This window comes from Echiichthys vipera (genome assembly GCF_963691815.1).
Source record: "Echiichthys vipera genome assembly, chromosome: 7".
Taxonomy (NCBI): domain Eukaryota; kingdom Metazoa; phylum Chordata; class Actinopteri; order Perciformes; family Trachinidae; genus Echiichthys; species Echiichthys vipera.
Genome location: NC_139832.1, coordinates 14,325,027 through 14,382,425, shown reverse-complemented (window position 1 = coordinate 14,382,425; position 57,399 = coordinate 14,325,027). Strand labels below are relative to the sequence as shown.

The 57,399-nt window shown below is 40.3% G+C and overlaps 6 protein-coding genes across 16 annotated transcripts in view; 2 read left to right on the top strand and 4 right to left on the bottom strand.

The window, feature by feature from the left end:
* Positions 1 to 387: 387 nt before the first annotated feature.
* Positions 388 to 9,541, bottom strand: LOC310948828 (vesicular glutamate transporter 2.1-like; the record flags this gene model as incomplete). Its single annotated transcript, XM_083916087.1, has 12 exons — positions 388 to 717; positions 1,538 to 1,665; positions 1,754 to 1,864; positions 1,950 to 2,082; positions 3,752 to 3,901; positions 3,985 to 4,127; positions 4,637 to 4,723; positions 4,830 to 4,917; positions 5,917 to 6,031; positions 7,086 to 7,204; positions 7,838 to 8,093; positions 9,456 to 9,541. The coding sequence occupies 12 exons, from the start codon at positions 9,539 to 9,541 to the stop codon at positions 388 to 390; spliced, it is 1,746 nt and encodes a 581-aa protein (XP_083772213.1).
* A 1,151-nt stretch (positions 9,542 to 10,692) lies between these two features.
* Positions 10,693 to 11,751, bottom strand: LOC310949105 (P2Y purinoceptor 4-like; the record flags this gene model as incomplete). The annotated part of the gene is made up of 1 exon (XM_083916438.1): positions 10,693 to 11,751. The coding sequence occupies exon 1, from the start codon at positions 11,686 to 11,688 to the stop codon at positions 10,693 to 10,695; it is 996 nt and encodes a 331-aa protein (XP_083772564.1). The 5' UTR covers positions 11,689 to 11,751.
* A 492-nt stretch (positions 11,752 to 12,243) lies between these two features.
* Positions 12,244 to 31,626, bottom strand: ano5a (anoctamin 5a). Of its 9 annotated transcripts, none has more exons than XM_083916076.1 (22): positions 31,366 to 31,626; positions 28,068 to 28,135; positions 27,460 to 27,597; positions 27,105 to 27,146; positions 23,655 to 23,762; positions 22,263 to 22,331; positions 21,663 to 21,947; positions 21,299 to 21,418; positions 21,008 to 21,123; positions 20,768 to 20,902; positions 20,535 to 20,640; positions 20,363 to 20,423; positions 19,947 to 20,098; positions 19,519 to 19,599; positions 18,336 to 18,564; positions 18,019 to 18,191; positions 17,805 to 17,902; positions 16,734 to 16,864; positions 15,905 to 16,110; positions 15,604 to 15,806; positions 14,578 to 14,683; positions 12,244 to 14,390 (listed from the first exon to the last, which is right to left on the bottom strand). In XM_083916076.1, exons 1-22 carry the CDS (start codon positions 31,448 to 31,450, stop codon positions 14,160 to 14,162), a joined length of 2,943 nt encoding a protein of 980 aa, XP_083772202.1. In that variant the 5' UTR covers positions 31,451 to 31,626; the 3' UTR covers positions 12,244 to 14,159. The 9 variants fall into 9 exon arrangements, with proteins under 9 accessions (XP_083772202.1, XP_083772203.1, XP_083772204.1 ...); XM_083916077.1 differs by lacking the exon at positions 19,519 to 19,599 and adding an exon at positions 19,096 to 19,170; XM_083916078.1 differs by having other exon boundaries at positions 31,381 to 31,626.
* A 3,205-nt stretch (positions 31,627 to 34,831) lies between these two features.
* Positions 34,832 to 47,555, top strand: LOC310948901 (anoctamin-9). Its single transcript, XM_083916188.1, has 24 exons — positions 34,832 to 35,078; positions 35,663 to 35,737; positions 36,285 to 36,407; positions 36,500 to 36,636; positions 37,229 to 37,278; positions 37,368 to 37,426; positions 38,091 to 38,170; positions 39,542 to 39,676; positions 39,761 to 39,854; positions 39,935 to 39,995; positions 41,064 to 41,146; positions 41,231 to 41,335; positions 41,471 to 41,635; positions 41,716 to 41,752; positions 43,159 to 43,270; positions 43,499 to 43,556; positions 43,657 to 43,754; positions 44,245 to 44,441; positions 44,533 to 44,685; positions 44,794 to 44,941; positions 45,029 to 45,151; positions 45,385 to 45,478; positions 45,740 to 45,852; positions 47,031 to 47,555. Exons 1-24 carry the CDS (start codon positions 35,058 to 35,060, stop codon positions 47,044 to 47,046), a joined length of 2,337 nt encoding a protein of 778 aa, XP_083772314.1. The 5' UTR covers positions 34,832 to 35,057; the 3' UTR covers positions 47,047 to 47,555.
* A 1,751-nt stretch (positions 47,556 to 49,306) lies between these two features.
* Positions 49,307 to 56,514, top strand: sigirr (single immunoglobulin and toll-interleukin 1 receptor (TIR) domain). The gene is made up of 10 exons (XM_083917076.1): positions 49,307 to 49,526; positions 51,241 to 51,513; positions 51,759 to 51,966; positions 52,065 to 52,192; positions 52,791 to 52,949; positions 53,037 to 53,180; positions 53,886 to 53,988; positions 54,140 to 54,290; positions 54,765 to 54,942; positions 55,663 to 56,514. Exons 1-10 carry the CDS (start codon positions 49,457 to 49,459, stop codon positions 55,833 to 55,835), a joined length of 1,587 nt encoding a protein of 528 aa, XP_083773202.1. The 5' UTR covers positions 49,307 to 49,456; the 3' UTR covers positions 55,836 to 56,514.
* A 149-nt stretch (positions 56,515 to 56,663) lies between these two features.
* The window catches only part of pkp3a (plakophilin 3a), a 19,243-nt gene continuing 18,507 nt past the window's right edge, over positions 56,664 to 57,399 (bottom strand). For all 3 annotated transcript variants that reach the window (XM_083916579.1, XM_083916580.1, XM_083916578.1), the window contains one exon: positions 56,664 to 57,399. This exon is cut by the window's right edge and continues 505 nt beyond it. The gene's annotated coding sequence lies outside the window, so the exon portion shown is untranslated.

Below are 57,399 nucleotides of genomic sequence, written 5' to 3'. Positions count from 1 at the left end.
TAGAATCTTGTTTGAGAATACTTATAGTTTCAGTGCAATCAGAGTGGTATCTCAGAGCAAGACCCTTCGTGATGGTCAACTGCAGTGTCATCTGGCTCATGTTGTTCAAGTAGAATTGATGAGGTTTGGGTGCCTATAAGAAGTACAACATAGGCCTGCAGTTTTCTTTGCTCTCTGTATAGTGAAGCCCTACAGATGTGATGACTGACGTGAGAATCTAATGAGGATTGTTCTGCATTGCAATTAACTATTTCTTTACACTGGCTTTTTGAAACTAGTAACCGTTTTACTCAAATACACAGAATGGATTTAAATATCTAAGATAATGTTGTGCAATCCGTGATGGAGAGTCTGTTTCTGTAAGCAGACTCACCGCAGCTGTCTGGTTTAAGAGTAGCCGCGCTCAGCATATATCTTTCCTGCCGGTTCCTGTACATACTCCTCTGTCTTATCCCAGTCCTGCACCCAACCTCCGTTGAGCTGTGCGGTGGCCCCGTAGCTTTTACCCGGGCCGGCCATTGCGCCGTAACCCTGCGTAATGTCACCCGTCTCTTCGGCCAGCTCATCCTCGTCAATGAAGCCACACTTCTCGTCGCTGGTTTCTTCGGGGTCGGCCCACGGCTGTTTCTCCCCAGATGCAAAGAGCCCATAAAACACCACGCCCCCGTAGTGCACCAGGGCAGCAATGAGGAAGACATACTGCCACTCTTCCCGGGTCTAGAGACAGAAAACAGGATGAATCAACGTCTTTAAGTCCCCCTGATAATGTGTTTTCTCAACTGACTTCTTACCACGAGCAGTGGGATCCAAAATGTTCTGCCAGAGTTCCCACAGCATTTTAGTTCACATGAGAGATTCCTGTATTTGTGTTTTTGTCTGTGCTCTTCCCACGGGTTTGAAGTGGGTAGTTCGGAAAAAGATGATGTCGTGCATCTCTGTGCACCAATCGGGATTTAGCATTTGAATCTAAATCTGAGGGCAGTTATAAATTTGCCAGGCCACTGTTGATACCAAATATGATCAAACTAAAACCACTTAATCCAGATGAAGCTGAGCTGTTGAGTCTAAAAGATGCAGTGACATATGTTATAATCCTGTGTTTATTGTTCACCTATCTCCTTACAGTGAATAGCCTATGTGAACATCAGAATGCCTGTTTTCTCTTCCTGTAGAAAAAATACTTTTGATGACTCATCTTGAACTTGGGGGCAGTTACGAAAATGAGCCGTTTTCTTGTCAACATCATCGTACGAGGTGTATGTTTGGTTTCAGCTGGAAAGACCTTTTCAAATAATGCGGTTTAATCCCTCTCGTGCCCACACGTCCGTCCATACGTTCTGTTTCACTCGGACACGTCACAGTACTGAAGCTAAAGATGCTCAAACTGCTGTTTCATAACTTCAAACAGCTTGAACTTTGTTGCACTTTTGGTTTGAAATATTTCATGTTACAGAGAAATACTAAATAATTAAAACCTCTTCTCCACATTCATGTCTGCATCAACATTCACATCTCTGTATGAATAATAATGACTCACCTTGTTCTTTGTCATGGCTCCCACGATTAGAGGGCAGACCATTCCTGACAGGGTGCCCACCCCGTTGGATATCCCCATGAGGATGCTGGCATAGCGAGGAGCGATGTCTAGATGGTTGACGTTAAAACCTGTGACAACAAAGTGAATATTCTGAGTTTTGTCCTCTTTTTAATGACACAAAAGAATTGAACTCAAACCCATTGTTTTGAAACTCACCTGATATTGCAAATCCACTAAAACCCACCGCCAGAACTAAGAAAGAAATGGCCACGCCCTTACTGTGAGAATAACCAACCACTAACAAGAGAGTGGCCTCCATACCGAACCCTAAAAGCAACAGGAAGAGAGTTAACTGGTGGAGGAATGCTTCTATAATATCCCAGTAACAGACAGCTGATTATCAAAGCCTCACCTCCGCAGTTCATGATCTTCCGGACCAAAGTGGTGGACATGATGTTGTGGGTCCGCAGGTAGTCCGCTAACTGGCCTCCTAAGGGCACGATGATGGTCATGACCAAGTGAGGGAGCGCTGAAACTATTCCAACCTGAGAAACCATCAAACACGTGTCTGAAGCAGATGTGACAACTACAAAGAAACTGTCAAACAAAAGTGATTCTTCTTCTATTCTCAGACAGAATCTTTGGGTCGGTTTCAACCTTCGACTGCAGGATTACATCAGAGCAATAAGTCACCTGCAGTAATCACAGCAGCTCGTCCTGAAGCTGAATTGCATCTGTCAAACCAGCTTGATTCACGCTTCTCACTCTCCACTAAGGGTGAAGATTGGGACATTTTAAGATTAACTGGAATCTTTGTCTGACACATTCCCTCATGTACATCAGAAAAGTGCCAAAGCACTTTCAGAAGCAGTCATTGCAAAATCGCCACAATAAGAAACACAATTTGTTTCAAAATCAGTGTTCAAATCTAGTTTCTTATAGCCTCATGAGATCATCCTGATCTTGTGAGCTCCATTGTATTTTACTCGCAGATCAGTCTGGTAACATGCAACGGAGAAAATTTGGACCCGTTTGCCAAGCAAACGTCCAATCAGCATTGGTTTTGAGGCGGGTTTAAGTGTGGGGCAACGTATGCAAATCTGACCTGATCTAGACACATTTTTACACAGCGGTATCCCTAATTATGTTAGCCGCTCGTTAACGTTTTTTTCTCTTGGATCCTTCTGTTGGAAGATGGAACGGGCACCTGAAATTGTGCCTTTTATCCGTCCTACACTTCGTTGATCTTATTGGTTGATTTGGCCCGTATGATGGTGATAGACAGATGGTTTATCCACTCAGCAACCAGTATTTTCGCCCCTTCCCAAAAAATCTTCAAATGAGAGTTCCCAGATGGATATGCAGAGCAAATGCCAATTATGTGAATCAATCCATCTGGCAGAGTCAGGTTAAGTTTCTTTCCAAGAGAATAATTATTAAAGAAAGGAATTTATATTATTCCCCTTAGATGTTTTGTGAAAGGTCTTACTGAGAGAATTTTAACCTTGACTCAACTTGAAAATTAGGTTGAATCAACATAAATCCATTCATCTAACCATTCAGACTGTAAGAGGTCAATCACAACAACACTCACAGTCTATCCACATTTGCTCTTGATAACTAACGATAACAGCAGTGGGAACAGTTGAGACATTGTTCAGCATGATGTAAAACACAGAAACACCTTAACGCACATAAAATTTAAACTATGGTTGTATTTGAATCCACCTACTATACCAACAGTACACACGGATTTAGCCAAAATGTAACATGTAGTTTGCAAACAAAGCAAAATCTGCAATATGCCAGAAATACCCGGATGTCGTACATCTCCAGCATGCATTGTGTACTCCGTCCCACAAGTAGGGACAACAACAACTTATTTACTTTCACTTTTCTAAAACGTAACCCAGCAAACTGCAAAAGAAATAGTGGTGAGAATGAGCGAAACATTAATGTTACAGGCCAGACAGACAAACAATGGGCCAAAACTCACTATAAAGCTCTATAAAGTCAAGGGTTTAGAGGATGAATGTACAACAGCATCCTTAAACTTTTCAGCGCTGAAGAAGACAAATCACAGCACTTTTAAAAAGGTTCTTAATTTATAATTCCTATCTGAGAGTCTTCTAGCCTGTAATCTTGAACATTAGATAACATGATGTTGAAAGATTTTTCGTGTCAGACCTCAAGCATTGTGAGGGATTTGTTTACCTTGCTGATTTCAAAGCCAAACACCTCTTCAAAGTATGCAGGCTGGCTGATGAGGAGCAGATAAAAGGTCCAGCTCCTGCAGAAGTTGGCCACAATGATTGCATAGACGGGCATGGAGGTGAAGAATTTCCTCCAAGGGGTCTTGAATTTCTGTTCAAACAAACAGACGATCAGCTGGAGGTACAGCACTCTGCGGTGTGTTACAAATCAATAGATACAGATCAAGAACTCACTTCCATTGCGCCCATCAGCTGGGCACTTTCACCGATGCTCTCCTCGATGTAACGGCGCTCCTCGTCAGTGATTGTCGGGTGCTCCGCTGGGCTCTCATAGGACACCAAGACCCAGAACATGTACCAAAATATCCCAAAGCATCCTGAACAGATCATGAGAGCAATGAACATGGCAGTCACTACAAACTTATGTTGTGCAGACAATCGCTGCTCGGACCATGTGGCCACGTGTGGCTGCAAGTGACATATCGGGATAATAGTAAATGCTAATATGATATGTAACAGCAGCAGAGAAAGTGACTCAGTAATGCTAGCAATATCTGTCTAAAGTTTACTAACATAAGCTAACATTAGCCACCACAGCTACTGGTCATATCAGACCATGCAAGGCAGCAACAGTAAAACTTCTAAGTGTAAACTGAATTGAGAAAGAGTTGGATTTATAGTTTTTTAACTCAAAAAGAAGATGTGTGAGTGAGCGTGTGAGTGTCTGTCTATATAGTATAGTTGTGACATCAAAACTCGAAGGCTCATTTAAAGAAACAGTTTCTGAATACAGGCTTTGTCCCATCTCATCTCTGTGCATTTTAACAATATTGGACCTTTAGAAGTTACATCGTCTCACTTTAAGTGTTAACACAGGGACACTCACCATACACATAGAAGACCGAGGACCATCCAGTGTACTGGACCAGGATCCCGGCCAGAGGCATGGCTATCACTGCACCAGCATAGGATCCTAATCAAGACAAAATATTTTGACCGAGCAGAATTAGATTCCGGCTGCTTTTTGGAGCAATATTTTGTCATTCACAGAAACACGTCTATGTGTGTAGATTTTGTACCACAGAAAGAGATGGTTGCCAGACGGCTTCTTTCCAGCGGTGGAGCCCATTTACTCCAGATCCCGTGGCAGGCTGGGTAAGTCACTCCCTGCAAGGTTGACAAATAACATTACAGTCACGGTCTGAACACACACGGATCATTTCCCATTTACTTCAGATGTTTGTTTTTTTTCCTAATCTGAGGCAAATAATCTTCCTGTATCAATACATTTAACATTTATTTTTCCACTTTCAATCAATAGAATTTGCATAATTTGACTGATTCTGCTTGATTGACGCCGTCTGTTCTCTTTTGCCAAAGACATGCAAGACAAATCGTAGTTAATAACAAACAGACTGACATGCACTGAGGCCGACCTTTCTAATAGAGACTAATGGGTTAGGTGTGAGTCAGTGCAGATTCAGGCTGAATGCCCACTTCATGAAAAAAACTGAATTGCTCTCATTAAATCTTCATTACACACTAAGTGGCATACAATCAACTATTGATAGACACAAATTGCTGGGGCTTGCAGTGGGAGACACCCTGAAATGCTAATGTTTAATTTGCAGTAATAAGTCGATGGGTGCTAAACACAGGCGGCTCGCTCTCTCCATGCCCATGAGCTGCTATTGAAACGACAGCACGCAGCAAAACAAAATCACAAAAGAGGAATGACCTTCACTCTGATAATAGCATCCCTCTCTAAAATATGTTTTTGTGTGTGTGGAGCTGTGGAAGCCGCCCGCATCAAGTGGTTTTCTTCTCTTTTGTTCATTGTGTTTCTATGTGAACATGGAGCTGTTTTGGTCAGGTAAACCAACACACACATAAGCCCTGCTATTAGTAGGTTTCTGCTGTTTGCTGTTTGTGGACTAATCTGACAGTTGTATAGAGTATAATGAATGGGGCGTCTCCATAATGGGCTTTATTTCCCAGTGCAAATTCAAATAGAATAGCCAGGGAGTTCAGTAAAACGTGGTCGAAAAACAAAATGTCAGGACAATTCCATTATAGGTCGAGTTAAGCTCTCAGCTTTGATAATGAGGCATCATTTTTTGAGTCTTTTAAAGGTCAGGATCTGTTGTGCAAACTGTGCATCCGTACCTCCACCAGCCCTTGTAATATCCTCACGAAGATGACACATCCATAGTGTGACCGGGCAGCAGTGGGAATGAACATGTTCAGGATGGACGTCAGCACAATGGCAGCACCGAAAACTCTGGATAAACAGCGTGTTGGTATCATTTGTCAGAATATTATCAAAACAATATTCAATATTCACAGTATTCAAACAAGAAACATGGCAGCGGAAATTACTCAAGCATTTCAGAGCCATTAAAACACCAGAGACGCAGTAAAATATCCTGTTATAAGGTATTTTTTTTACTACATATAGGAAGAATAAACACTGATGAGGAAGATGCATCAGTCCTAATGACACACACACACACACACACACACACACACACACACACACACACACACACACACACACACACACACACACACACACACACACACACACACACACACACACACACACACACATATACACACACACACACACACACACACACACAGAGTTTCCAGGGGAGTGAGGACAGGAGGTGTTCGCAGCAGAAGGCCTCAGTGGGCTCAGCTGACTTGGCATGATGAAGCAAAGATTTGCATCTTATTGAGGCTTCATTTCCCTCGTGAGAAATCTAACAATCCCATAATACTGTGATCCTATTTCGATTGCTTTTTATAGCACCACTCTTATATTTACATGGTTTTCTAAAAGGGATTTTACAGTTTTGTAGTTAGAATTCAGTTTTATTCCACAGTTTTTACACATATATTGTTCTTTGTTACACCTTTGCTCGGTTCAATGTGTCTAATTATAGCTCAGTTGTCTGAGTGAAGGATGTGATATGGAAGCAGTATGGCCATTGAAATCATGCTACAATCATTACTCAGAACCACATTTCACACAGGGCTCTGGCTGGTGCGGTTGCCATGCCTCTGAACATAAAGGATTAGACATGGTGGTCCCAAGGGAGCTCATTAACATGAGGAGGCACGCCTGGTGGGCATCAGCCAAATCCCCAGTTTATCTGCTGTAAGGTCAGGACTCCTTTCTTCAAACCATGAGCCCGACATCGAAACACTATACACCTGCATTTCCATTACACATTAAAATATCTACAACAAGGAAGCTGATATTTAGAGATGTTTTTCCCATACCCACCCACCTGCACTATTTATTTACAGCCATGATGCGTGCAGTTTACCTGTTTGCAGCCAGTCTCGAGGAGATGTACCCTCCTGGAATCTGAGTCACTATGTAGCCCCAGAAGAAGGAGCCATGAATCATCCCCACTGTCTCTGGGTCCCAGTTGAATTTCGCTTTCTTTCAGACAGAAAGAAATAGAAAAGAAACGTTTTTAAACCCTTTTCTAAAAAAATTAATGAAATAAAAACAAGTGTAACATGATGTAATCTTCTTATCTGAGTGTGAAACCTGTCAGTGGAAAATATCATCAGAAAGATATCATATCTTATTTTATTTTAAGCTTTACTTAAAAAATGATCATTTGTAAATCATTTACTCAGTCTGTGTGAATGTGAATTCTTGATGAAAAATTACTTTTTACCGCATGCCTCCAAGGTGAAGAAAGAATGAAGGATTAAAGTAGCCTCATGTGTCCCCTTATTACTTCAGTACATTCTACGTTTTATAATTCAATATTTTACTTCAAAAATCCAAGGTAACACAGGGTAAGAAATACAAATAAATGATCATTTTGCGGGTGTAGAATTCCTTTATTGGCCTACCCTTGTAAGGAATTGACTAAGAATAAAAAAATAAACCAACCCAGCACAAGAAATATAATTTAAAAGTAGCCTATAAAAAGCTCAGTTGAGGCTCTCCAGGTGTGTTTAAAAGCCTATCGATCAATCTATTGGCTCTGGCCCTCATCACTTATTAAAACATGTGGGTTCGTGCTCGGGGCTCGAGGGGGTGGGCGGAGTTAACAGGCACCTCTTTGATGATGATCTTGCCGTTTTGATGGATCGTGCTGTTGTTGACCATGCTGACGATGGCCACACCCAAGTTACACCGGATACCGAAGGAGATGCAGAAGCCGAGTCCGCTCAGCATAGCGATGATGTATCTGCGAGGGAGCCCGAAGCACGTGCAGTCACACAGGGGCGTCTTCCGCTCCTGGTCCGCCGTGGGTCTCCCATCCTCCGTCAGCTCGATCGCCTCACCTGTCTGCTGCCGCTTTTCCAGCCTCCTGCACACGAGCCGATTATAATTATAATTATTATTTTTAAGTGTTAAATTTAATGTCGGGTGTATGAAACCAGACATCCAGGCAGGTTAAGATGCATTTAAAGGAGCGAAAACGAGTGGGAAATATGTGATTTAGTTAGATTCAGATAGAAATAGTGGCTTTGCATCTTTACTCTGCGATCTTCCAACGAAAGGCCTTGACAATGTCTTTATTTGGCTTCTTTTAATTTGGCCCAAAGCCTGCTTTTTTTTTTACTAAAAGTCAAACTGTTTTTTTTTTCTTTCGTTCCCTGCTAAAAAGTCTCCATGTTGCTGTAAAACACTCGCTGGCAAACGAGGAAAGAATTCCCTCCGTACCGCATTGCAGCAATATCAGCACCATCGTTGCTTACAGTGAATGTTGCCCTTTTTGTTTAATCTCTTTATTTGCTCTCATTAATGTGACATTGGTGTTTTGCTTTCGCTTTCACTTCAAATTTGTACGAAGGAATTTAAGGTTAATAAAAAAAAACAGCATTGAAAAGTGAAGGCCTCATCCAGTAAAATCACAGGCCTGCCACAGCTTGAATGATTTTTTTCTCTCGCATAGCTTTGAGTCACGTTTCTGGGTTTGCTGCTTGGAATCAAGTTCAACATCTGAAACCCATCCAAAGAGCAAAACATAAACGAACATGTCGTGTGGCTGCACGAATAACAATCTGAGCTAAACCTGTATGTGATCAAAGCTAAGTGTTTCCAGATTATTCATGTAAAAAATATGTTTTTTTCGCCTTAGTATTCAACCAAAGGCCTTTTATTCGCATTTCCAATCAGAATTAATAAATAATTAAATGATATACGTGTGAAAAACTGCTCCTCTACACACTGCTCCATTACTCTGATTTTAAATGAAAGATCCGTTTGCTTTTCCTTCAGTTATCGTTTTTCCTTTGGACTACATTTCATTCACTTTCATTCTGACAGTAGAACAAATAAAGGAAGTCAATTGGTATGAAGTCCATCGATCTTGGATTAATACAGATGGATACATAAGGTAATAGATATCCTCCGACCTTGTGTCACGACTCGTTCTGTTTCATTAATTATTAAAAAACACCCACAGCAGCTGGTGGAGGAGCTCACCCTCCAGGGAAATATCTGATCCTTAAATATTCGGGCCACACGACTCTGCTTTCAGCATCCTGTCCGTGATTCATCTCATAAAGAAGAGATTTCCCTCTTGAATTACATTGTAATTCAGTAATACGCATATTTAGAGCCAGTGCGTGTTCTGTGTGTGATCTTAACATCTGGATATTTTTGACCAGATATATAATTAAATGATAAAAATAGACATGCAGAATTGTGAATTTCTTCGCCTTACCTGTAAATTTTCCCGAGGGCCTTCCCTGCGATCTGTTTTATTCCCTCCTTAGTGGTAGGGGCAACTTTCTCCGTGCCTGGCTCCATATCCAAAATGATCTTAAAAACTCTAAAATACTATAATAAATGGAAGTGCTGCATTAACGAGCATATTGTTAAGATGTTAATCCAAATAACGCGCTTCTGTCTTTCACGCAGAAAACGTCTCGATGTCCTGAAAAGACGAGCCAGGGAAAAAATGGACAAAGATGGGGGAACACGTTCAGTCTGAAAGGGCTGCTTTCACAGTCACAAAACAGCAGTCAAATAAGTCCGCTGTTGCCTTGCGCAATGTTAATCCATGCGGTGCCATCTTAAGATCCAGGCAGCGATAAGACAAAAAGCAACACGATAAAAAAAAATGGAAAGTTGGATTGTCTTTTAGTATTCTCTGAGAAATCGAGGTGGTGGGAAAGTGAAAAGCTTCAGCCGGTGCAGGTCAGCGGAGCTCCGGTCTAATCTGAGGTGAGGATCTCCGGTGAGGCAGCAGCCGGAGGAGGTTTCAGCACCGCGGACAGCTCATCTACCTGTCAGCAGCTCCGTGCAGCGCCCCTCCTCCCTCCGCTCCTGACGCTGCTCTCCTCCTCTAATTCAATTACTACTCTTAAAAAATCAGAGTAATTGAGGAGTTTGAGGGCGACAATTGTCAATTGCATGACCACCCTCCTTCACTTATATGTAACTGAATAAAAAAGGGATTTCAGCATGAGCTCGGGCTACTTATAAATCACTTGCTGCAGCAGGCACAAAGCAACGACCCCCCCTTCCCTCCCTCTACATCCGGTTAACTCTCGGTTTTTAGTTTAACCTGCTGCGTTTTTCACACAGTTTTAAAACTTTCAGGGACACTTCTTGAGAAACACTTGCTTCCTTTAAATTGAATAAAGTGAGGATTGTATTTTTTTCACTGAATAAAAGAAAGACATGCTGTTCACACGTGGAACCAGACCTACAGTATGCAGTCAACCACGCAGAGGCAGTGTTGTGTAAGGAAGTTATGAGGAGACCAAACCTCAGCTGATGTGAGATAAAGGAGACTGGAAACCATTGGTATACTATTATATTATTTATGTATTTATCGTATTCCACCAATCGAAGAAAAGAGAGGAATAAACAAACGACACACAAAGCTTTTAATATACACTTTCATGATACTTTTTGGCACAAAGAACATTATTTATTTACATTTTCCCAGCTCATTAGGATCCAGGTGCGGGCAGAGGACACACAGGTGTGACAGTAGACATCCCCTGTCTTTTCCTCACAGTCATCCGGGTCCGCTTAGATATCACTGACGCCACCTGCGTGCCTGGACACTGGGGGAAGATGACCGCGAAAGAGCCGTGAAACTCCTTCCTGAACTGGCGGCCCATGAAGCAGCTGAACAGAGGGTTGACGCAGGTGATGAGGCTGCAGAGGCACATCTCCAGGGCGAAGGTCGTGTCCGTGTGCTGCCAGGAGGCGGGGCTGTCGGGGTAGACTGCCCGCATTACAATGGCGGCGTTTCGGCTCAGGTGGTAGGGCAGGTAAAACAAAGCGAAGAAAACCAGCGCTGCGCTCAGCACCCGCCGCAGACGCCGCTGCTTGTTGTGCGGGTCCGGGCGGCTGGGCCGGTGGCGCAGCTCGCTGACGCTGCGCAGGCCGCAGTAGCAGATGGAGAGCAGCGGGAAGAGGAAGCCGATAATGGAGCAAAATAGGGAATAAGGGAGGCTTTCCCCGGTCTCACTCAGCATTATGTACAGGGTACAGATGGTGCGGTTGCTCCCGGGGCAAGTCTGGATCAGAGTCATACTGGCAACAGGTACGCTGAGGAGCAACGTGGCCACCCAGATCGAAACGCACAGCAGGCAGGTCTGCCTCCGACCAAGCAGCACCAGAGAGCGCAGCGGGTGCACGATGGCCAGGTATCGGTCCACGCTGATGCAGGTAACGAAGAAGATGCTGAGGTAGAAGTAGTTGTGGTAGAACATCCGCACAGCTATGCAGAGCGGCAGCCCCAGCTTCCAGTACAGCTGGTGCAGGTGGTAGTTGATGAGGTAAGGCAAGGCCAGCAGCCACGAGGTGTCAGCCAGGGTCAAGTTGAAGAGGAACACCGTGCTGCGGGTCCAGCGACGCAGGCGGTGGAAGAAAACCCAGAGGGAGAGCAGGTTGAGGGGAAGCCCGAGGATCAGCACCGCCAAGAAGAAGGAGGGCATTACGTAGAGCTGGATCACCGGTAAACCTTGATGCGTGTCCAGGTTGCAGAAGGCTTCCTCTGGAGGCTGGATGGTCATGTGGGCACAGATGTTCAACTTGGAGTTTACAATGCAGATGTATTACAAGAATGTATCCTTTCTTTTTAAAGCTTAATTTCATTGTTAACACTTGGGCTTCAGAACACAAAACATTAAAGACACGGACAGGTTATTTGCACTAATAGAAAAACATAAGAAGCATTTGCCGAGATCTGTATTTGTCGTTTCATAAACTTGATAGATAATATTTAAAAACCACAGTGAACCTTTCAGACCTACCTGAACCTGAGTGTTGCCCATGTCTTTGTTACAGTGGCTTCGCCAGTGTGCCAAGTGAAACAACCATGCCAACATATTTTGGTGTAAAACACACCCACTAGTCAGAACAAACACTGAATAGTTATCAGTGTTCTCTCTCGGGCCATCTGCTATGTGCGTGGTCACTTTCAGCAGTTCAGTGTTTAGGATTGATATACAAATGTCCAACAGTTACTCAAGTTGAACTGGTTCTTTATTTTGGAGACTTGTCTGTTTACAATACACATTTGGATACAGGACAATTACAAAAACATATAGAGCAAAATGAATTAAAGGAAATTGTAACTTTAAAAAGTACAGTAAACAGGTTCATCTTTTTTTTCTGAGCATAGTTACGGTATAAAATAAAACATTATGGGAGCCCAACAAAAAGAAGACGTACAAAAAGAGATGCACAAGGGAAAAAATAGAAAACACTAGTTAGGCTATTAGATGTATTAAGGCATCAACAGGTATGAGTTTAGCTGAACGCGAGCATGAAAAGGGCAAACTGTGTAACATTGCTCTCTGCTACGTGGTCACATCTACATGCATCTCAAACGCACACATTTAGTTGCCTGAGTTTGTAGCACAGCCAGCCGTTTTTACCTACAATTCAAATACTTCAACAACAAACACTTCTGACATACCGTATTTCTACGCAGGCAGCCAAATAAACATGAAAATATCCTTCATATAATTTCAAAAACAAAAAGCTACATCTTTTCTTCTTGTCTTTAAGCTCAATATAAATATTAAATTCAGACTCCTTCTTACCTACAGTACAACTTGTTCCATTTAAATGAACGCAGAGGGTCACACGTTTGCTGCTGGAAAACACTGATTATGAATACGTAGTGTCATGACAACATTTACATCGACATGTTAATGTCTTGGTTCATTAAGTGCTTTGTGCAAAATAAAAAAAAAGGGTATCTTTCCTTCTCTACACAGGCTGAGGAAAACAGAAGCACAAGAACTGGGCGATGGCTGTGCTTTGTGTGATGGAGCAAACATAGTTCAGTAGGCAGGGGCAGGCTTTCATTAGCTCCGACATGTTGGTAAACAGAGGCACATTAAAAAGGGATCTCTTCACTCTCTCAGGGCTTTTCGCTCACTGTCAACATGCACCAGCTGCTACTGCTCAACCACTGGCCACTGCAGGACAAACCCGCCTTTACTCACAGTACTAACAGCTGCACAGATTTGTCTTCATGAAACGCTACTTCACATGTCAGATTTTGAAATGGAAACTTCAGGGCTGCTAGGAGGTTAAAGCAAAAACGTGTGACCAGCCTATTCACTGCCTGTAAAGTGAAGTGAAGAAAAATGGTAACATTGTGTTAAACCTGTGCTGTGACTTCAATGGGAACACATTTGTTGCAGTAACTGTAGAACAAAGCACAAGTGAAACATAACTTCAGTATATGACCCTGGAACCTTTCATACAGCGGCACATACGGACAAGGGGAACACTCAAAATCCCAAAATAAGCAAGCTCTCAGTTTCTAAATGATCTCTTTTGTTATTCTAATGGAAGATTGAAGCAATGGCAAGTGTTTTATATTAAGGCATCCAGTCTTTGGTTACTCATAGTGGCACTTAAATAAATAGTCTTATATTAAAATTAGAGTATGTTGTCTGGCTGAGACACAGTGTCTAAGATTTTCTCTTTCTCTCCCTACAGCAAATGTTGATTATCATCAGCACTTTGATTACAACACAGAGTGAAAAGCCATAAATATGAGACAGAGGTTTAAATACATGTTTCAGCATGCATGGAAACTCGCTCCTTCACCTGTGTGCATTTTCACTATCAGCAGATTAGTAGATGAGGGACAGCTGCTAACTGAGGAGACCTCTAGCTCTTTTGTGTGTGTGTGTGTGTGTGTGTGTGTGTGTGTGTGTGTGTGTGTGTGTGTGTGTGTGTGTGTGTGTGTGTGTGTGTGTGTGTGTGTGTGTGTGTGTGTGTGTGTGTGTGTGTGTGTGTGTGTGTGTGTGTGTGTGTGTGTGTGTGTGTGTGTGTGTGTGTGTGGCGTTACAGCAAAGTGGTGGTCAGTGTCATGATACACAAGCAGGACCTTCTACATCAGGAATACTCTCATGTCCAGCTGATTGACCAGCAGCTCGCTGGGCTAGAGACACTCTGACAGCACCTCGTGTTTGGGTATAGAGGGATAGATCATGGGCGTACAGGTACAATCGTTGTGGCCGTTATGGCTGAGTTGGATCTTGAGCTTCTCCACTTCATAGTTATGGAGATACTCCTGGACCAGGTAGCGCTCTCTCTTTACTCGAGCCCTCACGTCAGAGGGGACATCAGGAATCATCCAGGCCACAAAAAACTTGACCACAAACACAACATGCTGTGGGGGAAAAAGGCACAACGGGTTAGTGTTACTCCAAGCTGTCAGAAAGAGTGGAGGGAAAATCTGTATGGTTTGTATTATATATGAAAAATGTGTGTGTGGGAGAACAGGGGCGTGTGAGGCTCAATTCTAGTAGCCAATAAGTGTTGGTGGTGATGATGGAAACACTGCGGCCTGGTTTTACCTCCATGATAATGATGAAAGCCAGCTTAGCAGCCAGGATGTGCCAGAACTGCATAGTGTGGGTGTACTGCTTCTCATGGCCGGGAGGGTAACGGTAATCACGATACCTAAAAAAAAAAAAAAAAAACATGTTTGTATAGGCTTTCAATCAAGATTCAGTTTATCCTATTACATATTTGTGTGAAATGTTGTTATAATTAGAATAGGGTACTTGAGTTATAGACAAAAATGTGTCTTGTGGGGTTGACTTTTGATTTCCAAAATCTAATCACATAATCTTTGAGTCCAATGGACATTTGAGCCAAATTTGAAGAAAATCCCTCCAGGGGTTCCTGAGCTATCACGTTCACAAGAAAGGGACGGACATACGGATGCATTTATAACCCGGAGACATAATGGTGGCTCCGCCTGTCGCAGGCATAAGAAGCACACATGCAATAATAACCACACAACATTATAATAGTAGTGAAGTTAAATAGGGAGTGTGTAGGATTTAGGGGGATCTATAGGCAGAAATGGAATATAATATTCATGACTATGTTTTCATAGACATAGACAGATATTTATCAGTGGTGAAAGGTCACTAAGTACCTTGACTCAAATACTGTACTTAAGTACAACTTTGAGGTACTTTACTTGAGGAATTTATGTTACTTTATACTTTATACTATAAATTACCAGTTACTTTGCTTTTTCAAACATACAAAACATATGATTGACTTAGATAATATGTACTGTAACATTATTATTGATTAAAAGCCCTGCACACCAATACAGGCAAGTGTATTTATATAGCATATTTCAGCTACCAAGTAATTTACAAAAATCCTTAAAAGGACATGGAGTATGATGATAGAAAATAAAAACATGCTAAAAGAGAATAAGAGAGTACTTAAGTAAAGAGTCAGAGTTCTTCTTCCACCACTGCCATATATATATATATATATATATGTATATATATGTATATGTATATATGTATGTATATATATATATATATATATATATATAGCCTTATGATCACACACACCTGCAGGTAGTCATGGTGGTGCTGTCGAACCAGGAAGGGTTCTCCCCATCCTCGGGTTTGTTGTCCGGTGGGATCGCAGAGATATTAAACACAGACAGGCTATTGTCTATATAGCCTTTCATATTCATCTCGCCCTCTGGCTGGTAGGCGTACATGTACACGAGCCGAGGGATCATATCCGAGGTGAAGGCCACAATGAACGCCTAGAAAGCAGGGAACAAAACGGCATGAGGAAAACTAGAGATAAGACTGAGTAGATAATGAGAAGACACAGGGCGCACAGATGTTGTCCAGCACTCACATTTGTGACCACAGAGAGTACGGCCATCCCATTGAGGATTTCCTGCCAGGCTCCAATGCTGTGGGCCTTGGCTGCCACAGGACGTCTGAACTGAGTGGTGAGCTTCCAGGCGTCCACTCTGACCTCGATGATGTTGTTGAAAAGTGCCAGCAGGGGTGCCAGTGGGAAGGAGGCGACGAACAGCGTGATGAAACCGAACTGGATCACTGGGATAGAGAGGAGAGAAAAGAGGTTAGTGAGAGACAGTAGGATGGAAACAGCACCATCTACAGCATCTCAGAGGACACTGCATCCATCCATCCATGTATCTATCTATCTATCTATAGCTATTACCAAAAACAATGATCTCGGTTTTTTTCCCCCTGATTTAACTGAAGGAAATTTTGGTTCATTCAATTTTCGACTTGCTCTAAACAGTTACATAATGGCTCTATTGGACTGCAGTCATCTGGAGACAGTGTGAGATATATCTGTGTGTCATTTCTATAACTTGATAGCTGACACCTGAATTCTGCAGAATTTGACCCAAAGGCAGCATATATAAGTTGAACAGAAGGCCCCTGAGGAACTCCATGTTTATTCCTAGGTGATTTTACCGTAGTTTTCATTTTCTCCCAGCATGACAAATAGTTCTGTGTTTGTGTATATACTCATCTTTGTTGGAGTGTTACACTAATTACCGATGTTTATCTTGTTTCTGCTCTAAGTCTGCTCTTAAATGAAACTAGAAACTGTACTTCACTAAAATGATCTTGACTGCAGTCAAGCTTCAAGTGGGTCTCTAATTTGTCCTCTTTTGTAATGGAGTAACGATGTGCCGAATGTTTACCCATTTCCAGGTACTCGTAGAAGAGGCCCAGCTGTCCAAAGCCCTGCAGGTCGTGGTCCTGCTCCCAGCGGCTGTACAGACTTTCTGGGTGGTTTCGTGCCTTCCTGCTGCCCCACCAGTTCATCAGCCACCTGAAGGACACAAGGGGGTGTTAGAGAGCTTTACGGCATTCCAGGCTGTACAATAGCTTTAAAGAGATGACTGAGTTTCTAAACATTGACTCTTTCCATTTGAACTGAGTGTAAAAGTCGAGGATAATTCCTGTATTTGTTTTGAAAAGAAACTGAGAAACTGATCAGCCAATGATGATGACAGTAGGCCTTTTTCACAGCAGACATTTTAACCTGGAATATTAGCAAACGCACAAGTGCCAGTAATAATGATGAACAATAATGATGACTGTGTTCTGTTTAAGTGTCCTAGTAAGCCACGACATTGTGACAGTGAGCCAACATGCAGCATACAGGGCAATGAAACTGAAGCAGCCAAATGGAATTCAGCCATAGTTGATTGTATTGTTTGATTTTTCTTCTGATATATGTCACAGTGTCTTCCTGTCTTTCTTTAATAATAATATAATACATAATAATACATAATCTTATTGATTCTGTGTTTAGATAATGCCATTGCCAAAAACATTACTTCTAAATCATCTTGCAGATGATGATGAACTTGATGAACTAACTGACAATAAAAACAATCTAAAAAATGTATTTATTTAAAATTTTATTTATCATTGTTTTGTGTTTGGTCTGAAAGGCTTATAAGTCTGAAACGTAGTCATATTTAGTTTTTTTATAAGCTGAAGATAGTCACCCTGTCTGAGAAAGGCTATGTCATTATTTTAATAGAAAACTAAAATATAAAAACAATTTCAGCACATTAAAAAAATACCACGATAATTCTGAGAACCATGATTATTTTGGTCACTATAGTAGTGATATCAATTTTCCTTTTTCATCTCTGTTTCTAAATGACAGTAATTTGCAAAAAGATCAACCAGTTATGTGATGCAGCTGCAAAGCCTGTAAAGATATATCACTGGATGGATGGTGCAGTTGGAGAACTCACGGGACCAGAGCCTCCTGGATGTTTCCCCACACCTGTTTACCAGTCATCACTATCACCAGCTGGGTGGTCAACTCGATCAAACAGCCACCAGGGTCACACTGAATGTGGACGGTTTAAGATCAAGGATAGATGGGAAAGAGACCAACATTATTTCAAATTCAGACTGAATTACTGGTGTTTCTCTTATACACTGTAATGTAGTTATATCTGTTACCTCTTCATTCCTCAGTTTGCTGCCAAACATATACGCATAATTTCCAGGATAGCCGACAAACTTTCCCTTAAAGAAAGCCACATAGAAGCAGGAGGAGTAGTAGTTGACAAACTGGAAGAGGAACATCTTCACTGTCAGCTTGTTCTCATACTCCAGATGGGTCTTGGGAATTTCTGTTAAGAAAACATGTATTTAAAACTTAAAGGAACGAATTGCACACCGTAACAATTTCAAGGATCAAGATGAAATGCATAATGGATACATAAAGACAGAGACATTTAATAATCTGTGACACCCTCTCTCGCTCTGACCCTCACCCATGTCAGTGATCCAAACAGCCACCCTCTCATACATGAGGTTGAGGATCATGATGATGACAAAGTTGATGCAGGAGGCTGTGACAGAGGTGGCCAGCTGTGGCGTGATGTAGGGGCCGACCACCTGCAGGTGGCTGGTGGCGCTGTCTTTCATGATGCTGGCGAAGGCTGCGTATACCGCCAGGCGGTACGCTATCACCCCAATGATGCAGGCAATGATCAATGAGATCTTCGGGACAGACACAACAGAGACAACATGAAAGACAACTACATGGCACCATACCAATTGTGATGCAAGTGCAAACACCACAACACATGTAGACATATGGATAAAGCAAGAAGAATTAATGCCTACATAGATCTTATTTCATGCTTGAAGTGCGCACACATGCCCCATGAAAAGAACTGTAACCTTCCAGTTAGTTCGTTCACATGTTACAGGTTTTTCCACTAGCAAGAGTCCACAACAGGAATATTATGGGCCGGTATGTGTAAAGCTGTAGGCCTTTGATCTTAAAGGTCACATTTTTTAGAATGACATACCTTTGGTTCATAGTAAAAAAAACAAGTGCTCTGACTTGGTCTCAGCTCCCAAAGTATTTAAAAGAGCTACATTTCTTACAAGTTTTATACATACTGGCCCTAGTCACATGACATTTAGTGATGATGATGGGAAGACAAAAAAGACACAAGGTGCAGAAACAGATAGAGGAGAAAAGCCATTTGGATTCATCAAGTTCACCAAAGATACTATGCTCACCCATAACAGGACGGTGGCTCCAGACAGACATGTGCGTGCACACTTGCTTGTTATAGGTAAGTACGGCTCCATTTCCTACATCACAAGCAAGCAAAGCATGGACACAGGAGTCAGTCGCCTTTTGTTATATCCTGAAAAGACAGCTCTAAAAGGCCACGTTCTTTAAAGTCACCACTGGCCTCAGATGCAAGGCAGAGTGAGGCCGCCCAATCACAGCACTTTGTGTGTAGGTGTTTCAGTCAGAGTCAAATTGTTTCATCTACTTGTCTCCTAATGAAGCCAGCCTTTCAAGATACTCATCCACCAACAGTAATGCGGTACAGAAGGAAGTCTTTCCAGAAAAGTGTGTTATCCACACAAACTACACCACACCAAAGCCTCCTCCTCACCAATGTGGCATTCCATGTTAAGTGCCACCCTTACCCAGAGCATCACGGTGGCCCAGCACAGCAACAACTTCCCCATTATATCTGTAAAAGTCCTGTTAAGAACCCACTCCGATTCCTAAAGAGGGTGGGATGTGGTCAGGGAAAATTACAGCACCGTTTCTGTAATTTCACACATCTGTCTGACACTATCACTAACTACATACTTCTGATTCCCTGAAAACACATCTGGTTAATTTTACTTTGCAATATTGTTCTAAATCAAAGAGCTTCCATTTTCAATAGTTTATAGTTCAGGAAATGGCCTAATGAATGACTTCAACTAACTCAGTGTGAAGAGGTATCCAATATCCTGTCCAATCCTACCATACAGTAAATGTGCCTGGTAAAGCCACACACAGACCTAGAGCTGTACGTTAGAACAGTATTATACAGCATATTAGTATTTCATGGGCACACAAACACCTGAGTGATGCGGTTCAGCTTGCGGTTGGTGCACTTGGTCTCATACTCTGGCCGAAGCTGCAGCTGCTGTTGTTCCTCCTCAAAGTCGACCAGATCCCACTCGTACTCGAGACGAGCCTGCCGCCTCTTCCAAAACTCCAGAAACAGTGTCACTGCAAGCATACAACCCACAAATGTAATTTCTCAGTGCTTTGAGCTCCATTCACCTCTTTTATAATGGCGTGGTGGCTTAAGCGTCAGATTTCAGCACGTAAGTAGATGGAAAGTTAGTGATGACATATGCTTGTGAATAGGTCCTTTAAATACAGAGTGAGTAACAGAGATTTTAAATTAATAATAACAATTAATTCAGCTCCCACTAGGTGGTGCACTGGGTTAGAAAGTACAAAATCCTGATAGCAGACATTTTTACTCACCCCAAATTCCCATAAATATGGCAAAAAACACTGTTCCCACATTGTCAAACAGGTGCGATTGCTGAAAGAAGAACATTTATGAGAAATAGTGAGATACTGAAAAACAGATTTAGCCGCAAATATAACTGATGATGACCAAAAACAACTGAGTGACAAAGCCAGGATGTCTCACCCATGAGGAGTTGCATGTTGTGTTGAGTTTCCAATAGCTACATTTCTTGTCACACAGCGGGCACATGATAATATTTCCTCCAACGTTCTCACTACATATTTCTTTACTGTAGGGAAATGAGATTACTTTTCAATAAAAGGAGCAAAGACACTATTAATACAAATAATACCTAATGAAATGCTGGACATCTGAAAGACCAAAAAAACAGGCTAGTTTTTCTTGATAAAAATTACCTCCACTCATTGTCATCGTAGGTGAGGAATCCGTAGACGAAACAAATTGTCCCTACTATTGCAGCAAACAACAGCATCTCAGTGTAGAAGCCCAGCCACGCAAAATAAATCCCTATCTTCTCCCCATAATACTTCCTGTTGAAGGTAAAAATAATGTTTTTGTTCTATTATACTGGTAAATCTTCAATTAATGTTGAGAAAATACACATCAGATATGAATACTTTGTTTTAGAGTCTGACCTAATAAGATTGAGGGGCTGTTCCTTGAAGAAACAGAAGAATCTGGCCCAGTGTTTGTGGAGACTGTATCTCTCACTTTCGCAGTTTGCGTCCTTCGATTTTGTCCAGTATCTAGACTGCACCCAAACAAAAGACACAGATCACTACCACACTTATAGCGTTGTTGAAAAGTTATTCATCCTTGCGATGAAGCATCAAACACTGCCTCAGGTTGAGTGCACATTCCTTTGAAGACCATGTCTTTTTTAGATGATAAAAAAATGCAAACATTCACTAAAAAAAGAGGCTCACATCATGGAGGGGAAAGGCAGCAGTGTAGGTGCTGTTGTTGAGTAACCTCTTGATTCCCTTCTTGTCTTTATCTCCACATTCATCCCTGAAGTACGAACAGCGGGACAGGATGTAGTAGACCTGGGCAAAGGGAGAAATAAGAGGACATTGATATGTTGGACAAAAACTGAATTATAAAGTTAGTTATTAATAGATATTGAAGGTTAGTCATTTACATAAGCTTTTTAATAAATGTAACATGTGTATACTGTAGGCCTGCACACAGACCATATTGTAGAATTTAATCTAGCAAATTTATTGAAGAAATATGTTTTAATTTGTCACAAATAGTATTTTAAAGAAGTAATGAACAAAGAATCCTTACTATCCTGTTGCGAGTAGATGGGGGAAAGAACGTGTCTTTGTTGTCGATAAGGAAGAAGTCAGACTTGCTCTTGTTGAAGGGAGCTGTGAAATAGTCTGGCTCGGGATGCATGATGTGCTCCGGCAGACGAAAGGGGGTGGACAGCCAGTTCATGGGCATGTCACTGTTGTCTGGGATGTCGTTGACCTTGAATGGCACCTTGATCTTCAGCACATCTGCGTAGGTGGCCAACACCTCCCATGGAGCGTGGATCTTCACAAAATAAGTCTTTCCATCATCTGACTCCTGATGATAATGACAGTGAAAAGTGTCCTTAAGAGGTTCTATGTCAAATGAGTGATTTATTGACTATATAGTATACAAATAAATGACACTGTTTGCTTCTGCTGTATAAAAAGACACTTATGTACAGGTTAAAGTTTTACCACAAAATAATTTCTTTTGTTGTTGTTTTTCCTCTTTGTAGATACAAGAAAAACTCTACAACAAACAAACACACACAAACAAACAGAACATTGATTGTTCATTCACATGTGTTTGTGAACCACTCAATTTATTTTTACATTAGTCATAATCAAATCAATAACTGGTCGCTCTTACCGATTTGTCTTCTGTCTCCAGCTCCAGGCCGACATTCATTAGATTTGCCTCATACACATTCCTCCTCTCCTTTAGAAGATAACAAAGCAAATATATATATATATATATATATATTTATTTATTTTTAAATTTATTATTAAATCAGTACAGTTATTTATTCATTCCTTTACTGCCATTGTATAGCAGTAACATATATGGTACAACAAAATGTACACAACTCATACATGCATACGCATGAAAGGGCCTGATAACTGTGAAAACTCCACACATAAAAACCACTGAGTAGCATGTATATAAGACCGTGAAATGTGTAAGATACACGAGTGCAATAAGGTTGAAAACGGCAAACATAAGTAGATCAAGCGATAGAATTAAACATGTAAAACCAAAGTGAAGATGGAGTCGTAGTTAGTGCAGTAGGTATAAAATGGTACAAAAACAATCACACAACTACTGTAAAACTCAGCATGGACAAGGTTGTGTTGGTAGCCTTAGTTTCTTTAAAAGTAGCTAGCACTGAGTGCAAACAGGTAGTGTAAGTTACTAGTGGTAGTGCAGTAGCACTACTAACAAGCTGCAATTTCCTAGCTTGGGATCAATAAAGTACTTCTATTCCATTCTAACATAATGTTACAATGTGGCACCTGGGGTTAGCTTTCAGAGATCAGCACACAGAAAGAAAATGGCCATATCATTGAAATATCTCACACAAAAAAAGTAACTCCTTGTTAGCTGAAATTTACAGTCGCATTTTACAACACATGTGGACAATACACAGGAACTGGCCCCTTGTTTGGCCTTCCTCATACAGTGGAACAAATGAGGCAGTTCCTGACCAGGCCAGAGGTCTGAGTGTTGACTCACTGCAGAGGCTGTGGGTAAAATGTGAGTGGGCTGTGACACACTGCCTCATACCCGAGTGGTAACACAGAGACGCGAAGACTAACAGCCCAGTATCTAACACAAGTCTTCAGCACCCCACAGCTGATAAAGAGACAAGCCAGAAAAGCACATCTGGCCAGCGAGAGTATGGACATACTTTTAAAGTTGATTTACATAAGAAAAAAGGGCAGTAAGTCCAACTCTAGAAGTGACCTTCTCAGGAAATTCCTTCAGAGGATTACTTATGACAAGCTGAGGATAACAGTTTATCTAACTTTATCAGTGTTGTGGTATTCGGGGTAAGCTGCTGACACAGGTTGAACTCTGAGGATATCCTGTGAAAGAGTTCTTAATGTGTAAATCAAAAAGTGGAAAGCAGTTCTTTTGTGTTATATTTTAGGATTTAAAGAGATATAGTTCTGGAAATACAACACTACCAAGTCTGATATTATTACAAACATGCTTGAAGTTAGTGAACTAGAGAAATATACTGGACAAGGTGGTTCTTACCTGTTTTCTTTCACCATCTTTATCATCAACATAGGAGAGGACAAAATCAATCCTACGCAGTCCGTCACGGAAGTAAACAGAGTCTTTACTGTGTTGTTGTTTGTCAATCTGTAACAAGATGGAACAGAGGTCACAGCATTTAAACACACACGTATACAAGTACAGTATCAGCTCAACAAGTCTTAGGATGCATTCACCACGGAAGACCAAACAATCAAACTACGTGTCAGTGGCAGCAACAACAGCAAGGCCTCCACATCACATCAAACTGTTTGTCTTAACAAAAATACTGATTAGCATATTTTCACTCCAAACACAAACAGCATGCTAAATGGAGGGCATCTGCTTTGGCTAAGATGTTTCATGTTGCTCATGTCCCCTTCATAGGATTCATTGAACATGAGGAGGATACATTTTCTAAGAAGTATCACCCAATGAAATCCAGAAAGTTATCCATGATCTGTTAACTCATTAAACACAACCTCAGGGTTTATGTCATAGCAAATTACATGTGGAAAGGACTCCAAATGAATGAATACCATACACAACAGGGACATTCAGCAGCCATACCAGGCTTAACACTTCAACACTGTTGGAGTTTATTTGCTTTTTGTTAATCCTGGAATCCTTAGTGCCTGAAAACACCTGTATTGGTGGTTAAAGAAACTCCAAACATGTGCTAGCCAGAAAATGCTAGTCCTTCATGTCTGTCCCTTCAGCGGCCACAAGACTGAAGAGAAATGAACTATACAGGAATGCTTTAAGGGAGGAAAGGGGGGCAGGCCTGCTTGCTGCTGGGGCTGCTTCAGCTGTTCAGAAAGCTAAAAATAACCACGTACCAGTTACTTCTGTCATCACTACAGTAGCTACCTAAACTGGACTGCAGACAATTCAGAGAACTCAACAACATTTAGCATCACAAAAACTATAGCATCACACTGTAGTTCTGTCAGTGCTGGCCCCTGTCCATCGACGCTGTGGGGGTAGGCAGGAAAAGGAAGAGCACTTTACCTCCATGGCCCACTCCCTTTATGGTTATGATGCATCGGCGGAAAGGCTGGCTGTCTGATAGAGCAAAATTGCCTTTCTCCAGGGAGCACGGTCCAGCCCTGAAAGCACTGCTTCTCTCACTCTCACTCCACTGTTTCCCTGAGCAGAGGAGCTCCATCCAGTCTACTCATCTCCCTTGACAAGCCCCCACTTGCTCAGACATTCGGAAAAGAGAGAGGGAGTGAGAAGGGAGGAGGGATACTAGGAGATAAGTGGAGGAGAGATGACATCAGCATGGCCATAGCATAGCGGCTGCCAGCTAGCTAGCTAATGTAATAAGGGCACAGCACCAGGGGAGGTCATGTACAGCACTGACCGTTAGGAAAGTAAAAGTCCCTCAGACATGTCGTCTAATATCTCAAGTAACCAGTAAAATTTCAGGTTAAAAAGCCAATTGAACATTATCTGCTCTGATAAGGCTGAGAAGGATGAACCACAGAAAACAACATCTGATACCTGCTGCATAATCTTAAAACAATCTTAAGTCTTTGTACCACAACGGTGTATACAAAATGCAAATGGGACACTATCAGTGGAAAATACACGTAACTGACCTCAGACGAGCAGTGATATGCTGAAAGTGAGACAGCTGTTTTTTAGCTCTACAGCTGGATCTACCACCCTGGTTCCTACTGTACTAACTTGTAGAAGAATTTGTGTCTACGTGTTCGACCTTTTTACAGTTTTCTTATCCCAAATTATGCATGCGTTCTTACCGCTCGTCTCTTTTACCTCCCAGACTAGATTGACATGTTGACCATTGCAGGGAGGGTGCTTTCTGGGACGTCGCTGCAAAACCTCTCTAATTTGCTGTAATTACAGATCAGCCGTATGGAATCAGTGCATCTGCTGGGATCTGCCTCTGCTCAGTAACGCTGGTAGAGGCCACAGAGCTCTATACATTTACCAACGAACCCCTAACTACTACGTGTTAAGACATGTATGTCTTTTATCTTAATAAAGGAGGGTAAATGTAGAACATGGCTTAAATAGATAAATAGGCTACTAGTTTTAGGGAGGGGTTTCTCTAAATTATTACTTTTGGGGGGGCCAAAATGGTTTGGAACAGAACTTCTATGAACTGGGTCACCTCTTTCATTTAAATATCACCGCTGCTGAATTGTATTACGATGTAGAAACTTTTCTCCACACTGCGACTCTCCTGTGACTATCCACCTTCATTTGTCACACTTCAGCATCATGCATGGTATCTAATGTGCTAATCACAAGGGTGCAATTATCTTCTCTATCTCTGTCTTGTTTTTTTTGCTTTATTATTTCTAGTGGGGGTTTTTTCTTCTTTTTTTTTTTGATGCAAAGAACAGTTCAGTATTGTTAGCCAGATTTAGTAAATGGTTGCCTCTAGATCTCTGGATTACAGCTTTATTTTATAACTGTAATCCATTGCAATCCACACATGTTCTAAACACAGAGAAGACTGCTTTTCTCCAGAGCTAAGAAAAGGAAAAATGAGTACTCTGATCCCCAGGAAAAACTGCAACTTGCTCAGTGAGCCTCCCTAAACGTTTACATAAAAATTGACATTCAGCTGAAACTTGGAGGAGGAGGATCATACACTCAGCTTTTGTTTCCATTCTTTATTATAGAGGCAATTTATAGATGTGCAGCTGCCTCCCTTCAAAAAACCCCTTGATGTGATGTTCAACTCAACTAAATCGTAGCCTTTAGTTGGAGGTAGCCAGATTATTAAAAGCTTACTGCAGGCTTCTTTTCTTAAAGATTAGCTACCGTTATAAAGGGTAATGGGTAATTCCTCTTTTTTAAAGTGGGTTACACACTGTTTAAACAAGACCACATTTTGAAGGATTCAAAAGAAGAAACCTACAGTACATCATATGGTTAGCCTCAGTCCAGTCCTGTCATGAGCACAGGGCAGGGTCATGATTATAGTATATACACTTAAAGTACTCGAACACACATAAACGTATACACACAAAAACAGCTTGGGAAAGTATGGTATACGGTGCATGTGCAAGTCTGCATGTGTGTGAGTGCAAGTGTATACTTTCTAATTAACACCAGCAGGTTGTTGATTTCTCTTTAGCGAAGCAGAGGAGTATCACAGGTGAGAACAAAGCGGGTGAAAAGACCTTTTCCATTTTTAATGAACTCCAATGATGCATAAACACATAGCTCATGCCAGCATGTTTCCAATACTCTCTGCAGAAAAAAACATGCTCTCCAAAGCCAGCACCACCTCCCTACCAAGAAAAGTGTATTGATTTCAACTCTGATGTCCAAGCTTTATTCTGTGAATATCTAATGCTGCTGGAGAAACTCAACACTAAGCAGACGTTTGTCAAGAGGGAAATAAAGGCTGACTAGCAGACATTTTCATCAAGTTGCATCACATCACAAGCCTGTTTTACCATGCCATACCCTGGAACGAAACTTCAGGAATAGCGCCCGCTTTCTCGACAGCTGTGGAGGAACCGAGTGGACAGTGAGGGAAAGCCTAACAACACAACACATTGAACAATATGCAGCTAAAACTGTAGCAGCAACCTTACAGAGGTGATCAAAATATGAGACATTCGAAACGTGCATTACGTTTACGCATGGCTACAGATTTTGCCCAAAAACACTTTTAACACTCTGAAAACCACTAAATGTTATAAGTCAAGCATGGTCAGAGTCACCAGGTCTCACTCCGTTACAGGTTTGAGTTAGAAGAAGATGAGACAAACAGGCACAACACAGAGTCATGCATCTGTGTCCTTGACTGGTGTCTTACCCCAGTCAAAGCATTGATTCGCTCTAAGGTCTGAGCCTCAAACTCTGGACAGCTGCTGTGGTCAGAGGCGGCCAGGGAGGCCAGGCTGGAGTTGAGAGACTCACAGGTCTCTACACACACATCAGGCGTTAAAGGAGACTTAAAGTACAGTGTGAGAGGGGGAGAATAGACAGGCGGGTTATCTCTGACTCTCATGATATTTACAGGTTGTAAACTATTACATGACTGAATCTAAATACAGCATTTTACTTGTACACAATGAACTTCCTGCTCCCATGTTTACAGGAGGCAAGATGTGAAGATACAATACTGTCACACAGAAAGCTTTCACATATCTGTCTATTATCTATCTATTAAGGTAAATATTAACATAAAGTAGGGAAACATTTTCCCATATTGAAATAGGTGCTATAAATTCAAACCATCCAAGAATTTGCAAACTATTCTGAGGCGCCTGCAAACATGGGATGTTAAGTAATTACTATTTGGAAGTTGTATGAAAGGAAACTCTCTCAGACTGTCCACAATGGAACTAAAAGATGCTGTTTACAGAAATGTCTGTATGAAGGTGTGTGTGTGTGTGAGCATGTGGTGAGTTTGGTGTTTACCGGTGATTGTCCCTGCTGGAGGGATCCTGTGCTGGACAAAGCATTCTGGTGGTAGCCATTCATATCATCTGCAAGACAGTAACATAAGGAACACAAAATTGGTAACAGAATAGTGAATCGCAGATGGGTAAGTTGAAGGAAGTAAAGTTAAGTTTCAGGCATATGAACAGCTGCCTCAGTTAAAAGTGGAGCACTGACGTATGTCCAATGTTTTGGTTTATATTAGTACAGCATTTTGTGGCAGCACTCACCGGCCAGACAGCATGACTTAACAGAATCTCTGTGAAAGGATACACACAGCCATGTTCTACCACGACAGGAGTGACTGCAGGAAATGAGACTGAGAAGTCTGGTAAATACCCTCAATGTGACTGAAAATTAAAACTGCCTAAGTGATGAAACATGGCTTTACCCATATTAAAGTTCTGCTTTCACTTTCATTGTCTCTCAAATGCAATTACACCATTCAATTCATTCTGAGAAAGAGATTTACATAAATAAATAGCAGGGCAGATGGAAGCTCAAGGACAACATCACTCGGCACCACTATCGCCAAAAAAAATAAAGCTGAACAAGGTTTTGCGTCTGTGTCTGGGCTTAAATGGAAAGGCAACCATCATAATTGATGGTCTCTCTGAGGTTATATTTAGTCTGGACTCAACACAGAAAAAAATGTGCTTACACAGACCTGAAACAAGCATTCGAACCTTGTAATATGTAAACCTTCTCTGTCGCAATGTTATTACACACCAAGTATATAAGTTAGTGGTTAAAAAAAACTAAAATAAATTACATTTTCCTGAACTGAAGTACAGCAGCTTTTCCCACTGCAGACCTTTTTTATTTTATTGTATTAAATCACATGTTTTTTTTTCAGAGATGTTATCAAGAGATAATATCTTATAGTAAAAACTAAAATAAATGTAATTGTTAGTTATTTAGAATATGAAAATAAAGCTGTCCATGATCATAGGCATACACAACATGCTTATTATTACCAATATCTATTCAGTTATGGCAGGATGAGGAAGTTTAGAGGGGACTGTTATCCACCAGCAGTGAAGAATAAAGGACAGTACAGTACATTTATATCAGATTTAAAGTGAAAACATGTAGCCACCATTTAGAGTGTTTTAACAACAACATTTAATCCAACTTCTTGTTTTATCTTCCTTAAAAACATTTATGATATTGACTTTGATGAATGGATTTGTCGTTTGTTCCTAAATATATTTCTTTCACAACATCTGAGAATGCCTCTCAGCTGAGCATATTTTTGCACAGTTGGATGCAGTGTTAGAGCACTCAGCTCTCAGCTAAGCCAACAGTCTTTTCCCACCTAGCTAAGAAGCCACCACACTTACAGTTAAAGCTTTGTTCAAGAGAGAGCAGCTGATCACAGTGGAAATGCCACAAGGCTGTTTCCGTCTTTCTTTTTATTACCACAGCAAACTAACAGACTCCACATTCAAAACCTCATGCGCATCTATTATTTACACAAAGAAAGTTATTTTACAACTCGGCTACACTGATAACAAAAGGAAAATCCTGCTGAGTCCACAAACAGCAACAACAACTACCTGGTTTATTGAAATAACAGAGATATGAACTAGTCTTTCTGTAATAGCTGTATTACATTTTTCACCCATAGTAAATTCAGCAGCCTCACTGTTTTATATAAATACAGTGGGTGGGTTTGTCTGATTTCCTGTCACAGGAATCCATCGGTCGTGTGTCATATTTAGTTTCAAGTGCACACACACACCTGCTTTAACAGGCCAGTTCACGTTTCAAGACAAGATACATTCAATCCATATTTACATTAAGGATGAGCATTCACCGAATATTGAATGACAATCCAATTTAGTCTGAATCTACGTGGTCAAACAAAACCATGAATAGTTTGGGAACTTGTGCCCAACTATGTTCAATGTGGTTTGAATACGTATTTAAATATAGTGCACAAAAGAACAACAAATTATGAGACCTTTGGCCGTCCATGTGTTTTGACTTGTGTGTGTTTATGTAGTTGGATTTACCTTGAAATTACATTTTAAGACTCTCAGATTAAATATTTTTTGGTTATTTTGGACCCTGGATGTGTTGTCTGGAAAAGCTAGCAGTCTGATAAGTACCAGTAACACCAAGACTTTTTGTGTTTATGTTTACAACCGGAAAAGTCATTTTGCTGGGGCTTCGTCTTACAAAACGAGTACTGTGTGTGTTTGTGTGTGTGTGTGTGTATATATATATATATATATATATATATATTTTTTTTTTTTTTTTTTTTTTTTTTTTTCAATTATAATAGCTCTTGGAAGTTATAAAGAAGCTGTCTTCCATCAGCAGTCCCTATTGTAGAATCAATGTACCTCTATATTAAAATAATCAAGACTTGGTGTATTACTGTGGTTTAATGTTGAGGAGCTGTGAGGTTGATTTGTGGAAAACACTGCTCAATTGTTAACTAAATTTCACCATAAACACACAACACCAAGGTAACAGTACTATAGTTCATCATGATCCTGCAGTGAAATGCTATGATTCTCACTTTGCTGCAGATGAAACACAACACTGTTACAGCGACCAGATAAGGGCATGCAGGGTGAATCATCCTCCATTCAGCAACACCATAAATGGCTAAAAACACAATCTTACGAGCATTTGTTTAAAATGCACATTTAGCCCAGAAGCAAAGAGGTTTGTGCTGGTGAATGAAGTGGCGCCTGTACGTGACCAAGTATTTCCAGTAAGCAGGCCAGCTGTCAGAGGCTGGCAGGCTGACTACAAGTCACTGCTGCTCCCATGGAGAGAAAGTCAGACTATGAGCTGGTTATGGCGTTAAAGGGGAGATTTGCATGGTGGTGGGGGAATTTTTAAATAGTTGAGCAATGTTATTTATAAACATTTTAAAAGATATTGTATAAGTAAATGTGGTAAAGTCTGTTGCTACTGTCACAGTAAACTGTAATTTGCCAGGAAGAGTCCCAAGAAGGTAGTGACATGAATCTAATTTCAAATGAGCTGTTTACATTTTTTGTCAATTCAGTAAAAGGGTTATGGTCGTTAGAACATTTTAGTTCATGTGTATGTAAAGGGTTATGTTATGTAGCCCATAATCCTCTAAATCTGTGTTTCAGTTCTCCTTAAGGCCGTAGGCTACACAGTGGGGAATACCAACCTCAGATTAGTCTTAATTCATTTCCCAGTAGGACGGTTTCTCGATACTTAATAAAGCACAACACGTTAACTTCAAAGCAACATTTTGAAAACTACAAAACTACAAATCTGGGCAGACCTTGTAGCTGCTCACCATTGAGGGAGTCTGTCGGGCTCATCTCAATCAAACTGTCCCCTCCAGCTCTCCCCGTTATTCGATGCATGTTGTCTCTTGTACCAAACGTGCTCGTCGGTCCTCATGTAACGTTAACACCGGAATATTCCCCGCAGCCAGCCGCTTTCTGTTTCTTCTTTTCCACGCTGCTTCACGGTCGTCCTCTTCAGAGCCGCCTCAGTTAAAGTCCTCCAGGCCACTCTGCCCTGAACGCCTCCTTCACCCACACCGACTGACCGCCCAGAGCCGACTGCTGCACCGCATCCCCCCAGCATGGAGGAAGTTTTGTGAGGGGAGTGGCCCAACACCACAAGCCAATGAGCACGGGGTGTAAACAGAGAGGCTGCTGTCCTCAAATGTCTACATTTTAGGTGGGCAAATGTAAAACTCAACGACCACAAATGAGTAACGTTTGTCGAAACATGAGCAACAACAGAAGCTAACGGACAAGTTGGACGCTTTTCCTCCATGGACTTCATTAAACCAAGACACCTGGGAGTAAGCCTAAGCACCGTAGGCCTACTTACACCACTGCTTACAAAAGAAAAGAGAAAAATATAGATAGCTAACGTTACAACTGACGTTTTGTAAAGATTGTCTAAACAGTATTTTCCACGCAGTAGTTTAGTTCAGTAGTAGTTTTTTACTGCAAGAGAGTTCCCGAAGTGTGTTGTTGTCATGGTCACCAGCCGTTTGAGAGTTGACAGCCAATCAGAAGTGAGTATTCTCTGGGTTCATGGAACGATGCCCTGGCAATGTAATCCAACAAGTAGCCTATGTTCAGGCTGGGTTATTTTTGTAACGCTATTTAACAGGGTGTTTTTTGTCACATAAGGGTTGAAAAAAAGTGGGAAGTGAAACCAAGTAAACACTGACGACCTAGCAACAATAACCCAGACCATGATCTGCAGCCAAACTTTCACAATGTGTAATAATAATATGTAAATGGAGCTACAGGCTACAAGGCTACAAGCTAGTTTCTTGGGTTTGATGCTGTTGTTCCCTTAGATCATTTGTTTTCTTTCTGTATGCATTTGTTTGGCAAAATCTCCAGAGTGAGAGCCTCCAGGAACTCCTTCACAACCAACCACATTAGCCCATTAACTCATGCCTTTCCAAAACCCACAAGAGTCTCAGTGTCCCACCTGATGTTTAGACAGTTAAAGGGGACATATAATAAAAAGAACTCACTTTTCAGTGCTTGTGCAGATAACATAGACAGTGCACGCGACCAAACAGAGTTGCAGACTGGGCTTCTTGATGAGATGGGCTTAAAGAGTTGGGCCCTCAAACCTGAAACCTAAATGAACATGAAAATGAGAATAGTATGTCTATGTATGTATGGGAGTTAACCCTCAGTGATGATTTTAGGCTCTCACCGCCAAAATAAAAGCCCTTAGACATGTTCAATCCTTTGATGAGGAGCCCTTTCCAGACTTTGAATTCATCTTTCAGCAATCCCTCGGATGTTTGGTTTAGTGTTTTGTTCTGTTTTGTTTAAGCAGCGTGATGTTTAGTTTATCTTCCCAGTCGTTCACCTCATATGTTTGTTTCCTCTTCAGGAAAGGGTCTATCAGCAGCTTTGTCCGGCTCCTTGCAACTTGCTCTCTACCCTGTACTTCCACTCAGGGCAAATTTAGCCACAGGGCCCCCCTCTGTCACCCTTGAAGTGGTTACACAGTCCTGTACTGGTGTAATTATGTTATCCTCCTCAGTGGGGTGTGGCTGAGTACAGAAATACAGCCGCTTATTTTCTCGACCACTCTTTCTTCATATCGCCTCTCCTTCTTGACATGTGGGTCTTCCTGGGTGTGCACTGCTTTCCAAGGTTTCCACGACTAATGGTGAAACTCATCTTTAATAACAAGGCACCGAGGGCCACCCGTTTGACATGTTAGTTTTTCTTTTTCTTTTTTTTCTATAGTCAAAGAGAAAGGATGGGAAACAAAAATAGGTTCACAGGACTGTGTAATGGGACTCACATGTAAGAGATATAAAAACACACAAGCATAACATAAACTCACAACTATCAAGAAGAGTATGATTTAAAGCAGATAAGAAAGAGCAAAAAAACATCTGCAAGTCATTTTACATGAGTCAAAGTAACTGTAAAATATACTTAAAGTGTAATACATTAAAATTAAGCACCAACAACGTAGTTAGCAAGTCTTTTAAAAGGGTGTTTTGAAAGATTTACCTACTGTACCAGATCCTTTTACAGTTAAGTCCATTCAAGTCGGTTACCAAAGTCAATCCAACAGGAAGGAGCCCATTGGTGCTTTGTTTTAAAAAAAGAAATAAATAAAGCCGTTTAGATGCCTTCACCGCAACTTTACTGATTTCTCAGTTTATACATGATAAAAAAAACTGTCTCCATGGTTTATTTGAAGTATGGAAGTGCCGAAAAAGACCAGGAGAAGATTTTTCGCCAGAATTACACTTTAAAGTAAGCCTATTAAAAGTGGTCATGAGGAGAATTAACCATTTCAAGGATAATATATATATATAATATTATATGTGTGTGTGTTTGTGTGTGTGTGTGTGTTTGTATGTAAAGGCATCATCTATATTAAAGGTTCCATCTTGTAAAAAGTGGGATTTTCATGTTTGTTTAAATTATAAAGCAGGTCAAGGTGCTATTTACATACTCAATTCACAGAGAAATGCAAACAGCCTGTATTTAGAAACCGTGCCTTGAACCAGCCACCAGGACTTCTGTACGGTTGTGATGTCACAACTACACAGATGGAAAGTGCTGTTACAGTGCTGTTACAGTGTCGTTCACCGGCTGCAGTGAAGGTGCAGAGATGTTGGGAGCACAGATGCTGAGCAATCAGAGCAGACTGGGCTTTTTCGGGAGGGCGTCTTAAAGAGACAGGCGCTAAAACGAGGCGTTTCAGCCAGAGGGCGCATACAGGTATATTCAGACAGCCAATATGAGTAAAATAATGTGTTTTTTAAACATTAAAGCATGTAAACATGTTCTAATAGAAGCCCCAAATACAAGTATTTACCTAAAAATTAGCACAATGTGGGGCCTTTAAATGCCAATAAGGTCAGACTTGTTGTGAATGGTAATGGGCCTGCTCAGCTTCCATAATGGACGCTTTCAGGGTGTAATCTTTTCATGACCTAACGTGTAGCGGTGTTGATGTGTTTTTAACGGATGTCACGGTCGGTGCTGGCTGGTGTGTCCCACTAACTGCTTCCATCTAGTGGTGTGTTATGTTATTGTGCATCAGTGAGGAGGAGGCAGCAGCAGAAACATGCCATTGCATCGCACCTGACCAAACCAGAGCCTCTGTGTCTGTACTGAAACACACAGGAGACCTTTTTGTGTTTGTTACCTGCACTGTTCAACTGACTGAACTGAGAGAAGAAAAAAAAAAAAAAGGTGAAGGCGATAAAGAAAAATACTTGGACACACCAGCAACAGGTATAGTCGCTTTTACATTCCTTAGCTAGTAATACAACAACGCGTCTGTTCCTAGAGGAAATACGGAAGTCGCCCGCTGCCTGTTCAAGAGCATGTAATTTTATAGTTGTGAATATATCTCTGAGCTGACAGAGAGGATCTGGGACCATTCAATGGTGACTGAAGCCTTTTCTTTTTTTTAAATCCGGGAAGTCGCATCTGCATTCAGCACCTACTCATCATGCGCACCCACAGGAGACAGGTAGGTGATCGTATTCACGCATACTAATAATACATCGATACTGGAGCTGTCCTGAGGTCAGTGTTATGTTAAACATGTGGCCTGCTGTTTTGAACCAATCCTGCATTTGTCAGACTAAATAGCCCCAACAGACGCTCATTCAAAGGCTGTGTCAGGTCCACCATGTACACAAATCAAGACTGGTAATGTGTTACCCTGTATTGAATGGGATCTATGTGCTTCCACTGGTATCACACTGTTCAGATTGTATTTTTAAGGTCTGCCACACCTTCACTGTGTCGGCCTACATGTAGGAGCACTACCCTGTAAGTGAATAGCATTGTAGGCATGAAGGTGACAGAATATCCACATGCCATGCAGTTCAGTCTCCTCTGTCACCTCAGTGAGTCAGGATCACCACAGTGGGGTTGACTGACACACACCCACATCAAAGTTAAACAGGATTCCTATGTAGGTGATGACCATTGTCACTCACGCCTTTTATGTCATTATAATCCCTGAATCATTTATTCATGATGTGTGGAATTTGACATGATTGTGTGGATGAATATGTTGTGTTCTTTTTTTCTACATGTCTTTTATAGCCAAGTATTGAACTACTGGAATTAATGGGAGTGGTGAAAGAGAATGGTAATGACCAGACATCAGTCCCTCCTGTGGTAAGAATGTAATGTGTCCACTTTCATAATGTGCTAACTAGTCCTGGCCACCTTGGTTCACAGATAAATACTGATCTGTGTAATGTCTGAAAGTAGGTCTGGAAGATATGGCTGAAATCTTCTTTCCTGTCATAGGCCATTTCATATCTCAATAACGATATCTATCACAAGATATAGCATGTTCTCTGCTAATTCAATAAATAAATAGTATATATGAAATAACCACATGGCAAGGCCTATTTATTGTATTCGCCTGTGTGAATTTAATATGTAAAAAAATGAGTGTTTTGTAATTTTTCCAAGAACCTTTAGTGCAAAATATAAACTCAAAATATCTCACATCAGATTTTCTGAATAATGCGAGTTAGTATGCTAGTGTGTGCTAGTGTGCTTGTTATTATCAATTTAGATGACGTAATTGTGTATCACAATATCAATATGATTTCATCACAATGTGCTTCCACTGAAAAACAAAATACGATCACATCAAATGATCGTGCGGTCCTGTCTGGAGGTCTGACTCTACCGTGTGACTTTTGTCACACAGCACACACCTCTATCTTATGACTACATCCTGGTTGCCAAAACAATTGAAAACCAGGAGAGAGAGGCTTTCAAGAAGCAAACTGAATACATTGAAGAACTGAAAAAGAAGAACTTCAAAGTTACAGTAAGTCTTTACTAATAAACAAAAATGTGTCTGTACTGTTGGAGAGGTCACATAACTCTTTCATTCACCTCGTCTTTATTCCTCCCTGTTAGAAAATTATAGATGATGATCTCGTCTTCTATGGGATTCAAGCGCCTAAAGCCATATTTGAGAAGTACAGGTATCTGCTCAAAGTGTCTGATGCTTGTAACTGGAGCTCGGATCAGAACAATGTACCACTCAGCACCAGGTAAAACATGTTGCCATGGCAATTTTTCACAATCATGGATGCTGTTGCTATTTGAAGTAGACTGACATCGGCCTATCAAAGATCGGTGTTTGCATGTGTTTTTCAATGTGAAAACCTTTTTCCTTATTCAGCTATTTGTTTTGTTTTTATGTTCATTTCCAAAATTGGTTGACAATGTAACTTTAACAAAGTTATATGTTTAAGTAAGCAGCCTTCTGAGTACCTTTCACAGTCATATCGGTGCAAAATCGTTGGTCAATCCACACAGAAAAGTTCTATTTCCATTCCAGCTCAAAAATAAACTACACTGGCCGCCCTATCGGTAATCAGTGTTTTTTACCCCTCTTAAATCGGTATCGGTCCAAAACACATATTGATTGGGCTCTAATTTCAAGCATCTGTGATTGTTTATATGCTCCATAATCTTAATGCGATTATTTTTTTCCAAAATATGTGATATGGAGATTAAATCTTATTCTGGCCCGGTTCTTACTTAAAGGCAACATTTCAAAGGCTCAATAAAAGTGTGACTGAATGAACTAAGTTTTAATGGCAGGTTCAGCTTTATTAGTAATGCTTGTCCTCGTTTCAGGATAAGGATTGTCCACTTCATCTTGAATCACACCCCTATACGTTCAGGAGGTGAGAAAGACTAACTGTATTTACAATCTCCTCAGGTAACCAAACTCCTACTCTTTCTTGTTATTCTTCTAACCTGTTATTCTTCCCAGAGGGTTTGCGGGATCTTATGAAGATGAAGGTTTTTGAGGCGAAGTTCTGCTTGCATGAGGTAAACAAACATTATTAGCTTAGTTCTTGTACTTGCATGCATGATTTATCACTTTTACAGGTTGCAATATTGTCTTCATATCTGGCCTGAAAAGAGTGTTAAACCGCAGATTAAACAAATTGTATGAATAAAGGATGAAAACTGTAAAACTGAATCAACATTTTCACATGCTCATGCTGAAGGTAGTGACACCCTTATCTACTGATAAATCTCTTAAAGTATTTTGCTTCCTTTAAAGAGCATCTAAAATTAACTTGGCAGCAGCCTTCCAAAACAATACATTGCTGCCAAAAAATACTTGTTCACAGAGACGTTATAGGTGGGATATTAATGCAGTGAGTCATTCGGTGCTGGGAGTGTGTGGGTGATGTGTGTGTGAACATACACTGACACGTGTGCACGCATGTAAGCATGTGTGTTTACTTTATAACACTGTGGGAGGTGAAGACTTTGCCACAAAATTAAATGTCCAGGGAATTAAAATGTGAATACTTTTCTGAAGCATATTCAAAATACGATGGAGCATCAATTGTGAATGTTTTATAATTGTGTATAAGCCTGTTTTTACAGTGTAAGCTTCTGCTTTCAGTTAATGTTGTGTTTACCAGTAGGTCTTTTATAGGTTGGTGATTATCTTTTAAGTTTTTTGTGCTTCTCATTTCAGAAAAGGAAACAGAAAGAGCTGAAGGAGAGCTGGGCACGATGGACAGCCTGTCTCCAAGGGCAACCTATTACCGCCGTCAGGTTTGGATTGCAACACAACAGCCTATTATCCTGCTTTTTTTTTTTTTACAGTTGCAGTTATTGCAGCATTATTGTTTTCCATGTCAACCATGTTACCCCCCACGCATAGCACAGGCATTGTTTGGACTTATTGTTTAAAATAATCAACAGTACTTGATGCTGGTGCATATTAGAGCTTCACTTGTATATTGAGTCCAAACCGCAGAACACAATGCCAATGTGCATCATTTCTCCAATTTTTGGATTGGATATGTGTAAGCTACATGTCAGTATGTAGTCCCCACATTAGACCTATCAGCAAACCATAGCGATAAGATACACTGTCAAACCGACTCAAAATCAGTCAAGTCCTTGGTGTCCTCTTACGTTTAGTGTTTTAAATACCAGGGGGCTAAAAAAGAGAATTTATGCTGTAAAATGTACAGTTTATAAACTTTATAGATGAGCATACAGTGTTTATGTTTATTTGTTGCTTGATAAAAGGCAATTCTGTACAGATTATATACATTTCATAGACTGTGACAGTATAATTTTGGTAATGTTGGTTGAGAACCACATACTGTTCTTAAATGTCAGCCCTATACACTCAGAGGGTCCTAATTAATTAATTCCAATTATTATAAGTTTTTATGAATAATTATGAATTCATAGTTCAATGCATAATATTTTAATTTTGAAATCTAATATAGTTAATAGATTACGTTTAATCTAATTAACTGTATATTACTTAAAATAATCCACGTTTTGTTTAGCCTCTGTATGCACTATGCACTTCACACGTTGCTTGATAGAGACTTGAAATAGTCTCTATCTTGTAAGGGGTCCTTGTATGAAAGCTTCTTCCCTAAACAGCATGCCATGTAATGTTACATTATGTGTTGTGGCTTCTTAACAAAGTCTATAAGAATAAAGACCTTTTCAAAGTTGTAAACATAAACGTTCTACATGTGTCCAAGTTATATTCCTGTTGCAATGAATGTGAATGACATCAGCTGACAGGAAGTCAAGGACCAAGGCTGTTGCCTGCAATGCAATTACATTAAAAAGGTCTATAGCCACTGTGCTTTGTCAGGGTTGTAGAGATTCTGGTTACGTTGCATCAAAACATATTCATTTAAATCCAGACATGCAGCATACAAACCTAAGTGATAACCTCTATAAATCAATAACAGAAAGATCTCAAAGAGGTCAGAAGTCTGTACCGATCCCCTGTCTAACCATTGTGTTTGTGTTTGTGTGTGTGTGTGTGTGTGTGTGTGTGTGTGTGTGTGTGTGTGTGTTTGTGTGTGTGTGTGTGTGTGTGTGTGTGTGTGTGTGTGTGTGTGTGTGTGTGTGTGTGTGTGTGTGTGTGTGTGTGTGTTCTCATGTTAGGAACTACTTTGGGGAGAAGGTGGCCTTGTACTACCTGTGGTTGGGCTGGTACACATATCTGCTCATCCCGCCTGCACTCATCGGGGTCATTGTCTTCCTTTATGGTCTTGCCTTCTTCAGCAGCTCACCCCTCATGTAAGTTTTTCCCATAACGCCACAGTATCCGTGTCATAACATAACATTTAAACTGTAATAAATACAGTGTGTATTGTGTTGTAGAAAGGAGGTTTGTGAGGCTGACACAGTCATGTGCCCTCTTTGTGACAAGAAATGCAAAGTGTGGCATCTCTCTGACACCTGCACATACGCCAAGGTACATGAGTGCATTTACAGCAGAGAGCTGAATGGTGTGTTTGTCTGTTTGTGCTCACTGCTGCTCTCGTCCACCTACAGGTGAGCCTGCTGTTTGATAATAATGGCACAGTGCTCTTTGCAATGTTCATGGCAGTGTGGGGTGAGTTTTGTGTGTCTATATTACATAATTATTCTTATGTTAATAGAAATAGTCATCAATTTTCAGAAGATAGATGAGTGTGACTTATCACAATCATACTTACTACAGATGTGAATGCATTAAAACAGATGCATCAGTCACATTTTATTAAAAGAAATAATTGTTTTTTTTTATCTGCCTCACATTTATTATATCCAAGGATGTGCACAGCCAACAATCACTGAGAGAACCTACGCGTCCTGGCTTCTTGCATTTTAATCAGCCCAGGCCATCTGGCCGTGGGGGTGGTCAGGCAGCCAGCTATAAGAACATATAAATGCTTTTTCACTTTTTCACTGACTAATTTGGCTTTTTTGGTTTTAGTACCTTTGTGGATTTTTTGAAAATGTTTACGGTCTATTTTCAGATCTCTTTTCCCATCAAATTCATACTTGGAAAAAAAAAGGATTCAGGAAAAACGGCAGCGAATTATATATTTGAGTGGAGTTTATTGGCACAACTGTGGGAAGAGTACAGTTAACTGGTACATCCACTCGGCCTTCAAAAAGTGACTACATGCGTATATGAGAGGAAGTGTGTAAGTGAGGGGTGAGATAAAGAAACAGAAAGAATGCATCAAGAAAAGAAAAATGTTGCTATTTTGTGCCCGGCTGGATGGAAGTCCCCATACAATAAAAGTAATATACTAATATTGTCTTTCTGGGAAAAAAGGGCTGGTGTTCACATGGTGCAACTTACCGTAAAAGTGTCACTTTACAGTAAGACCACATAAGTCAGGATCAGTTCCTGAATTTTCTGCTGCTCTCTAGTTTTTGTGATGCCCTGTGTCAGGATACAATAATTAAAGCAAATGTGCGTGTATATGGCAACATTAAAACGCTATTCATCAGATGGTAAACCTTAAATGGAGGCATGTTGTTATTTTCATACATTCAGAGAAAGATGAATGCTAAGCTGCTACCAAATATCCCAAAAGTGCAAAGTTATTAATACCAAAATAAAAGCTGTCTCTGTTCAGTTATATTCCAGTTTGCTTTATGAACTCATTAAAATCCTTCATCTTCACAGCAACACTGTTTTTGGAGTTCTGGAAGAGACATCGGGCTTCTTATGTGTGTGAATGGAAAGTGTCTGACTGGTGTGAAGAGGAGGTATGATCAGTTCTATACATTACATCACATTTCAGTAATACCTGGTCAGTGCTCACTGTGTATTTTTCTATTGTGTAACTGTAGGAGGAACTGATCCTCGAAATTCTGAACGATGCCAGCTGTGATCCAAAAGAATATAAGCACTCCTATCTGCGCAGCACTCTGGTTTTGATCTGTGTCACAGCTATGGTGGGTGACTTATTATTTAAAAGTTCAAGTTTCGGCATTTACAGCAGTTGAGGTTATTTATGTAAATCATAGTTAATGTACAGTAGGCCCTCACAAGTACAGAGATTCGAATGAGGGTTTTTTGTGTTTCCGCAGATATTGGTGATCATTGGCCTAACACATGCCTTGGTGGTGTTCAGGGTGATCGCAGCGGTGATCTTGGCGGAGGGATCGTGGGAGTTCCTGAGCAACCACTCCAACAGCGGAGCGATGATGCTGGGGGCTGTCTTCCATTACCTCATCATCACTGTTATGACACGGGTATCACGTCTCTAAATGTGCATCTCTGTCTCCTTTTAGTGATAATATCTGTGACTCTGACTTTCTCTCTGTCTTTGCAGATCAACAGGATCGTTGCCATGAAGCTCTGTGAAATAGGTGTGATTACTGTATTAAATCATTTTTAATTGTTGTTTGGTAGAGAAAGATGCATTTACACTACTATCCTACCTATGTTTCCAGACATTAAGTCTAAAACATCTTCCTTTTATGATTTCCTTTTAGAGCGATAACAAGTATTGTCTGGAACACTGCAGCTGCTTTGCAACATATACAATATGAAGTGGCTTAAAGCTTCCCTTTATACTGTACAGTGGCTCAAATCTAATGTCCACTGACTTTTCTGCATGTTTTTAAGCCTGTGACGGCTCAAGGCTGTCTCACTGAGAAATTGGAAAGTGCTTGAGGGCTCTCTAGTAGACCTTTGGACCCCTTTCTGCACACCTTTCCACAATATTCTTGGGGAAAAAATTGTCCATGAGCAAACAACAGCTCTCAGGGTGGACATTGGAATTGGGCCACTATGTGCTCTGATTGAGGAAATGAGTTGCAGTTGTAAAGATGTGTGATAGGTGAGGTTGTATTCAGAGGAGAGAAACTCACTAGGGCCATTAAAGGGAAGGTGAAGTATAACAGGAGGTAGAAACTGTTTCAGAACAGAAAGAGAGAGATTCTGAGGGTGAAGAGGTAGGACAAAGAGAGTCTGCTGCCCCTGTCATGGAAAGCAAAGTCAGAACCTCAGGGCCGTGAGACAAATCTGGATGAAAAACAAGATGGGGTGAAACGTCTGTTGTTTGTTATTTTAATGTGAAAGACCGGAGGGTTTTGGCTCATCAGACCTCTTAAAAACAACCCAAGTCAAACCATGTGAGAAGGGAACTTCACACTATGTAGCAGGAGCGTATCTATGTCACCCGGGTCCCATAAACATAAAGGGCGCCTTTCAAACAGTTTTATGTTCTCGGCAATGCTTTTTTTCTAGGTCAAATAGTCAATGTAAGGTTCCCTGGGTTGTAATCACCCACAGCATATAACCTGTGTTAGTTTCCTTGATTGTTGACAGAATTTGAACTGTGTGGATAGCCCTTACCTCTCTCTTACAAAGTTAGTTTATATAAACACCGCTCCGTTGAGACTCCATTGAGAATATTGTGTATTCAACCTTCCAGGCTTTTTACTGTTACTTGCCTTCTTTACTGTTTGCTGTGATACTTATTGTGCAAATTAATTATATGTCATAGTCGTTGTATCTGGTTATTAGTGGCTTGATTTCAGCCCCTCGTGTTATAATTACAGTTTCTAAAAGCTGCCTGTAGACATGGAAGATAAAAGAACTATCTTACATCATTTTATTCAGATGAATAAAATGATGTAAGATAGTTCTTTAGAGGTTTTAATATAATAGATGTCAAGTTGAAATTGTATTCTCAAGTGTGTAAGATTGTGCCATCCATTGACAAAAATGTGACCTGCAAAGGCACTGACATGAAGTCTGTCTTTACCAGAGGAAACAAGATCTTTTGCTGCCACGGAGAAGAGCTTCACCGTCAAAATGTTCACCTTCCAGTTCTTCACCTATTTCTCCTCCCTGTTCTACGTGGCCTTTTTTCTCGGCAGGTAAGAACTTGTTGACTGGCCGATAATTCAAAATATTCACATTTTGCCGCTTGTAGTGTTGTTTGTGCTGTGTTTTTATATATATATTTATATATATATTTATATATATATATACAGTATAACGAAAAATGCAAATATTAAATCAGTTTCCAAACCCACACAACACATTGTCATAAAGGACCTTAATTTTTAATGTATGTGACGTCTTTTTTGTAAAACACGCGACAGGATTAACGGTCATCCTGGTGGTTACGTCCGGATTTCAGGGAAATGGAGACTAGAGGAAGTGAGTGACATAAACATGTATCCCATTAAGAAAGAATAAATGTCCAGATACAATATTTTTGAATATTGTATCTGATTGCATGTTTCTCTCCACTGTGCAGTGTCATCCCAGTGGATGTCTCACAGATCTGTTCATCCAAATGGCGATTATAATGGTCCTCAAGCAAACCATCAGCAATGTCTTTGAGTTCACTGGCCCGTGAGTAGAAATCAGATTTGTGATTACCTGTGTGTGTGTGTGTGTGTGTGTGTGTGTGTGTGTGTGTGTGTGTGTGTGTGTGTGTGTGTGTGTGTGTGTGTGTGTGTGTGTGTGCGTGCGAGCGTGCGTGTGCGTGTGCGTGTATGTCATCATGGTAAAATGTGGTCCTGGAGACACCTAATGTAGCAGAAACTACCACAGAGGCAGTTTTGAGTATTTTGTCAGTTGTTCATATTTCTGTCCGTCTATGGTCTGTACAGATGTTGTCACCGTGATAGAGTCACAACTGTGCAACATACAGTCACAAAACTTGGTTTGTTGTTGAAATCAAAGTGAAGGGAGATTTGGGGTTTTATCCCAGCAAGGGGGACAGGAGTAGGGGGGGTAGAAAGTTTATACCCCTGGCTGGATTTGGTGTGATCCCGCTATAAGATGGTCTCTAGTTTTATTCTGTATAAAACTGTATAATCAACTCTCTTGTTTGCATCAGCTGGTTCTGCAGGTGGTTGAAGAGACGAAGAACCCAGAAGCTACAGAGGAAATGTGCCCACTGCTACCTGAAAGATGAATCAGAGGCCAAATACGGAGCTGAACTGTGTGAAAACTGCAAGCTTCGAGACTGGCTCAGCAACTACCGTCTCAATGATGTCGACTCCTTCAGCCTGTTCCATGAGTTCCTGGAGATGGGTTTGTACTCCAACAGCCAAAACAGTAGACACGGGACAAATACTGGACCAGCTCTGACAAATTATTTATTTATTTTTTGCTCTCTCCGTAGTGATCCAGTTCAGCTTTACCACAATATTTGTTGCAGCGTTTCCTCTTGCTCCTCTGCTAGCCCTCATTAATAATATCATTGAGATACGCTTGGATGCGATTAAAATGGTCACTCTGGAGCGCAGACTTGTTCCCAAGAAAACCAACGATATTGGTGAGCAAAACCTTTCAACTAAGAATATATTTGTTATCTCTCAGTTGGCATCATGGCAGTACACCTGTTTATACTGGTTTATACTCACAAGAACTATCCTTCCTTCAGGTGTGTGGATAGACATTTTGGAGGCCATTGGTGTCTTAGCTGTCATTGCAAACGGGCTGGTCATCGGCGTATCTTCAGACTTTGTTCCTCGATTGGTGTACCGTTACCGCTATGGACCATGTGCCAACAGCACGGCAACAAATATTGAGTGAGAAGTATTTTAGAAAATGTGCATGTCGTGTCACGTCATGTGCAACACTCACTTTAAATACATTTCTCCTGTTTTTCTTTTAAGCTGCATGGCCGGATACATCAACAACACTCTCTCCGTCGCACAAATGGATGACCAGAACATAGGCAAGGAGTTTTTACCCAGTCAGATGATCACTGCCAGTGGCTTGAATGTCTCTGACTGCAGGTTTGTTCTTCAATCTTATTTTTCTTCTACAGATGAAGAGTTATCATCTAGGTCAGGAGAAACCAAAGTCAAATCATATAATTTAAGTTGTTGAAAGCACTGATCCACCACCTACGTTAATAACTGCTCAGTGTTTGCGGTACACTCAGATGTCTTATTGCACTTACTGTTGCTGTAAGAACTGACTGTCTAACCTCATATACCAGACTATACTCCTCTGTTTCTCTTCACAGGTACAAAGACTACAGGAGCAATGAGGATTATGCTCTTACCCCACAGTTCTGGCTAATTTTAGCTGTGCGCTTTGCATTTGTCATCCTGTTTGAGGTTAGCCTTAACCACAACCAAACAAAAAAACTCTAACCACTTCTTCTTCTTACACTGATTTCTTTGAGCTGTTGTTTGTAGTGTAGCACCCAACACAACACCACAATGTCCTCCGAGCTCACCGTTTGTCTGTTTTGATGTTTTATGACATTGCTATTGGCTATAACAAAATCCAGGATATGTGTTTATGTTTAATAAAAACCACATTGTCACAGATAGAAAAGGCGGTTACATTCCTAACATTTTCCTCTCTGCTTGCAGCACGTTGTCGTCATATGCAAGTTCATTGCAGCGTGGTTTGTGCCGAGCGCTCCCATGCAGGTCAAGAATGATAGACTCTTTGATAAACTGAATAGACTAAAAGAGGAACTCAGGTGAGTCTCAATATGTGGTTACACTCTTATGGCAGCTGGAGGAAGTTCGATCGTTGTCAAACTCTTGTGCAGAAACATATCGTACGTCGGTGAATAGTGTAAAAACCTAATCGATATCACCATGAACCTTACCCAGTTGATTACTTACATTAAGACGGTTATTTTTTGTATTACAAGTTTTCTGAAATGTTATGTTTAAATATGCAAATTAGGCATTCTCTAATTAAATATGTATACTGTCAACAGCTAAAAAAATACATTTTCGCTATGTCTATAGGAATAAAATATTATGTAAATCCAGTTAGAAATGAAATATGAACATATAGATAGAAATTAAAAAAGGGTTGTTATTATGTAATAGCTATTGCCATAAAACTTCATATAAAAGTTTTCTGAAATCTTATGTGTAAATATGCAAATGAGCCATTGTCTAATGCAAACTTTGGGTGAATTTAGGAGAAACCGTTTAGTACAATAAACACGTAAATGAGTATTTTGGATGTTTCTTTCTACTCGTCTGAAGGACGACATCTTAAATAGCCCCAAATCTCAAAAAGTGTTTTCCTGCAATGCCTCGCCTTATATTTTACAACATAAGTTAATACAAGGGTACCCAAAGTTTATCTATCATGCCCTAACTACAGATTCACACACCTGATACACTGGAGATGATTATGACCTCTTTAGAAATATAACAAATATTCCATCCAAATGTTACTTTAATTTAACTGAACTTTAATTTCCTAAATGTTTTTTTATTTAGAAAATCTAGATTTTATTTGTTTACTGTATATTGATAAATATTAAATGATGTGAGGGATAATGTAGAGCAAGCCTGACTTTTCCCATCACAAAAATGAAATCAACAATTCAAATTTGATTGGTATTTATCTTTTTTTACACTGTATATACATGTATATGTTTGTTTTGATTCGTGCCATCAAAGCACTTTGTAAACTGCTGTTTTTAAAGGTGCTAGACAAATAAAGTCATTATTATTATTATTATCATTATTATAATAACTGTGTCAGAAATAAAAGACTGGAGAACGTCGTAATTGACCAAAAAGAATTGAGATTTCAACAAAGTCGTGTATAAATGATATGCTCTGCAGTGTTGCAACCACTTTATTTGCGTAGATGCTGTAACTAACCAAGCCTGCTTTATTTCTCTTACAGTTCATTTGAAGCGTGACTGCATTCAGACCGTTAAAGGTTGAACATTTTTCCATGAGGACACGAGCCCAGCCCATTGTTGCCTTGTGCATGAAAGTGTCCAGACTATCACAGTGTTGAGTCAACTTCAAAGTCCTTAATCATCCCTCTGAAGAGTTCAGGAGGAGGCTTCCCGCTCTCTTTATTTGTCTGCAGTCAAATGTTAAGTGCCGGCTCTCTGGATTCTCATCTTTGAAACAGACTTTGAAGACAGACTAGCTTTTCATGGACAAAAGCACTGTACAGTAACTGATTTTACTGACCACAACATTGCTCCTATTCTATTGAAAGAATGCACTAATAGCTTACTGTTGGATCTCTATATCTGTGAGACGTGTGTGAGTGTTTTTATTGAAAGCCTAAAGATAATTTATACTGCTACTGCACATACAGTACCGATTGTGTGTTACGATGTTGCCTTATATTGTAAAAAAGCGCTGTGATGATTGTCATTACTGCAGACAGAAGCTCACGGTGTCTTTTGTAATTCAGACACAAGAATGTTTTGCATTATAATATTTTATATTATTGAATAAAAGAGGAAGACTTCCTCATATACTGTAGTCTTCTCTGTAACATCTTAACGCTTGTCTGTTAAAAGATGTGTCATAAGTGACATTTTGAATTTTCCAAATGACACATTTAAGGGTAAAAACATCAATATTTCAGTAGTTATATTTTCATGTCCTCCATCTACATTGTTTATGGCAATTTGGGGGATTTAATGACCTGAGGAGGATTTTACCTTCTGTAACTATGTAGTTCTGGTGTCTCTTTCGGGCTGATTCTAGTATTACTTAGTTTCTATATCTTTACATTAAAAACATTTATGCACAAAGTATCACAACAAAATGTATCAACTGCAAATATTCCTGACTTTGAAACAGCAGTTAGACCATCGTAAATAAAATGTAAAGAAAATACTATTCCACTCTCTAATGAGGCACTGTTATCAGGGTCATACATTTATTAATAATAAATTAAAAAATGACCAATGCTTCATAGAAGTTATCACATTAATAGGGACTCCTTTAGGCTGTGAATAATATTACACAGTTTCTGGAAAGGGCTGCTACTGTTAGCAGGGCTGTTACTCCATTTATTATCAACCTTTTAACACTTACAGCGGCAGACTCCATGATTAAAAACCATGTATTACTTACTAACATTTACACCTCATGTTGATTGGTTTATTATAAAGTCTGTTTATTAGAAAATGAACTACTCGTGAACATAGTGGATTCACATCTTTTATCTATAACTGAATATACTAAATGAAAGACTACATCCCAGACAATAGGATTTTTTTAACAACCTGGTGATCTACAAATGATTTATTTTCCATCATTAAAGCCCCTAGGAACAACTTAAAAATCTTGTATACAATTTAAGTTTATTGAAATGCACATTTTAATGTAAAAGTACATTTACTCACGTACTGTACTTGAGATCAATTTTGAGGTTACTTGTACTTTACTTCAGTAATTCCATTTAAAAAAAAAGAAATATTGTATTGTTACTCCAGCACATTTATTTGGCAACTTTAGCTACTAGTTTATTAATACAAGTTATTATTAACAAATGAAATTATATATTGTTATAGATGAAGCTACGCAGCAGAATATAAAGTAAATGCAATTAGCCCCACCTTCATCAGATGCAACATAAAAGTGATATTTACATTAATCTGTAAATAATTATAATCTAATAATCTAATATTCTGAAATGGGCCATTCTGCATAATGGGTACTTTTTTGTACTTAAAGTACATTTTAATGGTGATACTTTAGTAACATTTTGAATGCAGGACTTTTACTTGTAAAACTTGAGTATTGAGTGTGGTATTAGTACTTTTACTCAAGTTAAGTCAAGTACTGCCACTAGATAGAAAGATGTATTCTACACAACAGTTAGTTTCGACCAAGTAATGTGATTGTATCACTCGGCTGTAGGTGTTATAACCATAGACAGTGATTATTTTACAGGGATAACAGCCGGTAATTACATTGTAATCATCACTCTATCTCTCTGGGTTGATAATCTCTCCAGCCGTGATGATATTCGCTACAACAGCACTCCCTCATGTGTGAAATTGCTCATTTAGGGAATTTTCCAACATCATCATCTCCAAAGTTTCACAGGTTTCTCAACTAAGGTGAAATTCAGGAAAAACGACACGTGACGCGGAACAGCCAATAGAGGAGCTTCAGGTGTCTCCAGGTGCAGTTGAGCAACCGGAACACACTCACGTCTCCGTGGTCACCTCCGCTCCTCCGCACAGTGTAACCAAAGTGTAATAAAGCAGTGTTATCAGGTGATGTAGATTCACAAAACACTCCTCATCGCTTTATCTCTCACCTGAGGAAGGAGGAAGAGGAAGACAGCGGCTCATGGCTCTGATTTTAGCCGCTTTCCTGTTGCTGCTCACCGGGAACTGGGACAAGGATTGCCTCGCTGACGGTAAGGCTGTTAGGCTACGAAATTAAACTTTATTCACCCGAATTTACTCTTTTATCATATGTTTGCATTCACATTGGACTCCAGTTTTAAATTCACCGAGTTATTATTAATGGACCGGTATATTTGCCCATTAAAAACTCCACTGTGTACGGGATGCTGGATAGGTAAACACCAGGTTAAGTCACATGTGTACAGGTCACAGTATCTGTCACAGTCACATGCTGTTGCCTGGCAACATGAGGACCGGGCCCGGACTTCGGACCCGGGTTTGTGTGATTTTGTTTGAGAAAACTTGTTTATTTATTCATTTTAAAAAGAAGAAGAAAGCAAAAGGGAAGCAAGAGAAGAACCAGAGAGGGCAGTTTGTGGTGAGACACGAAGAGCGCATGTGCGGAATATCTTGAAGAACAGGTTAAAGGTAGTCAACAAGGCATTTCTCAGTAAAGAGGTTATCTGAAGTGTATTTTAAATCTGTCAGGCCCGAGGGATAAGTCATTCTTTGGATTTGACATGTCCTCAAACAGAAAAGGAGATCAGTGTTTTTATTTTCTTTCTTTCATCTAAATCAGCAAAACACCCTTTCGCTCAGAGTCCACCAGGGTAAAAGAGCAAACAAGTTCACCTTCATGCAGGTGACCAGATTTCTGAGACATTTTTTGGTTTAGAGGCGGAAAAACCTCCACAACATGACCAAAATTAAGTCAGTTATATATTCAACATTCATCTGATATTCAGAATAAGAAACTCTTATGCATTTAAACCATTTTATTGAATTATGTCAAACCACTTTTGCAACATAAAGACGGATATTCCTCATGTAATACAAGGCTTGTTTTTGAATAATATATATTTTATGATTTTTTTGCACAACTTAAATCTATTATGCTTCCTTATCTTTTGACCTGGAGATGTCAAACCGCTTTGGCCTGTGAGTACTAGGATGCACAACTATACGTGTGTGGTCAACATTTATGTTTTTTCCTATATTCCATTTTCGGATCTGTCAGTCACAGTGAAAACCAGGTACATTTCCGGGGACAGCAGTGGAAACCTGGGACATCTGGTCACCCTTCTTCATGCACCATTAGACGCTCACTCTTTGCCAAAAGCTAAAGCTGAACACAGTCCTCTGAGTGAATGCAAACATCCACAGACGGCAGACAAAAGGAAGCAAAAGAAGCTTGTAGATATTTGGTTTAAAGCGAGCTAAAGACCCACTCGTTTACTGCTACATACGAGTCCTGAGTTGTGTTGTTTTAATGTTTTTATTGTCATTTTACTGTGAATGTTTTTTCCCGAACTGTTCTTTATTTTTATTGAACAGTTTTTATTTCATCCTTATATTCTTATGTTAGTTAGTTAGGTTTATTATTTTTCACAGCACAGGCTCTTCTGCAGACAGGCATTTGTGGCACATGAAAAACACAGCACATACATATTTCAGAAAAACACAGACGTACAGTTGGGGAGACATACATTGTTGCATAAATTTATCTGTGAGGTTTTGTTTTGTTGATTGTTTTGAGGGGTGTTTGGGGTGGCAGTATTGGTTATCTGAGTGAGTCTTCTTGTTGTATAGCCCTTTGATGGAAAGTACATGTTGTTGTTGTTGTTGTTTATATTATTACATTGATGCATGTATTTGATCACACAACATAACTGCATTTTCATAATCATGTCCATAGTGTAAACTGCTTCTGTCTCTTATTTGTAGCTCAGACTTGTGTGAATGAGACCAGGTTTAAGGAACAGGTGCTCGATGTGGGGCAGCAGGGGCCTCCATATCGGCTGCACTGCCCTCTGGACCCCCAGAGCTCCCTCCAGTCCAAGGTGACCTGGCAGAAGGACTGTCAGGAGCTCCTCGCCCAGGATGGGAAGGCCTACCTGGAGTTTGCCAGCCTCAGCTTGCAAGATCAGGGGAATTACACCTGTACGCAACAGGGCAGCAACAGCACGGCCTCGTTCACTGTGCGTCTCATAGTTAAAGGTAGGTATTATATCCAAGTGTGAGTGTAATGAAGTCATCTCAAACCTGATACTGTAATAACATGGTACTCGCAGTAAATGTAGAGTTTGTTGAGAGTGGGTTGAAGGAGCAAGTCGAACGACTACACCTGCAAGAAGGCATTTAGTTTCAGCGTGCCCTCCAGCTGCAGTCTCAGGCATCTGAGGGCCTCTATTGTCTCAAGCTCCTGAGGTGAACACAGATAACACTGGTATGTCTTTCCACAGAGTCTCAGTGCTCCAAAGACCCAGAGTTTAAACTGAACGGAGCCCAAAACACACTCTTTAGGGAGGTGGGATTCACTGAGACACTGAACTGCACTGTTCTCCTCTTCTGGGATCCAAAAGAAGAGGACTGTGACACGATGCTGCAGTGGAGAAAAGATGACCGACCCCTCACCAATCACACACTTTACACACAGAATACCTCCTCATGGTGATTTCAAGCTTTTTATTTAATACCAGTATAAAAATACCTGCATTAAAAGTATTTTAGAATGGAAGTAAGATCAAGGTCTCTGTTTTTCTTATCAGGTCTCCTGTTGCCGGCCAGCTGATTGTAAACAGCCTGCTGGTGATCAGCCTCAGAGAGGAGGATGATTTTGGGCTCTACAGCTGCACCGTGAGGAACATCTCCTCCTTCTTCAGCCTGCATTATTTAAGTAAGACAACTAAACATACCTACACTGTCCGGTGCAAAAGAGAGAATGTAAGACACCTTGCATATATACCTTATTGCCCAGCGTCTTTTTTTATGTTTCTAAAAAGATTACCCATCCAAAGATGAAAGAGACACAAGTGTGATAGCGTAGACTGGAGAAAACAGAGAGGCAACACCACACTGAATAAAGAGGAGCAGCAAATGAAAGTGTATTGTAGATATGATCGCTGGAAAACAAAAACTTTTTTCACATCTTTGAAGCAGGAGGAAGTCAGCCAGCTACACACACACACACACACACACACACACACACACACACACACACACACACACGCACACACACACACACACACACACACACACACACACACACACACTCTGTATTATTTTACAGTGTCTGGGCAGGCTGTCTGGCCCACCATGTTATACTGTAAATTTAATCTGACTAATGTTACTTATCCCTGAATTAACTGCATTGAATGGGGTTTCAGTACTTTTTTTACTTGAAAGGTCCCAGTTGTACAGATACTCATCTGACAGATGGTTTGTGATGATCAATTTTAATCAAATTATTGGTTAATTCTTTTTTTTTTCCTCAGATATAACTAAGTGCTATGGAGGCCCCAACCACGCAGCTGCTGTTATTGCAGCCATCGTCCTCCTCCTCATCCTGGCTGTTGCTGCTGTTGTGTACTCCAGGTGTCACCTGAACATCAAACTCTGGTACAAGAAATCCTACGGAGACTATGAACTCAATGGTGAGGCCTCTGAAGTGATATACGTTTGCTATAATAATGTATAAGACTGTTAACACCACTGCTATGTTTGTGTCTCCTTGTCTTCAGATGGCAAATTATATGATGCCTATATCTCCTATGTGAACAATGATAATGACAGGAAGTTTGTCAACTTTATTCTGAAACCTCACCTGGAGAATAAAAATGGATACAAGGTGCACCTCAATGAAAACGATATCCTACCTGGCTCAGGTAAGACTTCTGTCTGATCATTTTGATCGGGATTCAAGGGAAATATGGAATACATTTTTTAATGCAGTTTTTGTTGGTTTTAATCTTCACAATCTCAGATTCTGCTGCACAGTCATTACCTGTTGTTATTCTGGAGCCTGTTTCACCCAATTAGAAACATGCAAGCTGCAGTTTGCACCATGAGATCTTTTTCTGTTAATATGTTAATTATGTTAATATGTTAATTTTGACATGTTTCACTAATGGAAACACAGCCACATTTTAGCTTTTCCTGGGTAAAAATCTTAATGTAGCGCTGCCCATTTTTTAGCCTGGAAACCAGACGAATGGTGAATGGTAAATGGACTTGTACTTATTTAGCGCCTTTCTTGTCTTCTGACTACTCAAGGCGCTCTCATGCTACTTCTCACATTCACCCATTCACACAGATGGCAGTGGACACCTACATACCATCTAATCGAACCATTCACACCACATGTACACACCCATGCGCAGCACAGGGAGCAATTCGGGGTTCGTGTCTTGCCCAAGGAACATTCGACATGTGGAACGGGGGAGCTAGGGATCGAACCGCCGATCTCTCGAAAGGACAACCCCTCTACCACTCATCCACAGCCGCCCACTGCCAAACTCATATTGTGTTTTAGTCTGATGAGACCAGGCTGCCCATTTTTAACAATGCACAACAATATTTTGTGTCTGCAGAACCTTCCGCAGAGCTGATAATGAACATGAGTCGCTCTCGGCGTCTGATCGTGTTGCTCTCTTATGCTTACCTCGAGCAAGACTGGTGCACCAATAACTGCAGGTCAGAAACATTTATTGTACTGAAGAAACCACACTGTTCAGTTGACTGTGGCGTCATTACAATGTACCACTTGAGGTCAGTGTTGCTGCCATATACTGCAGCGACTCCAGTACGTCTTGTAATGACACACTGTGGCTGTGCGTGTTTTCAGACAGGGCTTTCTACACTTGTTGGAGTTGTGTCAGCGGCCCATCATCATCATGTTGGAGGGTCAGTCCAAACGCATGAGGCCGGAGATCAAGCAGCTGCTCAGTGAGCACCAGCACTGCCTCACCATACTGACCTGGAGGCACAACTCTGTGGTGAGATCCACAATAAACAAACAAAAACACCGTTAAGTTTCTCTTAGAAAACTTGCATGGAAAGAATATACTATTATGTAAATAACATACATATGTTTAAACTTTGGGTCTGGACTGGCAAAGCCGCATTTCACATTAACATTAGAGTGAAATCATCATGTCAATAGTCTTACACAATATTTTTTACCTCTAAAAGCATGTTTAAAGTTTTTTTTTAATAAAATGTAGTCCATTTAACTGACCACATGTTACACAATTATAGATATTTGTGGTATGCTTCTTTGTGAGTTAAACGGTGAATTTTCTCATTTTATTAAGAACTTTAGGACATTATAAACATGTGTAATTTTATATCATTTTGATATACGGCATATTGTCACATCATTCAGCCTGACATAGACCTCTGCAGTTGAGAGTTCAGTTCAGTTTGTCTCTTAAAAGCGTGATTTAATGTGTGGTGTTCGATTTCCACAGACTCCTTCCTCGGTCTTCTGGAAGGAGCTGACCTTAGCGATGCCTCGCAGAGTTGTCTTCCGCAGCGAGGCTGCAGGGGACCCTCAGACTATGCTGCAAGATGACAAGGACCCCATGCTGACCCTCGAGTCCGACTACCTGGACTGCCGCTCAGACACTGACCCTGCTGGAGATCTGGGTAAGAACAACCTTCACTGGACTAGAAAAGTCCTCAAGTAATGTTTGGTTCACTCTGTTTTCACCTGCAAATAAAAGAAACGCTTATTAAATGAGTGCAAGGTTTATATTTAAAAATGAAATCCAGGCAAATACGTATGTTTAACAACCATCTGGTACTGACTCTGTTCCAGAGATGTAAATGTTCATCAGCAGTTTGTACTTTTTTTTGCATGAGAATTTAAATATAAAAAGGTATGGCCTATATCCAAGTCTCTACCCGATAGACTCTATTCTCTTTTTCAACACACTGTGCACTAACCTCAATCATAGGATATATCACATGACCCTCATGATGAGCCTGCACATTCTTTCTGTACCAGTCTTTTATGACAGCATTTGCATCGAAGAGAGCTGGATCAATAGATCAATCTAGTCATTTAACTCTCTGCAAGAAAGCAAAAAAATATTTCACAAAATGTCCAACTACTCATTTAAGTTCAGCTTTGTATGGACAGCATTGTCACTGTATTGTAACATTTTATTTTACCCTAAAACTTAATTTGATTTCTTCCCTCTGGGGCATAAAGCTTGAATGACCGAAACCAGAATTTAATTTGGAATTCAGTTGACATTAGTCATTGACATAAAAATCATGATACAGCCAAAACGGTACAACACTTCAGGAGGGAAGTTGCATTAATTTGGGATACATGTTTCAACTTTTCTGTTCCTGCTGCAGGGCTTCGCCTCCCTGTGTACAAGGCCCTGGCCTTTAAAGCTCCAGTTCTCCCTGCTGCTCCCATCACTGCAGCCGACCCCAAACCCTCTGACATCGACGTGTCCGACCTGGGATCACGCAACTATGGAACCCGCTCAGACTTCTACTGCCTGGTCACTAAGGAGGACATATGATTCACACTCCCCTCACTTCTGCTGATCTCTAAAGGTCAACACCTTCAAGGAGAGCCTCATTAGCTTTGCTTTACAGTCGTTACGGTAAATATGTTCTTATTTTTTGTACAGTGTGTGTTAAAAATCAAACTTTTTTCTGTTTGCATTTACCAAAGACTGATTTTTGATGTTTTTGTATTTTTTACTGTTGTTTAAAATATTTCGAGAAATTTTGTGAAGGAATTATGTGAAATATTTGTGTCAATCAGGGAAAGAAGTAACTTTTGATTGTTGTTTCACTGCCAACATCGCTCATGAAGTCCCCAGCAGAGGGCAGGGTAAAGTCAGATAAGATTAAGGAATTCTGCTTTTTAAGCTGTTTGTCATAACCTGACAGCCGACAGTACAGAGAGGTTCAGGAAAGACAGAAAATAAATGATAAATGACAGATTTGAACCCAGAACACTGTTGTTTGATTGCACAACAGTAAACTGAAGAAGGACAACGTTCACGACTAAAGAATTCATAGTTTCTGACATTTCTGTACAGGTGGGGGCTTTGTGTGTGATGTAAACAGACTTCTAACAACACTGCAGTCCCGCTAATAAAGCAGTTTGATAAAATACTTGGCTCTACTGATCTTTGTCCTTTTGGAGTAATCATTACCCACAGTGAAATAAGAGCCTAAATAAGGGCGCTGCATGTAAGATCTGTCATTGTTCCTGTCTGAGCAGGAGCAAATATGTAAACAAGGAGTGGCCCGACATTTCACCATGTTAGTGTCACTCTTACAGTCACAGCAAACGCTGCAGCAGAAACACATGCGTGAGAAATGCTTAAAAAATTACATTTCACTTCCAAATCTGTCTCTTTTATTAGCTGAAAAATATCCAGATGATACATCTGCCTCTATGCAACACAAAAGAAAAAATATCAAAGGGGTCAGAAGCCACACAGAAACACAGTCACCATTTATGCCACCGAGCAGTGATAATTATACCTCAAAGATTCAATCAGACTTTTGAACTAAACTCTTTGCATGAATTCTTAGAAGTTACACAAATATAATTGTAATATTTTACTTGCCAATCTAAAAAAGTTTAAATGGGGTCTGAATGTGAAGTGTTGATTCTGTAATGAGACCTAATACAAAACAAATACTGAATTTGTTCTGAAATCAAAGTTAGGAATGTATCCTATGAAAGGAAAAAACAGACACAATGCTCTGTGAGTTCAGTTTAACAAAGTGAGTGCTAATGTCAAAAAGACTGATTTAGCAAGTTTAAAAAGCACATGTACAAACATCAACTTTGGAGGCATACTCATTATCTGAATCTAAATTATTAACATCCAAATTTATATCAATCTCCTTTGGCTTACATTCAATTATAACTACATTATAATTAAGACAATTGACTCATTAATAAACACATTCATCTACCATACCAAAAAAGCAACAAATACAAAGTACAAAGCTGCTGCCAAATATAAAACATTTGATTTATGTGTAAAAGAAGCAATATTTACAAAAATGCAATGTCAGCGACACACTTCTGCGTCTGCGTTCATGCTTTGATTGAGGTGC

Excerpts from the sequence above, each read along its gene's own strand:
- ano5a (XM_083916076.1), bottom strand. The coding sequence starts at position 31,450 with ATGCATCGAATAACGGGGAGAGCTGGAGGGGACAGTTTGATTGAGATG. Across the intron at positions 21,419-21,662 it reads CATCTACTCGCAACAGGATA|GTCTACTACATCCTGTCCCG; the intron begins GTAAGGATTCTT and ends CCCTTTGCCCAG. Across the intron at positions 14,391-14,577 it reads CTTTCATCATTATCATGGAG|CATGTTGTGTTTGTGGTCAA; the intron begins GTAAAACCAGGC and ends TTTCCCCCACAG.
- LOC310948901 (XM_083916188.1), top strand. The coding sequence starts at position 35,058 with ATGCGCACCCACAGGAGACAG. Across the intron at positions 39,855-39,934 it reads ACACCTGCACATACGCCAAG|GTGAGCCTGCTGTTTGATAA; the intron begins GTACATGAGTGC and ends GTCCACCTACAG. Across the intron at positions 39,996-41,063 it reads AATGTTCATGGCAGTGTGGG|CAACACTGTTTTTGGAGTTC; the intron begins GTGAGTTTTGTG and ends TCATCTTCACAG.
- sigirr (XM_083917076.1), top strand. The coding sequence starts at position 49,457 with ATGGCTCTGATTTTAGCCGCTTTCCTGTTGCTGCTCACCGGGAACTGG. Across the intron at positions 52,193-52,790 it reads CTTCAGCCTGCATTATTTAA|ATATAACTAAGTGCTATGGA; the intron begins GTAAGACAACTA and ends TTTTTTCCTCAG. Across the intron at positions 52,950-53,036 it reads CGGAGACTATGAACTCAATG|ATGGCAAATTATATGATGCC; the intron begins GTGAGGCCTCTG and ends CCTTGTCTTCAG.